The sequence below is a fragment of the Quercus lobata genome, chromosome 10 (genome assembly GCF_001633185.2).
Source record: "Quercus lobata isolate SW786 chromosome 10, ValleyOak3.0 Primary Assembly, whole genome shotgun sequence".
Lineage (NCBI taxonomy): Eukaryota > Viridiplantae > Streptophyta > Magnoliopsida > Fagales > Fagaceae > Quercus > Quercus lobata.
The window spans coordinates 28,889,957-28,962,045 of record NC_044913.1 but is presented as its reverse complement, the minus strand read 5'-3'; the positions used below and the strand labels follow the sequence as shown (position 1 = coordinate 28,962,045).

Sequence of the window (72,089 nt, the reverse complement as noted above, 5' to 3'; positions counted from 1 at the left end):
TTTGTGGCAGTACAACCCTTGGATGGTAATGAATGAGGTCTTCTCTTGATCGTCTTCGTCCATAAGAATCTGGTTGTATCCAGAAAATGTGTCCATGAAACTCAAGAGCTTATGTCCAGCAGTTGAGTCTACCAGCTGATCAATCCTTGGGTTGTTCCGGTCTATAAAGTCAACACACATTCTCCATTTTCCATTGCTCTTATTTACCATTACCATGTTTCCTAGCCAATCTGGATAAAATATTTCCCTGATGAAATCAGCTTTTAGTAGCTTTTCTACTTCTTCAGTTATAGCTTTGTTACGCTTTGGAGCAAATATTCTCTGCTTCTACTGTACAAGTTTGCATTCCGAATTGACGTTGAGACGATGTTGTATGATCTTCCTATCAATCCCAAGCATATCCTCGCGTTTCCAAGCGAAAACATCTTGGTTTGCCCTTAAGAAGGAAATCATCTTCTCTTTCTCTGAAGTTGGGATTGTTGTTCCAATCTTCAATACCTTTGTCGAATCTCCTAGGTCGATCTCAACTTCTTGTGGTATTTCTGATGGTCTGGGGATGGGCTCTGGTTCATTGATTACCCATATGCGGTTCTCCCTAGATGCTAAGGCAGCTTGGTAGCACTCTCTTGCCAAAACTTGGTCTCTTCTGATTTCTCCTACCCCATGGGCTATTGGAAACTTCACCTTCAAGTAATATGTTAACATTGCTACTCTTAGTCTGTTAAGTGCAGGTCTTCCCAAGATGATGTTGTATGTTGAAGAGCAATCAACTATGAGGAAATCAATTTCTTTGGTGATTTATGCTGGATAAGTTCCTACAATTACGGTTAGAGTGACGATGCCCCTTGGGACGATTCTATCCCCTGTGAAGCTTGCCAGAGGCAAAGTGAAAGGCCTGATCTTTTTCTTATCCAGTTTCATCTGCTGAAATGCGAGCAAGTAGATGATATCAACTGAGCTTCCATTGTTGATGAGCACACGGTGGATGTTGAATTCTTCTACTCTAAGCATGATTACCAATTGATTTTCATGAGGTTGCCTGATGCTGCGATTGTCTTTTTCTGAGAAGACAATATCAGGTTAGTCCTCTTGAGATCATCTTTATCTCTCCTGCAAGAGGTTTGCCATCTCCTGCTCCTTGAGTTCTGTCCTAATCGTCCTTCCGTTGGTATCTGTAGGGCTCCGTCTTCCTAACATAGTTTTGTAACTTCCCTTGTCGGGTTAAAATTTCCACCTGGTTTTTCAAATGCCTACACTCATCAGTACGATGCTCGTGATCTTGGTGGAACCTACAGTACTTGCTCTTGTCTCTTCTCTCTACTAGAGTGTTGATTGGCTTCAGCCATTGCAGGGAGGGATCGTCCCTTATCTACAAAAGGACCTGCTCAATTGGCATTATCAAAGGTGTGAAGTTGGTGAACTTTGGCTTCTTGTCTAGAAGTTCCTTCTTTTTCCCTATGGTCTGCCCAACACTTCGTATCTCCTTCTTCTTGTTGCGATTGCTGCTTGTTCCTTTGTCTCTCTTCCTTTTTCCTTTCATTTCCTTTGCGAGCATCGCATCTTCTGCATTCATGTACTTTTGAGCTTTACAGAGCAACTCCAAACCTATTTTTGGTGGACTTTTAGTGAATGAGAAGAAGAAATCTCCTAGTAGCAACCTAGATTGGAAGGTTGTTAAGATAACTTGGTCTTTAGCTTCATCTACCTACAGCAGCTCCTTATTGAATCAAGTGATGTACTGTCTTAGTGATTCTTCTTCTACTTGCTGAATGTTGAGAAGATGGCCAATTGGTTTTTTATGTCTTTGCCCCTCAATGAAATGATGAACAAAACCCTTGCTGAGTTGTTTGAAGTTTGCAATAGTTCCTGGGGGTATCTTGCTAAACCATACTCTGGTCGCTCCCTTTAATGTTGTTGGGAATGCCCTACACATTACCTTGTCTGAGGTCATCTGCAACAGCATTAGCGTCTTGAATGATTCGATGTGATCTAAGGGATCCTTGGAACCGTCATACAACTCCAACTATGGGAGACAGAGTTTTGGTGGGAGAGGAAAGTTCAACACTTCATTGGTGAATGGTGAGTTCGTCCTTCAAATCATCCCATCCAGATTCTCTCCGCCTTTGTCCTTCATAGCACTTTTTAATTCATCCATCTCCTTCCTCATGTTGCGGAGCTCATTCTCCACCCTGATGGAATCTTCTCCTAAAGTTTTGTCTAGCCTGTTGGCTTGAGAGTTTAATTCTTCTTCATTTTGGTTTTCGCCTATTTTCCGACACACTCTGCGTTTTAGGATTCCATTGTCTTTCGCAGTTCTTCATTCTGACGAGTCAGCTCTTCCACATTGGCCATTAGGGCTTAGATTTGGTGTTGTTGCACAGCATCTGGTTGAGGTGCAATCTCTGCTTCCATCTCATACTTCGAAGACTCTTTTGTCACTGGGAAAGATGGCTTGAATGATTGGCGATTCCCACAAACGGCACCAAACTGATGATGCAAAAAATCAACTGCTGAGCTCTTCGTCATAGCGAATGGACAAAGCTATGATTGGGGTTGTCTCTATTGTAGTAAGACCTACAAGAATGAACTGGTGGAAGAGTAATACGCTGGTGTGGCATCAGCCAAACCACCTTTGATGCTTAAGTCAGTAAGGGAGAAAGATTCTTGAAAGAAAATGAGTAGAGGGTGATTTCGTAGAGTATTTGTGTGTACCTTTAACTTCTGTTACCTTTTTTTCTTTTAGTTGTGTGTCTCATTAATGGGCAATGAATCACATTATTTATGCCCAACGGCTAGTGTGTTACAGAATCTTTGTCTGAAGTTTACAGCTCATTATGTGACCATTGCTCCATCCATTACATTTCGTCATCAATGATCGTAATAAATGTGTAACATCTTCTTTGGGTAAATTAATGAAGTTATTAAATGGGACATCAAAGGAATGTATGAAGGTGCTTAGTCCTTTAGTGGCTCAAAGTGAAGGGCGACCAATGTCAAAACGAAAGGAATCTAAAACAAACCAAGTGATTAGGAAATTGAAAACAAGAAAGAGACATGAAGGGAACAAAACTATCAAAAAAAAAAAAAAAAAAAGAAAGGAAAAGGAAAACAGGTACTTGCTTATTTAATTTTAGCTAATAATCTATTTTATTAGTTTCTTTGTTGTATTATATATATATATATATATATATATATATTTTGTTTTTTTTTTTTTTATCTGAGTAACTTGTCTAATTCATCTATTTTCTTTCTAATGAAAGAATTCTCAAGTGGCACAAGAAATTGAAGTTGATGCAGGTGAAATTGGTTTGCCTACTTTAAGTACTCCACAAGAAGATCATGAAATGGGAACACAAGAGAGAAGGAATGTTTAGGTACTAAGAATAAGGAAAAACTATGAGACTAATTGTTTGAGATTTTAACCTACTTTGTAAATAATTTATACAATTGCATTTTATTAATCTAATGTTCAGGTAAATAATGGTAGCATCATAGGAGATGGTTTTGTTAGGCTACAGTCAACAAATTCTGGTTTAAACCAATTCCAGGTAAAGTTTCTATGTATGTGTTTTTTTTCATGAATGCTCTTATCTACTTTCTCTTGTGATTAATATATAATTTATAAGATTTATTTTCAATTGCATGGCATCATCTGAGTCAAGTTTCAAGTGGTGGATATATGACGCCATATTTTGGCACTCCTTTCTTTCCTGGAAACCAAATGCAGCTATAGTTTATCATTTATAATTCATTCTATACTATTCATTTGTGTTTTTTTGTTAATATATGTAATTTGATTACAGGGTCTTCCTAATCAAAGAGCAGTAACTAGTATTAACCCAACATATTTTGGCCCTCTAGGAAGCAATATACACCATCAGTAATTCCTTAACTTTTATTCAATGTTATACTTGTTAACAATTTTTAGTTTAACCTTTTTTTAATGAAATTTGTATTTGTAGGGTCATCTGAATCAATTTTGGGGAAGTGGATGTCAAGTGCCAAATACTGACCAGCATAGTGTTTATGGAACACAACAACATCATATAATCAACTTTAATCATTTGGATCTGCTACAAGTATTGTTAATACATTGTATATTTAACTATGTCAATTATAAGCACGTTGATTTCTAAATAATTTAATACATTTTCTTTTGCTCTTTATGTAGGCTCAACATTATGGGCATCGGTTTAAGGATCAAGAGGCTAGCAAGTTCAGTAAAAATTAATTTCGACTTGATCAAAATGACTAACCTTTTTTTTTTTTTTTTTTCCTTTTTGTGTTGAACACAACATGTTTCTTCATTTGTAATGGATATTATGGTATTATTTGCGTGGGGAAAAGCTTATATGTTTTTAAGCACAGATGGTGACTTACAACAAGAGCTTTTATTTATTTATTTATTATTATTCAAAATTATTTGAGCTTTACAATTATGGATATATTTGCTCTTTATTTATTTGAGTCTTTTGGTTTTGTGATGTATGTAGAATGAAAAGGATGGAAATGTGAATATAATATTATTAGCTTGATTATTATCGGTTTGGTTGCTAAGAAAGTTGAGGGAAAGAGAAGGAAAGTCAAAGAATTGAATTGAAGTGAATCTTACTGTTTGAGTTGTTTGGTTTTGTATGTATGTGAACTGAAAAGGAGAATAAGTTTATATATTGGTTAGCTAAGTGGTTAGAATAGGCTCACTAATCACTATATTGAATTTTCATTTGGATTGCAGTGGGGTTGCTTATATTTATAACTATTTTAGTTTATTTAAAATTCATGCCCATTGGTCTTAAAATATGATTGATCCCCAAGTATGAAACTTGGATTGAAAATCCTTTAGCATATCAATTTTGTAGCTAAAAAATATGGAGGAATATATTTAATATACAAATTTGAATCTTAGAATTTTATTTTAGCTGTTTTTGTTTAGTAAAGACTGAAAAATAAAATACATAAATTAGGTGCTTAATGTGGAAGCACCAAAAGCTCATGTTATGTAACATGGCAAAAATTCACTACTGTGACTCTCTTATGCACCCCATCGGCAGTGACTCTCATATGCACAACAAACATAACCACCAGCATGACTCTCTTATGCACAACATACATAACCACTAGCGTTCTCCAACTTCCATGCACTTGTGGTCTTCAATCTGCACAACAATTTGCCAAGGAACATTAAAAGAGGTCCTTCGCTCTAGATTTTGTTGAAATAAGTCTGCAAAAATCAAGCTTTATAGCCTTAGTTAATGCCTTTTGCACAGTCAAGCAAATAGCTGCATGCCATTTGGTTGCATATGGAAGAACTACAACAACCTGCCATCGCATGATATGGTTTTATAGCCAAAACCAACCCATCGACACCATCTCTGCCAGTGTCCCTCAATTGTCAGCAACATTCACAACCCTCCACAACTTGACAAACTTGCCTTGGTACTTTTCTGCAATTACTCTGATCTGCTTGTTGTGCAATATAGACTTGTGCATAGCTGCAAAACAAAGCATTATCACTTCTTAAGCAGACTCTTTTTTCACCCCTAAACATCAACCTATAAAAATTCAGATCCTCCATCCATTGAGCCAACCACTGCTTCAAAGAGCAAGGAGAAATTAACTCGGTTCCAAGGCTCAAATGTAATCCAAAGATTCCAAACAAAATAGCCTGAGCACTATATTAACAAAGACTTGTTTATATAATCCATTGGACTGCCTAAACACAAAAAAAAAAAAGACATGTTTTCATAAAAATTCTTTAGACTGCCTAAACACAGAAATTCTCCCCATTCCATCCACATGTTTATATAATCCAATGGATTGCCTCAAGGCCATAAATATTGCAATACTCTACATCAAATTTGCATAGGAATCAATTAAATACAGTAAAAAAAAAAAAAAAAAATTCAAATTTCGTTACTGGGAGGGAGGCAGATGACTTGAAGAATCCATGCTCATGGCGGCACCAGCAGCGATGTGAGGATATCCTTCCATTTAGGCTTTTATCAATGTTATGTTAAAATCCCTCTGACTATACTTCTTTATGATGAAACACAATACGGTTTGGCTTCTTCCCCTGTATCCAGAAATACCATAGAGCTTCGATCATTCTTGAAATGGTCTATGTTACAGGCCATTCTCTGGTTTTAAGTCAAGGCTCATGCACAAAATTAATGTCTTTTATTCCTTTTCCACTTATTAGGATATAGATTAGCTCTAGACTTTTTTCAGGCCCATGCATGTTAGTTTTTGAATTTTTAGCATAGACATTAACATTACTTGCGTAGATACATATTCTGATACCAAACTTATAGTGGATTTGCTTTATATCAGGCCAAAATTTCACTATAATGATGATCACACAAATAATTATATTTATCTACTGTCTATTTGTACTTGCATATTTTGGTGGGTTCCAGTTTTTTAATTCTGTCCTGTCATTTGAACTTGATTGACCACCAAAAATAACATATATCATCCTGTAAGGCATAATCTGTATCACACATTTTGCCTTTATTCAGATAAAACGTAAAATTGAAGGAAATTACATTTGAATCCCCTTTCAATGCTTTCATTACTTCTTTGGTTGAATCAGGAAAAAACAACAATTTCTTATTAATCTAGAGCTTGAATCACATTACGAAAAACAAAAAACTTATTCGTTGAATGTGAATGAATAATCACTAATACCACTTGCAATGATTTCACTACTGAATCTCTTTGAATGTCAGAATTATATGCTTACCAACCAAATTGATTTGTGGAGATGTAGATTTCTTTAGCTTGAATGTAAGACCGAAGAGGCAGAGGAGATGCAGCGCCGGAACGTTTGTGTTTTTTGCCAAAACGTTTTGAGTTTAGGATATTGTTGGCACCGACGAGGTAAGGATGGAGGGAAAAGTTGTACGTTTGAGGCAGAGAGGGAGGCGCAGAGAGAGGGAATCGTTGCAGAAGCTGATTTGGGTTTCGACTACATTAGTCAGAGTGTGAGGCCTGGTTTTAGGAAGAGAGGGAGGCGCAGAAATGCCACATCAGAAATGCCACCTCAGCCTTTTTAAAACCAAAATACCAAATCAGATATTAACAAAGAAAATTAATAAAAGAAAAAAGAAACCCAAATTTGTTTTGCTTCTAAACCCTCTCTCTGTGCCTCCCTCTCTTCCTAAACCTAGGCCTCACACTCCGACTAACGCCTCCAAAGCACAAAAATTTAAAAATAAAATTGTCCCATAAAATTCTTTCAAATGGGATTGCAACACTTTAAAAATAAAATTGTCACATTACGGAAAACAACAAACTTATTCGTTGAATATGAATGAATAACCACTAATACCACTTGCAATAATTTCACTACTAAATCTCTTTGAGTGACGAAATTATATGCTTACCTACCAAATTGATTTGTAATCATATAATATATATAATTTCCTTGTTTCTATAGAATGAATACTTTTTGAATAGCATAATGTTGGCCTGTTTGACTGCGAATGGGTTTAGGAAGAGAGGGAGGCATTGTACGTTTGAGGCAGAGAGGGAGGTGCAAAGAGAGGGTTTAGAAGCCAAACAAATCTTGGTTTCTTTTTTCTTCTATTAATTTTCTTTGTTAATATCTGATGTGGTATTTTAGTTTTTAAAAAGTTGAGGTGGAGCATGCCATCAGCAGTTTGTAAAATGTTTGTAGAATAGTTTGTTCATGTAGCAGTACTCTTTTTCTTTTTTTAATTTACCTTGTTAATATCTAATGTGGTATTTTAGTTTCTAAAAAGCTAAGGTTGCGCATATAAGAAAATAGAAAGTTAGGAATGGAAAACCGGAAAGAGAGAAAGAGAGCTTGAGAGAAAAGAAAGATTGAAGAATTCTTTCATTCAATTGTTACATTGAATCTATTTAGAGAATTGGACTTTATGCACTAATTGATCAACCAGCTAATCTAACAAACTATCCAACTTATCAGGACACACGTGCTCAGTCAATTACTAGCAGTTACAATATGTGTGAAAGCTAAAACTGATATATACTACTCTAAATGACATACATCATAATACAATGTTAAGCATACGACATGTAGCTTGCTTCAGATTACTTCTTCATCTTTTGTTAACTTGAGCTGCTGCATCCTTTTTCTTTTGTTTTTGATCTTTACAATTGATAAGGATAATTTTGCAATATTGGCACTTACCCATGATAAGGCGAAAAGCGATGGTCTTAAATAACCCCATCAGCTTCGCTTGCTAGGAAACGACAACAGGAGGTCTACAGCTCTACCTCGAAGCTGGCGGCAGTATCATGGCTGACAAAATAGGAAGCTGACGTAAGAGAGCTAAAGATTACGCATGAGTCTGACGATGCTGGCATGGCCTTACTTGGCCCCTACGCATGCCCATATAAGGAAATATCTTGCATCCCACGTTCAATGCTAATCAAGAGGACTCCTACAAGGAAAGGATTCCGTAAAATACGTTCATAGGGACTCCTACAAGGAAAGGACTTCTAAATCAAGGAATAGATGTCAACCCTCTACCACTATAAAAACCCCAAAACCCTCACAAACCAAGGTATGCATAATTCGTCCCAGCTCTGGCACTCTAGAGTTATGAGAAGTTCTAACTTGACATTCGGAGGGTATTTGGCTGGCATTACACCGGTGCTCTCTGTTAGGTCTTCTCTTTTTGTTGTGCAGGTATTATTTCGAGCGTGCAAAGGTTGTGTGGCTCACTGGTGATTTTTTGGCATCATAAGTTGGCGCCGTCTATGGGAAAGCTGCGACTTATAAGCCATATCGCTTCTCGGACAAAGAGTTGCATGATACGTACTTCTTCGATAGCAACCACCACCAACAATCAAGGAGACGAACCGCGACCCACTGCCCTTGAGAGGCAAGTCCAAACCCTCACAACAGCAGTGGAATGCCTTACCAAGCAGAATCATGACCTAGAGGAACAGCTGCGCCAGAAGAACGCAGCAATGGATACCAAAAAGGAAGACCAAGAAGGCACTAGCGCTGAGAGAAGGAACCAAGAAGGACCGAAAGGTAGCAACACCCCGAGCAGGCCAAAATGACAGGACACTTGTCACCCATTCGTTACTGATACGGTTCCACCTCATATAGTAGCCGAGATGCAGATGATGAAGGAACAGATGAATTTTATGATGAATGCCCTTAGAGGATGAGTGTTCATTGACCTCGATGATTTGGTCCATCGAACTGATTCAACATTCACAATTTCCGTCACTTCATTCCCCCTCTCACCGAAGTTTCGCATGCCACAAGTGGAAAACTACGACGGATCCAAGGACCCCTTAGATCACTTAGAGTCTTTCAAGACCCTAATGCACCTTTAAGGGGTGCCAGACGAGATCATGTGCAGAGCCTTCCCCACAACACTGAAGGGATCCGCATGAATCTGGTTTAACAGGTTGACACCCAACTCCATTGGAACCTTCAAGGAGTTAAGTGCCCAATTCGCCTCACACTTCATCAGGGGGCACAGGTATAAAAAGTCTATTGCGTGCCTAATGAATATTAAACAACGGGAGGATGAGATGCTAAGGTCCTATATCACCCGCTTTAACAAAGAGGCTCTCTCAATCGATGAAGCAGACGACAAGATACTCATAGCTGCCTTAACGAATGAACTACAGAAGGGTAAGTTCCTGTTTTCCCTATACAAAAATGACCTGAAAACTATGTCGGATGTGCTGTATAGGGCAACCAAGTACATGAATGTGGAAGATGCATTGCTAGTTCGAGAAGAAAGGCCCAAGAAGAGGGAAAGGCAGGAAGACCCGCTGTAGGACAGGGGGTGAAAGATGCCTAGAACTGGAGATCGGTGAGAGGACAAACACTCCAAGCCCCCTACAGGGAAGTTCACAAGCTTCACCTCGTTGACTGCCCCTATTGACCAAGTTTTGATGCAAATAAAGGATGAAGGAGCCCTGACCTTTCCTGGTAAGTTGAAGGGAGATCCTAATAAGAGGTTTAGGGATAGGTACTGCCGCTTCCACCGTGATAATGGCCATGATACAGCTGATTGCAATGACTTGAAGTAGCAAATTGAGGCCCTCATCAGGCAAGAGAAGCTACAGAGGTTCGTCAGCAAGGAAAGAATGGACCCACCTCAAGAATAGGCTCCCCGATGGGAAAACAAGCATCCTAGGCCGCCTTTAGGTGACATAAGAATGATTGTGAGGGGCACCATGACTGTCGGGTCGTCTAAAAAGTCCTATAAGACATACCTGAGGATGGTCCACAACGTCTAGTTGACAGGTTCCGTGTCGAAGATACTGCGGATCGACAACCCCATCATCGAATTCTCGAAAGAAGATGCCCGACGTCTCCACCACCTGCACGACAATGCACTAGTCGTTAGCATACGAGTGGAGGATTACAACACGCACCGGGTTCTGGTGGACAATGGTATTTCAGCTGATATCCTTTACTACCTAGCATTTCAACAGATGATGATTGATAAAGAGTGACTAGTTTCGATGAACACGCCACTCGTTGGTTTCGGAGGAACAAGGATATACCCCCTTGGCGTAGTCATATTATTCGTGACGGTGGGCGACTACCCCCAGTAGATCTCTAAGGACGTAACATTCCTTGTGGTCGATTACTCATCCGCCTATAATGCTATCCTGGGACGGCCTACCCTCAATTCATGGAAGGCTATAACCTCAACCTACCACTTGATGATCAAATTCTCCACCGATTATGGAGTAGGGGAGCCGCGCGGAAATCAAGTAGTTGCCCGCGAATGCTACATAGGTATGATGGAGATGGATGACCACCTCTTGGCCATGAACATAGAGGAGCACGAAACAAGGACAGAGCCTGTCAAAGAGCTTGAAGAGATACTCCTCAACGACTCCAAACCTGATCAAACAACCAGAATTGGTACTCTAGCTAGCCCAACGATTCGCCAAACAACTTTTCTCAAAGATAATCGGGATGTATTTGCTTGGAGCCATGAAGACATGCCAAGAATCGACCCTTCGATCATGGTACACCGACTAAATGTATCACCCTCCTTTCCACCCGTCCATCAGAAAAAGCGAGTATTTGCCTCGGAACGGGACCAAGCTATAGCAAAAGAAGTTCATAAGCTAAAAAAGGCAAACTTCATCTGAGAAGTTTACTACCCCAATTGGTTGGCAAACGTGGTCAAAAAAGCCAGCGGGAAATGGAGGATATGCGTAGATTTCACCGACTTAAACAAGGCATGCCCTAAAGATAGTTACCCCCTCCCGCAGGTCGACGTCCTGGTTGACTCTACAGCCCAACACCAATTGCTAAGCTTCATGGACGTCTTTTTGGGTTAAAACCAGATCAGAATGGACGAAGCAAATCAGGAAAAGACTTCATTCGTTACTAGCCAGGGCCTCTTCTGCTACAAAGTAATGCCATTTGGCCTCAAGAATGCGGGCGCGACGTATCAAAGGCTCATGAACAAGATGTTCGCACACCAGATCGGGAGAAATGTACAGGTCTAGGTTAACAACATGTTGGTGAAAAGCCGAAGGGAGGAAGACCACTTAGGGGATCTTAGGGAAACGTTTGATACCCTTCGCTCCTACAACATGAAGCTCAATCCAAGAAAGTGTGCCTTCGGAGTGATGGCAGGAAAGTTCTTAGGGTTCGTGGTGTCTCAAAGAGGTATCGAAGCCAACCTCGACAAAATTAGGATCATAGTAGAGATGGCCCCCTTAAAGAATGTAAAAGAAGTACAAAGTTTAAATGGCAAGGTCGCCGCCTTGAACAGGTTCGTGTCAAGGGAAATGGATAAGTGTCTACCCTTCTTCCGCACGTTGAAAAAGTCTTTTGAGTGGAAGGCCTAGTGTCTACAGGCATTTGAGGACCTAAAGGTCTACCTCTCTTCCCCACCGCTGTTGAGTCCTTCACAACCGGGGGAAGTGCTATTCCTCTATTTAGCCATCTCCCTTGTAGCTGTCAGCGTAGCCTTAGTCAGGGAAGAAGACAAGGTTCAAAAGCTTGTATACTATGCCAGCCGAGCACTTCGTGGTGCAGAAGAAAGGTACCCGCCAATGGAGAAGCTCGCCTTTGCTTTAGTAACGGCAGCTTGTAAGCTCAAACCATACTTCCAAGCCCATACGATGATCGTCCTAATCGACAAACCATTAATACAGGCAATGAGCAGCCTTGAAGCTGCTGGGCGATTAACACTGTGGGTGATAGAGTTGAGTGAGTTTGACATTTAGTACTGCCCGCGTACCGCCATCAAGGGACAGGTCGTTGTTGATTTTATAGCAAAATTCACCAACGGAGAAGGCAAGGGGGCAGATGAGTGTCCTCAGTAGGGTATACATAAAGACAAATTGTTTAACAGATAAGCTAGTGGAGCAGGTATCGTGCTTCTTTCTCCAGAAGGAGACAAGATTGAATGTATGGTTCGCCTTGACTTCCCCACCACTAACAATGAAGTAGAGTACGAAGCTCTAGTGACAGGACTTGATCTCGCCAAAATGGCAGGGGCCACAAGTGTGGTCATTCATTGCGACTCCCAGGTCATCACCAACCAAGTAAACGAAGATTACGAATGTAAAGGCAAAAGGATGAAGAAATACCTAGAGCAAGTAAAGAGAAGGGTGGATGACCTACAAGCCAAGGTTGTTTAAATCCCCAGAGGAGGAAATAAGCAAGTCGACCGCCTTGCCAAAGCCGCTTCAGCAAAACATATGACTATCTATAGCAATGTACTCTCCTTTGTTCAATGTTCTCCACTAATAGATTCTATCGATGTACAAGAGATAGATTCTGAAAATAACTGGACCACACCATTAGTCTCCTACCTAAAAAGTGGCATGCTACCAGACGGGAAGGAAGCCACAAGAAAGCTGAAAGTTCAAGCAACGCGATTCCTTCTAATAAAGGATGTCTTGTATAAGAAAGGCTTCTCCTACCCATACCTAAGGTGTTTGGGCAATGAGGAAGTAGACTACATCATGAGAGAAGTCCATGAAGGGATTTACGGAAACCACTCGGGATCACGATCGTTAGTACAAAAATTGATTCGAGCCGGGTATTACTAGCCAACCATACAGAAGGATGCCCAAACTTATGTCAAAACCTATGACAAGTGTTAAAGGTTCAGCAAAGTCATCAGGCAGCCGTCCGAAGAGTTGACCCCAATGACAACCCCTTGGCCTTTTGTTCAGTGGGGATTAGACATCATGGGACCATTCCCGATAACAGCGCGACAGTTGAAGTTCCTCATAGTAGGCATAGACTGCTTCACAAAGTGGGTAGAAGCTGAAGCCTTGACAACCATTATAGAGAAGAACGTGCGGAGCTTCGTTTGGAGATACATCATTTGTAGGTATGGGATCCTTAGGGTCCTGGTCTTAGACAACGGAAAACAATTTGACAACGACTCCTTCCGGGATTTTTGCTCACAATTGGGGATCAAAAACCACTACTCCTCCCCCACTCACCCTCAAGCTAACAAACAACTTGAGGTCACAAACCGATCCTTGCTCAAAATTATCAAGACTCGGCTCGAGGGTGCAAATGGTATATGGCCTAAAGAGCTGTTGAGCATACTATAGGCGTATAGGACAACAGCAAGAACACCTACCAGAGAAATTCCATTTCGGCTAACATACGGGAACGCGGCGGTCATTCCAGCCGAGGTCGGGCTCACAAGCTACAGGGTGGACAACCACGATGAAAGCAAAAATGGTGAGCCTATGCGTCTGCAGCTTGATCTACTAGATGAAGTCAGGGAGACAGCCAAACAAAGACTTGCATGGTACCAGGACCTCATGGCCAAGCACTACAACTCCCGGGTTAAATACAGAGACTTTCAGGTTGGAGATCTTGTTTTGAGGAAGGTAATGGGCACCACTAAAGACCCTACCCAAGGGAAGCTTAGCCCCAACTGGGAAGGACCTTATAGGATTACGTCATGGCAGAGGAAAGGCACCTATCATCTAGAGACACTAGATGGATAGAAGCTACACCATTCGTGGAACACTGAGCACCTACGAAAGTACTACTAGTAGAGCTGTTAGCATGGAAAGCAACATTCTTCATTTTCCAATTCACTTTAGTTAATTTTAGCTACACGCCTCAGTTTTTTCAGTTTACCTTAGTTAAATTTCGCTACAATAATTTTTAAGCCCAAGGGGCAGGTCTTTTTCTTTAGAGAAGAATTTTTCTACGAATGCATGGTTTATCATAATACGAGGAGTTTATTTAGATATAACTAAAGTGTTTTTCTACAAAATATTAGCAAGTCCATAAAGTGATCGAATTCATTCTAGGAGGATGAATTGTTGATAAGTCCATAAAGTGGACGAGTTTATTGCCAAGTCCATAAAGTGGACGAGTTTATTATCAAGTCCATAAAGTGGACGAGTTTATTATTAGGCCCATAATGTGGATGAGTTTATTATCAAGTCTGTAAAGTGGACGAGTTTATTATCAATTTCATAAAGTGGACGAGTCTATTATCAAGTCCCTAAAGTGGACAAGTTTATCATCAAGTCGATAAAGTGAACGAGTTTATCATCAGGTCCATAAAGTGGATGAATTCATTAGTCCATTAAGTGGATAAGTATATTAGTAAGTCCATAAAACGGACGAGTTCATTCCAAAAGGATGAATTATTACTAGTCCGTAAAGTGGACGAATTCACTAGCAAGTCCATAGAATGGACAAACTTATCCCATAAAAATAAGTTATCATCATAAAGTCCGTATAAGAACTCATAAGTCCATAAGCAAAACGAGTTCACCCCACAAGTGGACAGGTTCATGAGTTGGTCCACAAGTGGGCAAATCTAAATTAATGTGGACGGACTTATTAAATCCACAAGTAAACGGACTCATAAACAGTACACAAGAATACGAGTCCATTAAAACTAAATACCATCAAGTCCATAAATTAATTGGACAGGGTCCATAATTAAAGCCCACAAGTAGATGAGCCAAGGCCGTGAAGGTCTTAAGGCCATGAAATCCTTGGGTGGAAAAGTTTATTCAAAATCCAATAAGTAGACGGGTTCGTCCTAGTTTACCAAGTACAAACGCGTTCTAGCATGCATATAGACGTACAAACAGAAAGCAACACATATATACTAAAGCAACAGATATAAAATAAATAAAGTGAAGTCTTTACAAACAAAGCCCAAAAAGAAATAGGGCATTTTACAGAGTCTTAAAGATAGAATTAATGTACAATAAATATATAAAACTACAAGGCTGAAGGGTTCGGAGGGTTCCCGTCGTTCTTCTCTTAAGTGTCCTGGGCAACAGGGTCTTCAACGTTCACAAGCTCAATGGATGGGACCAGGGAAGCGACAGGAGCATCAGTGGCTGGCTAGGCGAGGATGACGCTATCATCTTTTGGATTAGACTCCGTGGAGTCGTCAGTTTCTTCTTGGACAGTGTCACCAGCAGGAGTTGACGGCGAGGGCTCATCCATGGTGACCTTTGAAAAATCCAAGTGAAGGTATAGGGACTTGATCTGTTTAAGGCAGTCCTCGAACCCTTAACCGTAATAGCTAGCACAGAAATCTATGAATGGCTCTGACGCCTTGTATTTGTTTACGGCGTCAGCCTTGGCCGTCTCCACCTACTCAAAAAGGGTCGTCAACTCCTTCTCTACCATTTCCTTGGCTTCTTGCTCTTTCTTTCTTTGATGACCCTCCTCCTCCAGCTTAACCATCAGATCCTTTACCTCCTGGTTAAGGGTACAAACGACGCCCTTATATTGCTCCTCCTTGTCCGTTAGGATCTTTATGCCCTTATGCAGACGGGAAATCACCCCTTCTTTGGCGATGCCCCTATCTTGTAAAGCTTTCATACGAACCATTGCCTACAAGGCAGAACAACCATCAGCCATTGAACAATAAAAATAAGTGAATCGAAAAAGCGAAGACAAAAATGTACTCACAGAAGATCGAAGAGGCCTGAGGCCCCTAACTCCTCCGTCCCTTGCTCAGCACAAAGGTCTACATCCTTGTCCTTGATGATGGATTCCACCATCTCAATGGCGTAGTCCTTGTGTGTGAAGACACGGCGGTCCGGTCCCTGAGCGATGGGGCCTGTTGTCATCATCAGACCCTTACCTGCCCCATGGCTAGGCTTAAGGGGCGTTGGCTTTTTGAGGGATTTGTCCCCAGCAGTGACAATAGCCTTCTTAGGAGAACGATTGTCCTTCCTGTCGGCTTTTCTCTTGGAAGCGCCCTTCCCGATAACTTTTGGAGCTGACGACGACGCCCCCTCCACCTTCGTTTTCTTTTCTTCTTTCTTCTTAGCGGCAGCCGGCTGCACCTACACCCTCAACTTGGCGGCCTCCATTTTTGCAAAGGATAAATGATGGGCATTAAATCAACCGACAACTAAAAAAAGAAGAAAAAGGAAAAGATGACGGAGAGAATTACAAATACTTACGATGACAGGAGTAAATGTTTAGCTTACGAGCAGTCGGGGTTGGCTCCGAACCACCACAGTATGTGTGTAGTGTGTCAAGGGTGATCAAATCCCTACACTTATGCTGCTTAAATGGAATTTCAAGAACTCGTTGAATGAAGGCTTCCCGCTCATCAGTTATGGATGGGCAAATTCTAGCTGAAAAAGGAAAAACGACGACATTAGAACGCTTAATGAGTAGATTAAAAGGTTAAAGAAAAAGTTAACGGCATTAAACCTGAGTCCTTGACAATGCCCCAAGTATTGTCAAAATCGTGAGGCATTGTATCTCATTCCTTCGGACGGCATACCCAATCCGTCCCCTTGACAAAAAAGTATTTGCCCTTCCAATTCCTGTTGGAGTCAGGCATGTTTGACACAAGCCCTAGCACTTTTTTCCGTGCAGCAAAATGATAAATCCCTTGTGACGAGACGATGTGTTGGGGCCTGTAGCACCAGAAGAACTTGTCTAGTGAAAGCTGACGGTTCCCTCTACTCAAATAACCCCACAAGATCTCCGCCCCTTTGAAGATCCTCCAAGAATTAGGAGTGATCTAGCTGATGGATAGACTGAGGAAGTTAGCCAGTTGACGGTGTAACATCGTCAGTGGCAACCTCAGCCCCACTGCAAACGTGGCGTCGTACATACCAACATCCACATTCTTCCCTGAGTAGCACTTCTCATACTTCCCAGGGAGACGGATTGGTGTGTGGTCGGGGATTTGGTAACGATCCCTCAAGTTCTTAAAAATATTGGTCGTCATCTTCAGTAAAAAATCATTGACGGTCCACATTTAATGAAGGATAAACGGAGGAGCGTGCCCACTCTCGGGACTTCCTGAACTCCCAACCTTGGGGGTCCTCTCATCCGCGTCATTCTCGTCTTCGTCGCCTTCCATTCCCTAGTCACCTTCAACCTCTCCCTCACCATCAACTTCTCCCTCATCTATCTCTTCCTCATCTCCCTCTCCTATGTAACTTTCCTCGTCCTCATCAGCAGAATGAGCTAACATCTCTTTCTCTCTAATGACCAGGATTGGCCTTCCTTGGGCTCATGACCTGTTTGGAAGATCTCGTCATAGCCCGCTCCTTCACGGACTGATGATTGCTCACTAATCGCTTCTCTAGACATTTTTTACCTGCAAGTGACAGAGGTATTCTAAGTACCTAAGTTGACGGAATGACTAAAAAGTTATACGATCAACTAAAACAAGCAAACAAAAATGGAAGGTAGAAGGAAGAGGTGACTTACCAAGCAGACGGTCTCTGAAAAAATGACGGTCTCAGCAAAAGGTAGTAAGACGACGGGAGCATGGTTCTTGGAGTAACAAGTTCTCTCTCTGGATCGACGATGAAATAGGAAGAATGAGGGGAGAACTAAGATATATATAAAATGAAGAATGCACTGAAGAAGAAGCGACACCCTTGTCCAGAAGCGGAACCAATTAGAATGCACCACGTGTTCAAGCATTTAATAAAGGCTGCTCGAGGAATCGCCCATACATGCTTTTTCCTTATTCTTGAATAAATGAAATTAAATAAATAAAAATTACAAAAAACTAAACTCCATAACTCGTCGGCTTTAGCCGATGAAGCTATGAAGTAAGGGGCAGCTGATAAGGATAATTTTGCAATATTGGCACTTACCCATGATAAGGCGAAAAGCGATGGTCTTAAATAACCCCATCAACTTCACTTTCTTGGAAATGACAACAGGAGGTCTATGGTTCTACCTTGAAGCTGACGGTTGTATCGTGGCTGACAAAATAGGAAGCTGACATGAGAGAGCTAAAGACTATGCATAAGTCTGACGATGCTGGTATGGCCTTACTTAGCCCCTACGCATATGCATATAAGAAAATATCTTGTGCCCCATGTTCAATGCTAATCAAGAGGACTCCTACAAGGAAAGGATTCCGAAAAATATGTTCATAGGGACTCTTACAAGGAAAGGACTTCTAAACCAAGGAATAGATGTCAACCCTCTACCACTATAAAAACCCCAAAACCCTCACAAACCAAGGTATGCATAATTCACCCCAGTTCTGGTACTCTAGAGCTGTGAGAAGTTCTAACTTGACCTTCGGAGGGTATTTGGCCAACACCACACCGGTGTTCTCTGTTAGATCTTCTCTTTTTGTTATGCAGGTATTGTTTCGAGCGTGCAAAGGTTGTGTGGCTCACTGGTGATTTTTCGGCTTCATCAGTAGTCAATAGTATTTTGACATCCCCCCTCAAGATGAGAAGCTGAACTATGAATGTTCACAATGTTCATCTTACCCAATAAATGCTTTAACTATAGGCTGTTAAGTGCTTTTGTGAGCAAGTCTGCCAATTGTGAATGTGTACGAGTAAAGAACAATCTAACAACATTATCTTGAACTTTATCTCTTATTAGATGAAAGTCCACTTCTATGTGTTTGGTTCTTTCGCGGAACACTGGATTTTCTCCAATGTGTATAGCAACTTGATTGTCACAAAATAAGAGAGCAGGTTGAGGATGATGAATCTCCAAATCCTTCAACAAGGCTAATAACCAAGTCATTTCACAAACAGTTACTGCCATAGCCCTATATTCTGCTTTAGCAGAAGATCTAGAAACTATGGATTGTTTCTTTGACTTCCATGAAACTAGAGAATCGCCTAAAAATATGCAATATCCTGTAGTAGACCTTTTGGTATCAACACAAGATGCCCAATCAGCATCTTTGATGTAGCAGACAACGAAATGCCTTGACCAGGACAACCTTTTATGTATTGCAGCACCTTATTAGCAGCATCCAAGTGAGGTTTCCTAAGTTTTGTCATGAACTGGCTCAATTTGTGAACATGTTATGCAATATCAGGTCTGGTTATAGCTAGATATAATAACCTTCCCACCAACCTTTTGTATATTCCAGGATTAGGTAACAACTTACCTTAAAACTTGCTCAATTTCAAATTTTGCTCCATTGGTACCTTGCTAGGCTTGCAAGCTGACATTCCTACATCCTTCAAGACTTCTAAAGCATATTTTCGTTGACACAATGAGATTCCTTTGTGTGATCTAGCCATTTTAAGACCAAGAAAGTACTTTAAACCTCCAAGGTCCTTAAGTTTAAAATGCTGATCTAAAGAAACCTTAAGTTCTTCAACTGCTTGAACATTGTTACTTGCTATAAGAATATCATCAACATAAACCACCAAAGCTATGAAAGAATCATTGAACTTCTTAGTAAACAATGAATAGTTAGCTTTAGACTGCTTAAAACCATGCTTCAGAATAACAGAACAAAACTTAGAGTTCCACTGTCTTGATGCTTGCTTAAACCCATACAAAGACTTATTTAACTTGTAAACAACATTCCTTCCTATGCTATGAAAGCCTTGAGGGAGTTGCATATACAACTCCTCATGAAGATCCCCACGTAAGAAAGCATTATTGACATCCAATTGGACCAAATGCCATCCTTTCACAGCAGATATGGCAAATAGAGTTTTAACAGTTGTCAACTTGGCAACTGGAGAGAAAGTGTCTGTAAAATCCAACCCCTCTTGCTAAGTAAACCCCTTAGCAACTAATCTAGTTTTATATCTCTCTACAGAACCATTAGCCTTGTATTTCACCCTATATACCCATTTACACACAATGGCCTTTTTATTTAAAGGCAAAGGAGTAAGGGTCCAAGTATTGTTTAACACCAGGCTGCAATCTCAGCATCTATGGCCTCTTGCCACTTAGGATCCTTAACAGCTTCATGATAGAATCTTGGTTCAGGTGTAACACCCTAAAATCATAAATAATAAAACTCTATTCAATCTAAATAATCCACAAAAAAATATTAAATAAAAGCAACCAGCAACCTAAAATCTCATCACAAATGTTAGAGCTCTGATCCCCCAAAGATAAAACATCCTCAAAATAATTCTCTAGTACAATGTTTAATGTCATAAAAATAATAATAAAATCCTCAGTTCCACAAAATAATTCGTAACTTTTGTCTTCCAAGAATCTCTACTCCAATAATCCCTCTAATGTATCTGTAAGGGGGAATAAAGGGGGCCGAGATAACTCAATAAGTGGAATTTACTAACATTGGGGTGTGGGAACAAACCTTTCAAATAAATAATTCTTACAAAAAATTCATAACTTGTAACTCATCAATATTTTACCATCAAATATTTCACATAAAAGAATATCTTTATATTGTGAGCCATCATAATATATATATATATATATATATATATATATATATCTCCATACCATCATATAAAAAATTTTCTATGCTTTTCTCATGGTCAACGTTTACGCCCCGTTGACAAGGTTGTGCTGTCCCTTTTTTGGGACTGGAACCTCCTTTTTATCCCTTTTCTTAAGAGTGGCTCCTTTGAAACCTAAAGGTGGACTCCCTTGCTAAGGAGCTTCCTTTTTGGATCCTCAATAGTATACTCCCTTGCTAAGGAGCTACCAAATGTGCACTGTCCCCTTTTCTAGGACCGTCCCTTGCTAAGGAGCTGCAGTATGATTGTCCCTTGCTAAGGACTAAATACAATAGTAAGCTTTTAATCACGACTTGCCATAGGTTTTCAAAACATATTCAATATGCTCACAAAAATAATCCATTCATAATTCTCAAAAATATAAAGGTATATTCACACATACAAGTTTATAAATTTAGGTTGTCCCACAAGTTTTTCATAAAACAAATAGTCAATGTGGATATCAAGCATTTATAAAATATTAATTTATATATAGAATATCAACATATTTCTTTGATATAAAATAGTTTAATAATCAACACTGTTTGGGAAAACCCCCAAAATTAGTAAACACCACTTACCTCTTATTTACGAAAATAAAAGAAATCAACCACCCTAAGTTTAGAGCAAGAGAGAACCGTACCTATAATCTCCACTCATAGCCACAGTGAAGAAAAGCAAAGTTCAATAGTCGGCTAAAGCAAAAGGAAGCCCCCTCAGTAAATACACATGTAGCTTAAGAAGTGAAAGACTAGGGTTTTTTTTTTTTTTTTTAAAGCTTATCAAGGCCCATATATTAACTTATGCCATCTCCCTTGGGTTTCTTTTTCCATAGTATTTATCCTATTTTAATATCTTAGGCCCAAATCAATTAAATCCATTTAATTGTGGCCCTCCTATTTAATTTATGAATAAGAATTAAATTAGTATCAAAATTATGGGGTGTTACGTCAGGTATAGAGGTTATGAGAGAACAAAAGGTTGCATAGGAAGGGGACAAGCTTGAAGAATCAAAATAATCAGAGATAGGATATCTGATACCTAGGATGGCTGAGGAAGAACCTAACTTGTTGTTGGGATTAGACTGAGTAGATTCATTAGAAATTATAGTGCTACACTTGTAATCTTCCAAGTATGAAGGTGGTTTGGTAGCTCTAGTGGATCTTCTTAAAGAAGGAAGTGAATCTATTGGAGGTGAAACATCTTGAACAATAGTAGGCCCTTGTTCAAGTGACAAAGAACCTTGTTCTGCAGAAATTGCAGAATATGGAATTGTAGTTGGCAAAGGATTTGAGGATATAACAGGATCATGAATAGGAGACTCTAAAGCTTGCTCAGGAACAGTAATAGGATCAGAACCAGAACAAGCAGTTGGAATAGCATGTGGTATAGTAACAGGTTCTAGAAACGTGGAATTAGGTTGAGTGGCCACAGGAGGACAAAGATGAGGAAGTGAAATTGTGGAGTGTGGTGAATAGGCAGAAGAAATGAAGGGGAAAATAGTTTCATGAAAAGAAACATCTCTTGAAATAAAAATCTGTCTTGTAACTAAATTTAGCAATTTGTAACCCTTAACACCAAAAGGGTAACCAAGAAAAACACTTGGAATAGATTTAGGTGCAAACTTAGATCTATTGTGAGCTAATGTAGAGGCAAAGCAAAGACACCCAAAAACTTTTAAGTGATCATAAGAAGGAACCTTGCTATAAAGCTTCTCAAAAGGAGTTTTATGTCCTAAAACATTACTAGGCAGCCTGTTAATGATATAAACTACTGTCAAAACACAATCTCCCCAATAACAAAGTGGTATGTTAGACTGAAATTTCAATACCCTTGCAATGTTTGAAATATGCTGATGCTTTCTCTGCACAACTGAATTTTGTTGTGGAGTAGTAACACAGGAATGTTGATGAATAATCCCACGTTGAGCATAAAAATCTTTGATAAAAAACTCTTGAGCATTATCAATTCTATGCACTTTGATATTGGTTTGAAGTTGAGTGTATATCATATTGTAAAATGATATCAGTAAAGGCCTACTATCTATTTTATATTTCATGAGATAAACCCATATGGATCTGGTAGCATCATCCACAATTGTAAGAAAATATCTAAAACCATCATGGGTGGCTTTAGCAAATGGTCCCCATACATCACAATGTATTAAATCAAAAGCATTGACAGATAAGTGATTAGAAGTAGGAAATAGAAGTCTTTTATGCTTTGCAATAGGATAAACAATAAAATCTTTATTTGAATGAGAAGATGTTACATCAGGATTACAATGATGTAAAACATGGAGTTTGTCATTAGACGCATGTCCTAGCCTAAGATGCCATAGGTAAGGCTTAGTAGCAATAGGAACATTAGAAACAGAATGAACAAAAGAATGAAAAATTGACTCTAAGATAGCAGTAGCTTCTGATACGGACTTACAATTTGCAGAAGTTTGCAGTAGGTACAAATTATTATGAAGTTTACCCAATCCAATCATTTTCCAGCAAGTAAGGTTCTATATGAAACAATAGTTGGAAAGAAAAACCAAACAACATGACAAAAGATTTGGTTAATTTGCTTACTGAGATCAGATTGAAGGTAAAGGCTGGGACACAAATCACATTCTCAAGAATTAAAGTTGAAGTGATCTGAACTGTGCCTATGTGTGTGACAAGGACCTTTCACCATTGGGTAAATGAGCAAAAGAAGAGATGGAACTAGTAATTTTAGTAAACAATGAAATGGAATGAATAATATGATCAATAGCCCATGTATCAAGAACTCAAGTTTCTTCACTATAAGCTGTTTTGTTTGCAGGATTTTCAGCAAAAACTGAATTCTTCATAATAAGGCAGATAGAATCTTGGAAAGAAGCACAAGAAATACCTGAAAGAGCTGAATTGGCTAAGTGAATAGCATCACTGGTGCCAGAGGTTGATGTATGAGAGCTTAGCATTGAAAGTAATTGCTGACATTGCTCAGAGGTGAAAGGAAAAGAACCAGATTGTAATGTAGCCTTAGATTGACCAGATTCACCATCAAGAACCACTTGATTAGCCATAGACACTTTCCCCTTTTGCTTGTAACCCAGTGGAAAGCCAACTAGCTTATAACACTTCTCTATGAAGTGACCAACTTTACCACAGTGACTGCATACAGGTCTTCCCTTTCCTTTTGCATTCTTCCCAACTTGATTGAATCCTTGAGTCTTGACTGCAAGAGCAGTTGAATCAACTGAAGGACCTCCATTGAAACCTAAAGCCCTCTACCTTTCCTCTTGAATCACCAAAGAGAAGGCTTTATCAATCGAGGGAATTGGCTCCATCATTAGAATCTAAGTTATGACTTGAGAATAGGAGTCATTCAAGCCATTAAGGAATTGCATCAAAGAGTCTTGATGATGAAAAGTTGTGATCTTATCATTCACACAACAAACACATTTACCACAAGAACAACATGGTAAAGGCCTAAAATTAAGCAATTGATCCCAAAAAGCTTGGAGACTAGTGAAGAAAGTGGTCACTATTGCATCTCCTTGCATAACAGTTGAAATCTGCTTTTGAAGTTGTGAAATCCTAGGACCATTGGCTTGAGAGAAATGGTCCCTAAGTGCATTAATTCCAGACCTCCAATGCAGTGTCTCTATAAATCACACTTGCAGTGATGTGAGGAGAGACTGAATTCAAGATCCATGAAGAAATCATGGAATTGTTCTTTGACCAAGCAATCTTTTCCAGAGGGGTGATTGCCATAGAAGCTGTTATGGAACCATCCACAAAACCTAGCTTGCTCTTTGCATCTAATGCCATTCACATAGCCCTAGCCCAAGTAGGGTAATTGTCTTCTGTCAAGGGCTGAGTAAAAAGAATTGCACCTGGTGATTCTCCATGATGCAAGAAAAATGGGCTTGAATGACTCCTATTCTCAAGTTAGAATTCAGATTCTGATGATGGAGCCAATTCCCTCGATTGATAAAGCCTTCTCTTTGGTGATTCAAGAGAGAAAGAGAAATGGAAAACCAGAAAGAGAGAGAGAGCTCGTGAGAAAAGAAAGATTGAAGAATTCTTTCATTCAATTGTTATATTGAATATGTACAGAGAATTGGACTTTATACACTAATTGATCAACCAGCTAATCTAACAAACTATCCAACTTATAAGGACACACGTGCTCAGTCAGTTACTAGCAGTTACAATACGTGTGAAAGCTTAGACTGATAAATACTACTCTAAACGACACACAGCATAATTCAATGTTAAGGCATACGACATGTAGCTTGCTTCTGATTACTTCTTCATCTTTTGTTAACTTGAGCTGTTGCATCCTTTTTCTTCTGCTTTTGATCTTTGCAGTCAACAGTATTTTGATAGAGAATGCCACATAAGCAGTTTGTAATATATTTGTAGAATAGTTTGTGTCTGTAGCATTACTCTATTAAGATAGAAAGAAGGAAAATACAGCGATGTGGAAAGAAGGAAATTATTAATATTGTAACCTTAAAACTACAATAAGCCATAATACATTTAGAAAACCATGGCTTCCTTATTTATTGTAATATCCAAATATATAATAAAATACCCTCCTCCACCCTCAAAATCAAGGTGGAAGAGCAATGAAAATGTGGATTTGAACGAAAAGACTTAAATGTAAGGTTTTCAATGCCCACCAAAAGAATATTGACTCACTAAAGGTTGAAAAAGATCACCGTCAAATAGAAGAAGCTCTTGAACGCACATGAAAAATGTGGAAAAGTGCTTTGGCGTGAAAGTACAAGTAGGATGCATCTCTAACGTGTGTAATGTGTGGAACAAGGACCATTGGAAGTAAGATAATTGGTCCGGTGTGTGAGAGCTCTAGGAAGCGATCTTTGTAGCAAAAAGTGGTCCACGAAGCCACAAGGAAGCATGTGATTGAGATTGAGGCGGTCCACGAAGTAGAGAATTAATGTTGTTTAGCCTAATGGCTTATTACGTCCATAGCAGAAAGTCTCAAACGACTATATCTTTATTATATTATATTGCATTGTTTGTTATAAAGAACCAATTTACAATTTATATAAAAATACACTAAACCTAGTATGATAACCCTAATACTATAGTAGGTCATGATGCTCTAGAAAACCATGATTTACATTATTTATGGAAATATTCTCGTATATTATATCTTTATATGCTTATAAATGAAATTCGATGGTTGGCTCAAATTGCTTAACAAATTGGTATATATCTGTCGTTATTGGAATTTGCGAATATCAAAGAAAGAAATTTATGACCATATGTATATAGTTTGTTAAAGTAAATGTTTTTTATATATAGAAAATGGGTTCCTCTTCTAACCACGATTCCATATCAGCTACGCACTAGGCATGTAACTCCAAAGTTGAAGTACCGATCAAGCTCCTAAACGACAGTTCAACTTTTTATTGAAGTGCCAATTTGCCTATAACAGTCCTATGGTTCCATAATTTCAGAGGAATCTCATCTAACTATATATCATGCATATGGGAAAACCTTGAGTAGCCAATCATGAGCTCAATTGAATGTGTAACTCAATCAAACTTGGATTGTTTCTTAAAGTTAGTTCAGGAGTTATTTTCACTCACTTAATCATGGCCTTCTGTAGCATTTAGGTTAGTTCAAGAGTTAGTATTGTAACTTAAACTTGTTTCTCTTCAGTATTTCTCTCAGAGGAGGCAGAGACTCACTTGAAGTAGCCTATGTTCTTGGAGGTGATCACTGTCGAGAACTTGAAGTAATCAAAATCCCTACAAACCATCATATGTTCATGCAATCCATTACCATAATCAACACTCTAAACCAAGATTAACACCCACTTAATCATTTATTGTTAGGAACCTGGTGGTTCCTAATGGAGATTGATGGGAATTATAGGGGAATTGATGAGAATTGTAGGGAAATTGACTTGATTCGAGGTAGTCACCCTCCATAGAAAAAGTAAGAGATTAAGAGAGAGAGAGAGAGAGAGAGATGCACTAATGTACTAAGAAATTGATTTATCTTCCATTGATATCTAATGTTGAATTACAATTGATAGGCCAAGAATGTATTGACCCATTTGGTAACTTAATCAAATTAATTAGACAAGTGAAATTAATTAGATTCAATTATATGCAATAAGCATGGTAACACAAACAAATCACCAAAAACTAAATGCAGCGGAAATTAAATTTGACACGGGTGATTTGTTTACGAATGGGGAAAACCATCGAGGCAAAACCCCACCGGGTGAATTTAAGGTCACCACTCCCGAGAATCCACTATTATCAAAACAAGCGGTTACATGTAAAATGAATCCCAGTACCTAATACCAACCTACAGTTGAACCCTTGCCCTAATACCCAATTGAACTTGTAATGTAGTGACAATCTCTCCTTTCAATGCACGACTCCAAGTATGTGACTAACCAATCGATGCACAGATCCAAATACGTGACTAACACACCAACTTAAGAAAGATGTTGGCTGCAAAGTTTTTCAGTTCATCCAAACGATGAAGATCAAGAAGGTTCTTGGTTACAAAACCCTCAGCGCAAAGATGTAATAGCTTCTACAAAGAAGATAACGAACTAGGGCAAATTGTCTCTGGTCACAATATGCATGAGTAATCACTTTGCATCAAGTTGCACCACTTTGCATCATCTTTGATGGCCCTTAAAATAATCCTTATATATGTCTATGGTTGTGAGAAAAGAAACCCTACACAAATAACTTGGATATGCGTGAAAAACAAATCTAGAAATCTGAATTTCGTAATTCTCGATAGATACAGCTTTTGTCGAGAGGTGTCAAGAATTCTTATTAAACCTCGATAGATATTATCTATTAAGCTTTAATGAACAACACTTCTTCACTTGTTTCTTAGACAGACTTGCATGGCTTCAATACTAGACTTGAACTCTTGTTTCTTGAAGAACTAAACCATCCTAGATCTACCCAATTACAAGTAAAGTGCATTTTGTCAAAGGATTAGCCAATTTACAATAACATATGTTCTAACAAGTTCCACATATGTCCTAACAATCTCCCCCTTTGACAATCCGTGACAAACCACAATAAACAAATGAAGTATGAGAGAAGTCATAAATCACTAAACTCATAATCATTTGTTGAGTACAATAAAATCTAATCCTAACACAAACTCTTGAAAAACTTTGCACGAAGAGCGTTCATGGCATGATAGATTTTGACAATCTATCTTTCTGAAACACTTTAAACAAAACCCATCAAGGCATCTTAGTGTGAAACGGAAATAAAGGATTGCATACAATAAAAAAACATGTTGAAAGGCCAAAAATGTGTTGACCCCTTGTGATGAATTAATTAATTAATTATCCAAATTTATTAATTAATCAAATTAACATGCAATTGTACGTGGCAGCATAAACAAATCACCAATTAACTAAAATATGCAGTGGAAAATAAATTGACATAGTAATTTGTTTAGAATGGGGAAAACCTACACGGCAAAAACCCCCACCAGATGATTTTAAGATGACCACTCTCGAGAATCCACTATTATCAAAACAAGCAGTTACAAGTAAAGGAATCCCAGTACCTTATACCAACCTACAGTTGAACCTTTACCCCAATACCCAATTGGACTTGTTCTGTAGTAACAATCTCTCATTTTCAATGTACAGCTCCCAGTACGTGACTAACCAATTGCACGAATCCCAATATGCGACTTGATCACTAACTTGAGAAGGATGTTGGTTGTAAAGTTCTTCAGTTCATCAGTTCATCACACGATGAAGATCATGAAGTTGCTTGGTCACAAAACCCTATGGTGTACAAAACACAATAGCTTCTTCAAGAACTAGGGTAAACTAGGTTTCCAGTCACACTCTTCTTCACACTATGGAATTGTTCTCTTGTGCAACTTGTATCTTCTTTTACGGCCCTTAAAATATTCCTTATATATGTTTAGGGTTATGAGAAAAGAAAGCCCAAACATACATTCACGGATTGGATGAAAATCTGAATTTCATAAATCTTGACAGATACCCTATCTATCAAGCAGATTTTGAGCCTCGGGCTGAAACAACTCTCTTTAAACCTCGTAGATGCTAGCTATCGAGCTTTAAAATCCTGCACTTTCTGACTTGATTCTTGGACAGACTTGTATGGTTTTAACACTTGAACTTGAAACCTTGTTTCTTGAAGCATTAAACACATCCTAGATCTACCCAATCTACCCAATTACAAGTAAAGTGCATTTTATCAAAAGATTAGCCAATTACATAAAATAGTGATATATGTTCCTATCATTGAATCACATATGTCCTAACACATGTGTATAAAGAAAGAAAAGAAATAACACATGGAGAGATTGGTGAAATGATAACAACATCATCATATATATAAAAGATAAATAAGTACAATGTTTGTTATCACTAAATGGTCACAAAACCGAGGTACAAAAGGATAATGTAACCACAAAGAAAGAAAAGAAAAGTATATAAATCCTTACTACATCCCTCAAAAACAAAGACACTCCCTCTATCAAAAAAATGTCCTATGCTAACACTCCCCTTAAATACATGACTACTCTTAACCCAAAACTACTCCCCCTTTTTGTCACGAATGACAAAGGGTAAGTCACTAAGAAGCAGTCATCTCCTTATCATCGGAAGAGCTAGCATCCTCATCCTCCTCATCATCATCATCACCGGAACCATCATTAGCATCCTCGTCCTCAGAAGCCTCTAGAGAAGGAAAGGGAGATGGAGACGCGGCGAAGCCACCCATGCGAGCCTGTCGTCATGCAATACGACTAACATGGGTGTTCACCTGATACAACTCAGTAGTGAGTGTATCAAGGCGAGCATCTATGTGCTCAAGCTACGCCATGATGGCCTCAAATGTCACACCACCATTCAAAGAAGAAGGAGTAAAGGTGGATGGAATGGAAGAAGCTGGAGGAGTTGTCGCCTCGGTCCGTGGTTGCTTCGGTCGAAACTAGGCCTTGCTCTGTTGAACAGACGCCGCGCTAATGGCACCCATGACAGTGAAGTGAGAAGACTTGGGATAAGGAATAGAAGAATGGCGAATGATCCTTGTGATAGCCAAATGAAAAATGAGCTTATCACAGGTTGCCGTATCCCTATAGACATCTATGAGAAAGAGAATGAAGTGAGAAGGAAAGTCTATAGTAAGGTCCTCAATGAGGGAAAGCAAAAGGCGAGCACGAGGCTCGGTAATGGAGTTATAGTGAGACAAAGGATGGAGAACAAATGTCATCACCATATTAAGGAACCTCAAACCTTTTGTAAAGCCCGAGCATGAGATGTTTTGGCACTCACCCAATGAAGAAGGTGTCTCATAGAAAAGAGATAGAAGTTTGTCTTTGGACTCAATCCTCAGACGTGGACATGCAAGGTAATCAAGATATGAAACCTGCAGAACATGTTGTACCTCGGAAATGAGCTCCAGAGTGACAATGATACGTGTACCATGAACCTGCGTAACAAACCGAGGTATAGAGGTATTGAAACCATGCATATTGGAGTAGAACTCCTATATGATCATGGTGGAACAACTCACGAGTATCTCACATAGAGATTCCCATCTCCAACTGTGAATGACAGTGGGTAGAGTAGTATTGGTAAAGTTCGATAGAATCACACGGCATTCCGAATGAATGCCACATTTGGAGAAGTTCTCCAAGAAGTCCTGATGAGCCTTCTCACCATGGAACCGAACATGAAGAGGAGTAGGATTAGAGGAAGATGCCTTGAAACGAAGAGGGTTTTGAGATGGAGCGGCTTTGCGCTTGGGTGCCATGTGTAGACTATCCGAGAGAGAGAGAGAGAGAGAGAGAGAGAGAGAGAGAGAGAGAGAGAGAGGGAGACAAGTAGAAAAGCACCATCACAATAGAGTACCAAATGATAGAAAAGAAAGGGTGCATATGCATGAACATGTGATATGCAAAAAAATAGCATCATGGGTTCAACCTAATCTAAACCTATCAGCACACAAATTTTCAACATATAAACACACATCTAAATGCATGAAACATTGTGAAAATGCAAATGGAATGCAATGCATGATCATATAGCATCAAAAACATAACACACAACCCAAAAATTTCGTAAGAAACTCAAAAGTTTTCAAAAACCCCAAAAATTTCACAAAAACCCAAAACTTGGGTCTAAATGCATGAAATGTATGAAGAATGAAGGATTAGAGAAGCATACCAAGGGAGAAATGCTCAAACTAGGCCGAATCCAAGAGGGTAGGAGGTTTTAAGTAAGGGGAGGGTGTTTGGGAGGTGAAAAGACAATTTCTGTCGAAAGAGAATGAGAGAAATGAAAATGCACTAAAGCTATTTAAAGAAATCGCAGCTCGATGGATTGAGAATCTATCGAGATCTATTGAGCACTAAATCTCGATAGATAGAATCTGTCGAGAATCTATCGATGGCAAAAATACCTCGATGGATCAAACAACTATTGAGCATCTATCGACCAGACAAAAACTTTCTCGATGGATTAAGAATCTGTCAAGAAGCTATTGAGAAAAATTCCAGATAGCTCGGTGGATCGAAGATGCGATAAGATCTGTCGAGAAAAGAAGTCCAAGGGTCTCGATAGATAGCAATCTATCGAGGATCTATCGAGCAGCTGTCGAACTTGATAAAAACCAGTTTTTTAAAGAGAGGAAAAATACACAGAAATGAATGCAATTAAGCAAGCTACTCAACCAAAGATCCAAACAACATTTTAAGCTTTCAAAAACATCTCTCAACAAGAAAAAAAATACAAAGCATTCATAGATCCAAAACACACACACACACTAAACAAGTCTAACCAATTTTATATTTCAAAAAACAAGTCAAGATAGTTTAGTGAGCATACATTAACACATGTATCCCATATGATGGTCAAATCACATTGTACCTACACATGTATCAAAAGTAGTAAAGAATATGCATGTTGTGTGTGAAAACATTGCAAGAGTGCATATGTGTTTCAAGTTATGATGATTTGAGATATGAGAAAATCAATTTTAACTCACACACAATCATAACTGCTTAATGGAGACTATCACCTTAGAGGTACATCCTATAACTCCTACATCTCTTGAAAACATGCTTGCAACCATATTTAAAAGCATTTTGATTCTTTTTCCTTTTATTTTTCTTTGCATATTTTTCTTTTTGAGCATATCATGCATGGGCATATAAGAGAGAGAAAAAATACTCAATTATATTAAGCTTTAAACATCACAATTTTGCTATGCCGAAGCATATAGATGTTATTCATGATTGGCAGGCTTTAGTGGTGAGATGGTTATTTATGTGTTTCTCTTAGGATTTTTTAGTCCTTCCCGTCAAAAAGAATGACATAAGTGTTAAGTACAAAAGATTACTTAATCGTACTCATCACAAACACGAGCCAGAAAGCTCACTTACTTAGTTATGCATAGAGATGCTCATCTAAGCTACAAAAGATACAAAGTTTAAAAAATTTTGTTTCAATGGTCATCCAAGGTACACAGGTACCAACGTACACAAAACACATATTATTTTTGTATTTTTCTTATTTTTCAATTTTTTTTAATGAAAAACAAAATAAAGCAAAATTGAAAACAAACAAACAAAAACATGTTAAACAAAACATATCATAAAACTAGATTGACTCAAAAACAAGAAAGCAAAACACACAAGTAATACATAAACAGAGAGAGAGAGAGAGAGAGAGAGAGAGAGAATGACTAGATCACTTTGAGCCTTTTTCCTTCCACACTTTGGAAGAACCTTTTATTTTAGTGAACCTTTGATCCGACAGTGAGGGAGAAGAATTGAAACCGTTCAAGTTCGAAAGGAACATGAAAGCCTTAAAAAGATCTCCAAGAGGAGCAAAACAAGAGGGAAACTGATTTTGGTTTCCAGACGAGATCATACTATTGCTCTGTTGAGTGGCTAACCACTTGTAGCAATTTGGACGGGTATGCCCTGAAACTCCACAGTGATTACAGAGATGCTGCTTCTTCTGTTTAGACTTTTGGTTATTGCCCTTCTTAGTCCTAGGGTTTCTAGTCTCTTTCTTTTCAAGCTTAGGGGGTGCACCTAAAATCGATTTACCTTTGTCTACGTTCCCACTAGCTATATCAGTTTTACAATCATTGTTCTCAGAATTAACATTATTAGCAGGTGAGACAAACATATTAGTGCTAGAAGAAGCAATATTAAAAGAAGAGAAACCATACCCTAAACCGGTTCTATCAAAAGTAGATTTCAGAAAACTAAGCATTTCATCAAGCTTTGCACTGGAAGTCCTCTCCAGTTGAGTTCTGACTTGAAACAACTCCGCTTCAAGCTTCTTGGTTCTTTCAACCAAGAAATTGTTCTCAAATCGTTGTTCTCCAATGGTCTGATTAGCTTCGTCAAACTTTGTGGAGAGCTCCTCTCGATCTATCTCAACATCACTCGGCTTCTTGGTAGCCAGCTTATATAGTTTCTCATGCTTCTCAAAAATCTTGTACAATTTTTCATAGGCTGTATGGATATCATCTTGATCGTCCATTTTCTCAAACTTAGAGTCCACCAAGTCCTCTTCATCATCTACTGTTTCTGAAACCCTATCAGTAGGATCAACTTTAGCAATGAAGGATTCAAGATTCCTTCATCATCATTGTCATCTGAATCATCCTTAGGCTCGATGTCACTCAAGGTAGCAACAAGGGCCTTGCTCTTTCCAATGGTCTTGAGATATGTTGGATATTCTTGTTTCATATGTCCAAAACCTTGACATCCGAAACACTTTGGTTCGGAGGGAACAATGTGCTAATCGCCTTCCTTAGCATCCTTCTTCCCTCTATCTTGGCTCTTGAATTGTGAAGAACTGGATTGCTTATGATCCTTGTTGAATCCTTTTGCATTGGCATTCTTCATAAATTTCTTGAATTGCCTAGTGATGTAGGATTTCATCTTAGAATCTTCATCATCAGAGGACTCATCTGTATCACTGCTTTTGGCCTTCAGTGCCATGCTCTTGCTCTTGCTCTTACTTGATTTTCCGATCCTAGTCAAATCCAATTCATAGGTTTGCAAGTTGCCAACTAGCTCTATCAAAGGAATTTTGTCAATGTCCTTTGATTCCTCAATGGCAGTGATCTTGGCATGGAATCTTTCTGGTAGAGATCTGAGCACCTTTCTTACAACTTTAGGTTCGAGAATGTTTTCCCCAAGATTAAATGCGAAGATGACTATGTCCTTCAATTTGGCATAGAACTCATCAAAGGATGTCATAGAACTCATCAAACGACTCATCCTTCTCCATCTTAATTTCTTCAAAGCTTGTGGTAAGCCTTTGAAGCTTTGAATCCTTGACAATCTTAGTCCCTTCATAGGTTATCTGGAGGATAGTCTATGCTTCCTTAGCAATTTCTATAGAGGATATCTTCTTGAACTCCTCATTGGTGACCGCACTGAATAAAGCATTCAATGCTCTGCTGTTGAAGTTTGCCGCTTTGATCTTAGCATCATCACAATCAGCCAGCGCTTCCTTTGGTTTAGTCCAGCCAATCTCCACTGCTTGCCACACCTTCTCATCTAAGGACTGCAAGAAAGCTCTCATGCATACTTTCCAGTATACATAGTTAGTGCCATCAAATAAAGGAGGTATAATTAAATATTGTCCTCTATCCATGACAAATAGGGGTCAATGGATTACACAGCAAAGATTAACCCTAATTAGAGTGTTCCTGCTTTGATACCACTTGATAGGCCAAGAATGTATTAACCCCTTTGGTAACTTAATCAAATTAATTAGCCAAGTGAAATTAATTAAATTCAATTACATGCAATAAGCGTGGTTGCACAAATTAATCACTAAAAACTAAATGCAACGGAAATTAAATTTGACACTAGTGATTTGTTTACGAATGAGGAAAACCACCGAGACAAAACCCCATTGGGTGAATTTAAAGTCACTACTCCTGAGAATCCACTATTATCAAAACAAGCAGTTACAAGTAGAATGAATCACAGTACCTAATACCAACCTACAATTGAACCCTTGCCCCAATACCCAATTGGACTTATAATATGGTGACAGTTTCTCCTTTCAATGCACGGCTCCAAGTATCTGACTAACCTATCAATGCACGGATCCAAGTACGTGACTAACACACCAACTTGAGAAAGATATTGGCTACAAAGTTCTTCAGTTCATCCAAATAATGAAGATCAAGAAGTTTCTTGGTTACAAAACCCTCGGTGCAAAGACACAGTAGCTTCTACAAAGAAGATGATGAACTAGGGCAAATTGTCTTCAATCTTCAAGGTCTCATTGGTTCTTTGAACCTTAGAATGTTCTTGTATCCTCAAGACCTCATTTGATTCTAGAATCTTTAAAATTGTTGGTGCTTGCATCTTGGATTCTTGGATCACCGACACTTGGATTGCCAAATCTTGAATCATAGACTCTTGAATGGAAGTCTCCATTGGTGCATCAAGAATTGGTTCTTGGAAGATCATCTCACCTTCTTTATTGGTTCTTTGGACTAAACTTCAAGGGAAGTGTGTACATGTATATCATCATCCACTTTGACACAAAAATCAACATCGCGGCTTACAACAATAGCAGTAGATTCTTGGAAATTGATTTGTCTTTCAAGTTTCATTGAATTAAGAAATTGTAACTCCTCTTCCATCATGTTCTCGAAACTCTCTTGTAATCTTGAGAGCTCTTCATTTATGGCTTTGTTAGATTCAACCAAGGCCTTGACCTTCTCTAAAATGTCATTGTGAGATTTATACAAAGTCTTAACATCCTCTAAAACTTTGTTCGCGATTTTCCCTAATTCTTTCCAAAGTTCTCTTCAGTCACATTCGTTCGTATCAAGATCGACGGCTCTGATACCAATTGTTAGGAACCCGATGGTTCCTAATGGAGATTGGTGGGAATTATAGAGGAATCAATGAGAACTATAGGGAAATTAACTTAATTCGAGGTAATCACCCTCCATAGAAAAAGAAAGAGATTAAGAGAGAGAAATGCACTAATGCACTAAGAAATTAGTTTATCTTCTATTGATATCTAATGTTAAATTATAATCATGTATTATAGGAGACTAGTTATAATGTCATTAGCCCAAATGCCTCAAGATTATTGTCTAGTTAATTTAACATGTGCCCTATAAATTAAGTCATGTGTTAAATGAGCTACATGATAATTCAGTATATGCTCTATGAATTAACATATAATACATCACTTTACAATATCCTTTACATCAAAACTTCTATTTTTTTTAACACTTCATTTAAATATTCTTTCTTTATCATTTTTTATTCATTTTTATTCTTCCTCTCTCTCTGTCTCTCTCTCCTCTGTCTCTCTCTTTCTCAACCCAGCACTGCTGACCACCACATTAACCCACCCATACCATAACCACCACATCCACCCACCATCACCGCCTCCAACCAGATCCATCGCAACCACAAACAATAGTAGAGGAAAAAAAATCCTCTACATCCACAACTAACCATCAAATCAATCAACCCACACCCACCAGAGAGAGATTAGCAACCCACTACCTCAACACATGGCACAACCCACAGCATCAACCCACGGCACAACCCACAACAAACCACTACAACTAACCATAGAATCAATCAACCACACCCACAACCCAAAGCCACCAAATCAACCTAGACCCACAAATCAACTCAGCACCCACACCACAGAATCAACCCAGCACCCATAAATCAACCCACACCACCGAATCAACCCAACACCCACAAAACAACCTACAACATGGAATCAACCCAGACCCACAACCAGCAAACCTCAATTAACCCAGCAAAACCCAACCACACCTGGAGCGCCTTATGTCCAGCATGGCACTAGCAGTGGAAGCCACACTCAGGGAACATGTCCACGACACCTTTGACGAGGCCTTTGAAAAAATAGGGACAGTGGCACCATCCTCGTCGTCACGCCACTCACCATTGTTGAAGTGGAGATCAAGAGTTAAAGAGAAATAGAGAGGCATAGAGAAGGAGAGAGAGAAAGAGAGAGGAAAGCAGTGGAGAAGAAAGGCACGGCACAAGAGAGAGTGAGTGAGAGAAAAAGAAAAAAAAAATATATATATATATATATATATATATATATATTAAAAACTCTAGCATCTTGCTACAGTAGGGCGTCAAAGATGAGACTCCACTGTAGCTCAATGCTAATGCTTTTAAGATTCAGCATATTTGATGTAGATGTGTTTTTATCATTTAAGGTGCTAAAAATGCTAAAAAATAGCATTTAACATTTTTAACACCTTTGATAAGAATGCTCTTAGAATCCCAACAATTGCTATTTGCTACTATGGAATCAAAAAGTCTTCAGGGTTAGGTCCAATCCAATTTGGATAGAATTGTAGAACACACATCTCTCTCTTACGCAATTCAGTTATCAAATTGGTGATTTTGGATTTAAGATTTTGATTTGGTATTACCCATTACTTGGTTAATAGGTTTGCTTATGCTTAAAATAATTTTTGTAATTTTTTCATTAGAAAAATTGTTTGGTTATTATTCCGTCAGGCATGTAACAACAATTTTTTTTTAGAAGAAAGTCAAGTAACAACAATTGATTAACACAATTCATTTTTAAAACTTAAGGGATCAATTGTGCTCATAGGGTAAAGTTTAGAGACCAATTATTACCCAACTCATTTAAAGTAAAACTAGCATCTGAGAATGCACTCGCACGCATCTCAGAGGCTTTTCTAATTTTTTTTTTAATTATTTGTAAAATGTAATAGTTAAAAAAAAAATAAATAAAAAAAAAAAAAAAAAAAAATAATGTTCATTTCAATTTTCTAACCCAAAAAAAAAAAAAAAAAAAAAAAAAAAAAACTAGATTCTTTTTTTTTTTTTTTGGACATGTTCAACTCTAAAAAAATAAACCCAAGCTGATATAATCTCAAAAAAAAAAAAAAAAAAGTTGGAAAGTGTAAGGAGAGGTGGTGCCTAATTTTATGGGATATGGAGAAACTTGGAGAAAAAAAAAATTATTATTTTTAATATAAATTAACCTAAAATTTAGGAGTTTTAGTTAGGGTTCACGGCTTAAATGGCTTGGAAACCCCTTAAATAGTAATATAGATAATGAAATTTAAATAAACTATCCAAAAAAAAAAAACTTTAGTCTCATAAAAAAAAATGAAAAATTACATTTTAAATCCTATAGTTTAGGGATGTAACATAGTAAACCATATAATTTTAAAAGTAACTAGCCTCATCACACGTGCTCCGCACGTGCAATGAGACTCTTTTTTATTTAGAGTTTAATGTAATTTTTCAATTTGAATTTATCTATTGTTAGCGAGGTTACAAACGAAGGAATTTTTAATAAACTAAAATTTAGGATTTGAAATGAAATAAACTACTAGGTATAGTGTGCTATTTTTTAGTAAAATATGTATTAAACATGCGTATGATAGTATTTAAATAGAGAGTGCGTTAATTTTTAGGAAAAAAATTTCTTTGTTAGTTTTTTTTTTTTTTTTTTTCTCGAATTACAATTGTAACCTCATTTTTTTATTTTTTAAGAATAAGGATTATCTAATTATATTAGGGATTTAAGATTTTTTTTTTATTTACTTATATGGATTAAGTAAACATAATTTTGACATTTTTTGAAACCATAACTAACTTTCTGAATCCTTTTAATATATAAAGATAAATAAAATTCCAATAATTTCGAAAGTAACAAATTAAAATTTGATATTTCAAAAATAATCAAATTAGACCTCAATTCATTTAGGAACTAATTTATTTTTTTACTCCTTCAAAATTTCAGGTTTTTATTTTTTAATTTTGAAATTATATAGTTTAATTTTTTATTTTTTTAATCTCCTTTATAATTTATTTCTTTTTGAAACTACGAAATTTAATTTATCATATTCCTTAAGTTTTGCTATGTTTTAATATATTAAAAAAAAAATTATCTTTCACCAAAGAAAAAGAAAATATGGTTTTGGAGTGATTAAAAAAATAACAAAGTTTAGTTATAAAATTGGTAGCACCCTAAGGCTACAACTCTCACTTAAAAAATTAACAAGATAGTATATTTTAAAAATCTAACTATTGAATTGTATACTCTTTAAGTTCTTAACACATATGTAAATTTCATGTCAATCAAACTTTATTTACTATACCATTTATAAAATCATTTTTTATGCGTAATTTTATACTATAAAATTTTGAATTTTTAAACATTTAATTGATGACATAGCTATAATTTTTTATTTTTTGAAAATTTTGCAAATATAAAATATATAAGAAGAAAATAAAATCTAACGATAAATTTGTCAAAATTTATATCCAATAAAAAAAAAAAATTGAGTGGATTTGTTGTTTTAGGCTATAACCATGTTTGTTACCAAACTTTGTCCCTAAAAAAATAAAATAAAAATAAATAAACCTTACTAGGGAAAGGAATGAAATAACCCTCCTAGTAAACTTATAAATACTTTTAAACAAAGAAGAGGGAAGTATATTTTTGAAAAATTATTTTATTATGCTTATATTCATCATGTGTTTCCATGGCAAACGCATAAGGTGTGTGTTTTCAATAGGGAACGAAAACTTGAAGAAAAATTTAAAGACCACAACCAATTTTAAAGCCATTTTCACAATTAACTGATATGGCTGAATTGTGAGTGAGGAAAAAAGGTAATGAATTAATGTAAATGTGATAAGTAGACAATCATAACTTACCACATAAGATAATTGTAAAGATTGGTATGGAATTGGTTGCTGTCCTAGAATAAATATATTGTGGAAGGGAGTGCAGATTTTTTTTATGGCTAGCTAGAAAAGTGAAAACAATTCTTCTATTGGAGTGAAAACAATTTTAATGAAGAAATAGAAAACATTGTAGGTTCTAATTAACTCAATTAGTAAAATATTTAATAGTTGAACAAGATATTTGTGATTCAATTCATGCCTACATCAAAAATCAATTAATATCTTAGTTTGATGATAAATAGTACAATAATAAAAAACGGACGCTATAAGTTGAAACTCTATAAATAAATAATAAAAAATATATTAAAACATGTATACTACGATAGAAGAACATGACCCACGAGACCTAATGGATCAAGAAAAAAAAATACATACCTTATTAAAAAAATGACAAAATTTAGTTATAAAATTAGTTGTAACCTTAGGTTACAACCTTACTCAATATATATATTATTGGATGTGTATTTGATAAATTCATCATTGGATTACATTTTTTTCTTATATTCTCCATGCTTGCAAAATTTTTAGAAATTTAAAGATTAATAATTATGTCATCAATAAATTATTTAAATTGCAAATTTTTGTATTTTTTTTATTGAGATTTTTTTTTTAAGAATCTTTTGTAGTTTAAAATTATACATAAAATATAAACTTATAGATTATATAGTAAATAATATCCATTGACACAAAATTCGACGTATATTAAGAGCATATAGAATATACAATTTAATGATTAGGTTTTCAAAATATATAATAATATTTATTTAATTAAATAAAATTACAACTTTAAAATATATCAAATTTTATAACTAAACTTTATAAATAAAAAATAAAATAAATAGAAAAGGACGCAGAAGACAAGAGAGTAGACAGCCGCAGCCACGTTATTGTTCTTACAGACAAAGCATTAATTGCGGCTAAGATGGTTGCAGTCAACGTCAAAGAACCAACCACAAACGACTCTCCTCCAAATATTCCGCGACTGACAACCGAATACCCTGGTCACCTCACCTCACCTTCTCCCACCAAAACCCCTCCAATTTCCACACCCACAATCACCCTCTCTCTCGGTTTCCCTTCCTCCCAACGCCAACCCCAACCAAAAACTCAATCACAATTTACTCAGACAGAACAGAGATAACAACAACAACAACAAAAACAAAAACAACAACAACGTCAACGTCAGACAAGGAGTTTTGTCAGTTTCTGGTGGGCTCCACAATCTCTCTCTCTTTAATTTAATTGGGTTATTAATAATATTTTAATTGTTTGCAGATTATTATTATTATTATTATTTTTTATTTTTTATTTTTTATTTTTTTGTGGTGGTAGAGAGGAGAGAATTGAATTGAATTGATTTTTTTGGTAATATAAAAAGAAAAAAGAGGGAGGGAGGGAAAAAATGGCAACAGAGGCATCACCAAGAAGAAGAAGAAGTTCACCGGATAAGAGTGGAAGATCATCATCCACGTCTCTAATGGAAAATCTGCTTGGACTCCTCAGAATTCGCGTCAAGCGCGGTGTTAATCTCGCCGTTCGTGACGTTCGTAGCAGCGACCCTTATGTTGTCATCAAGATGAACAGACAGGTCTCCTTCTTCATAATCATTTCTCTTCTTCTTCTTACTATATTTGGCTTTTATAGACTTTTTTTTTGTGCACTGATATAATTCCAGAAAAATGAAAATTATCTAGGAATCATATTTAGTATGTTATTCTTTTTAAGGATCCGTACGTACTATGCAGCTCAAGGCGTGAAACATGAGCTTATGTTATCATATGATGTACCCCTTGTTCTCTTTGAATTGGTCTTGTTCGAAACAAATACAGTTATGTAGGGTGCAATTAGCTGAACTGGTAAATTATTTGGCAGGAATAACTAATAAGGGACCTGTCATCGAATATTGCGTGATGGTAAAAGACAATCATTGTGGAGTGGATCCATTTATATTTACCTGATAATAAAGAAGAATCATTACAGAACCAATATCATTCATGCTTCCTGTATTCTGCATCACATGAGGAAGATGATCTTGGTGGAAATTAATAATTGTGATTATTTTTAATTATTTCCTATAATTACAAAATTTTGACATTTTAGCTTTTTTTTCCCCCATTTTTTTTATATACTAGGACAATCATAATTCTTTGGCAGATATGTAAATTTGTGAACATATGATATCTCACAATCTTCATTTCATTTTTGCAACTAAGGGAAGATTATATTTCTTAATTTTGTGGCATCTGATCTTAAGATCCTACTTTCTGTATTTGTATTTGAGAGAGAGAGACAGTTATGCTTAAATCAGTTCCTTCACTAAACTTATTGGGTAAGTCAAAAGTGAACAACTGAAAATTAAGTAGTCTGGTCTGAAATTCACAAAACATTCATATCTGGCATTTGAGGAGGTCAATTTTAAGTGTTGGTAATGATCTTTTGTATTTAATACTTACTCAATATGCTTGCAAGTTGGGTTGGAGTGTATGCTGTTTACATGACAAAAAGAGATGCCCATTACAAGTTTACAACCATTGGTTTCCCCTTAATTTGATTACAACATAATTGCTTTTTGATATAAAGTAGAATATTCATAACGATTCTAAGTGAATTGAATGTTCTAGGCTATGCTCTGCTGATTGGAAATTCTATATTCCTTTTTTCTGGTTTATTTTGTTTCTTGTTCCTTCCATTTATGAGTTAACTCAATAAATTATATTAGGCTAGCAATATGTTTCTTTTGTTTACATTAGTTTCACTGATTTCTATGAAATCATTTTCAATTACTTGTGGTTCATTTCTTCTAATCAGATCTAAGCGTGAACATGTGTTGCAGAAACTGAAGACACGTGTTATTAAAAAGGATGTTAATCCCGAATGGAATGAAGATCTAACTCTTTCTGTTACAGACCCTAATCATCCGATCCAGCTGGTAAAGTTTTTTTTGTCCACTGCCCCATGCATAAATATGAAATCCAAATGAAAACACAGGCACTATCTTATGATGATGTGAAAACAGCTACTTCCTTGTTTGTGTAGTTTTCCATGTGCTAATACAAAGTTCAATTCCAAGTCAAAAACATGAGTTACGAACTTGTGATGATTTTAAATAAGTTCCTATTGTTTTCTAGATATAATCAACAATGAAAATTATATTAGGATAATCTTTTAAGTCGAAAATAACTTATATGTTGTGTAATTGTGCTTGCATATGCAATGAAGAATGGATTAAGTTGACTTGACTTGTTAATGCTACTCTATCTTATGGTAATATTATAATTTTGTTTAAAAGAGGAGTGAAACACTGGAGCATGATTTTCCCCTTACATGCATATATCTGTGGGCTAACTGGGTTGTCTGTTATTTCCTTGAAGAATGTTGGACTCTGACTCAGTTACTAGAAATTTCCCAAGAAAAAAAGTAATTATTAATTTGCACATTCATATATCTTAAGTTGTTATATTCTCCTATTAGACTGCTTTCTCATCCCTCAGAAATAGAAGGCAATGAAAAATTAACAGCTTCACTAGCCTATGACTTGATGGTATAAAATCTCCGTTTTGGGGGGAAAGACTTGTGAAGAGTAACATAGATGCAGAGCCAATTCTTATACATTTTTGCCCTGCCCCTACATGAAGTCAAATATGGCAAAGCCACTTAATGAAATCTTAATTTTCTTAGGCTTCTCTCTCTCTCCTCTTCCTTTTCTGTATTGTTTCTTTTGCTTTCTGCTAATTGTAATATTGAAAATCATTGTTGTTTCTTGTGATTGCAGACCGTTTATGACCATGACACATTTAGCAAAGATGACAAAATGGGAGATGCTGAGTTTGAAATCAAATCATATATAGATGCCTTGAGGATGAATTTGTCAGGCCTCCCAAGTGGCACCATAGTGTCGAGAATACAACCAAGCAGGCAAAACTGCCTTTCTGAAGAGAGCTGTATCACGTGGACTGAAGGCAAAATGATTCAAGATCTCTGCCTCAGATTGAGAAATGTGGAATGTGGGGAAGTTGAAATCCAATTGCAGTGGATTGACCTTCCTGGTTCTAAGGGTTTATAAAGTTTATGAATGATACTCCTTTATTTGCTTTCCTTCATGCATACTGTATCAGCTCTTCTACAACCCTGCGTAATGTGATGAGCTTCATGGGGGGGTTAGTTTGTTCATATATGTGTAATGATGTGACTTTGGATGTTTTTGTATTGTCCACTGTATCTGGTTTGTAGCTCATTAATAGGGTTGAACAATTTTTGGACGTTGTTACCAAGACTGCTATGTTGTATGTGCTCTATTATGGTTTGCTCTAAATCTTAGTTTCATGCACACTTTATCATGTAGTTCAATGTGTATTTGCAAATTATTATAAGAAAATGATGTAAAGCACATGAAAAATGTCTACTGAACTTTCATTGACAAGCACAACTTGTTAGTAGAGGTGACCAACGTTTCTGGAAATTTTAAACCATTTCACAACATCCTATGTTTTATTGGTTTGATAATTCAATGTTACAACAATTGGGAGAGAGGATATTTGAATTTTGGTTCTCCTTACGAAGGAGACTAGGCAATACCATTAAAATACAAAGCTCTTGACACCCCAACCTATGTTTTAAAACTTCAATTTTATACATTTGGCTATAAAATGTAGTGAATTAACATTTTATGGTAACTCAAAGTAAATATCTTTGTAACTTAATTAGTTGACACCATGGTTTTGAAACTTGAACCGGACCATACGGTCCGACCGGGTTAACCGAAAATCGTTCATTAATGCGATTGTTTTAACCTTAATAATCGGCTATTACAAGAAATTTCGTGAACCATGAGAACCACCATTGAACCTCCCGGGTTTGAAAACCTTAAGTGGTTCTCACAGTCCAGACCGTTTAAGTTTTCTTTTTTTTGTTACTTATAGTCATTGTTAAAGCTTCAAGTCGGCCTTCAACTTCAACCACCCACCGTGGGACCATCAGACTTGAGATCACTCGCCATATTCGTTCTTCTTCTCTCTCTCTCTCTCTCTCTCTCTCTCTCTCTCTCTCTCTCTCTCTCTCTCTCTCTCTCTCTCTCTCTCTCTCTCTCTCTCTCTCTCTCTCTGCATTTTTGCAGATGCTGTGTATCTCCATTTTTGCCTCTGGAGTCTTCTTCTTCTTCTTCTTCTTCAGTTCTTTGTAGATGATGTATTGCCTTGCTTTACTCTCAACCACTAAAGGCTTGCTTTACTGTTACCCATTTATGCTTGCTGCAAAGCACTTCTTAGGGCCCATTTGGTAACATTATTCTAATAACATTATTTGTATATTTTGGAAATACTTTTAGGTAAAAAAATGTGTAAAAAAATATGTAATATTATTTAAAAACTGAAAAATATTACTTAAAATACTATACCAAATGGTTCCATAAATTTTAGAGAACTTGATCTTTATTTAACCCATTTTTTAATTGGCGGACAAGCCAATGTCTGCCCACCTACTTTTGTATTTTTTTTTTTTTTTTTTTTTTAATAATTCACAAAGGGTTGACTATTCAAACTGGCATAAAAGAGAAAATATTAGATTGGCAATTGCGCTTAGTATTTAATATTTTTTATCTGCATAATTATGGTTGCTTAAAATTTAATATTTTTATTTACAAAATACATAAAAGAATTTATTTGAAATATAGTTCTTTATATTTATTTGGATTATTTTAGTTAATTTTTCAATTTTTACTAATTTAATATATTTATTTATTTTTTAAATAATTACTAAATTAATTATGATGTCATTACGGTTCGACCTCAGTTGAACCTTGGTATGACTTTAAAACCTTGAATCTCTCTCTTCTTCAGTTCTTTGAACAATCCGAGTTTGAAAACCATGGTTGACACCTTTTGGTATTTTCAATAAAAACATTCTTGGTTTAAATCCTTCTTTCTAACTATCGAATTATTATATTATTTTAAAATAAATAAATAAATAAATAAACAACAACAACAACAAAAGAAGAAGAAGAAGATGTAGTGAAGGCTTTGTTTCCCAGTCAATGCATTGATTTCTGGCTCTTTTTCTTCATCTTTGTTATAAATAAATTAACAACGCCAATTTATGTTGTCTGTAGACTCTATACGCCACTACGCCTCAATAGTCAATACAACCCACTTAACACAATTCTTACGCTACAGCCTCACTTCCCTCCGAAAAAAAGCCCTTTTCTTTTTATTAATTTAGACTGAATTAATTTGAGTCAACCTGAAATTGGAAAGAGTAGCGTTGTGTGGTAATATACACACCATTGTGATATTTATCAATGAGACCCCAAAACGCAGTTTCAATGTTATGTTTGGAAGAATGAATTTAAATTGAAATTTAAGTTAAATTGTAATTAGAAGAAAAATTACAACAATTATATATATGTATATATATATATATATTTATTTATTTATTTATTTTGAGTTAACAACAAATGTAAATTAAACCTATTCCACCATATATATGTCCTAGTTAATGTTTGGGCCAGTGGGGATCATTGGGACACAGATTGAGTTTATGTTCATGAAAAGCTTCAATTCCCCACCCCATAGCATTATTCTCAGGGTTTTTATAATTATTATTCTTGGACTTTAGTGTTAAGTGTAAATTTAGTCATAATTTCAATTTGAACAATCCAAATAATTTAGAGTGCTTTGTTTAAATAAATGATATTCTCATCTTTGTAATTGTAGGGTACAGAAGTGGAAGGAAAAACAAAAAATCAAAGAGAGGGAAAGGTGATTACTTTGACTTATTACCTTGGTGGACATAGTAGATAAGGCTTTTTGTTCATTTATTTAGTTGTGGAAGTTTGAGATATTATTGTTTAAAATCACCCTCTTCAGGGTTGGGCCAGCTCCTAATAGAAGATAATGCTTTTGGGCTTGTTAGCATTGAATTGTTTCCGCTTGTTTGGCAAAGAGCTCCATTAATAAATCACAAATATTTTTGGCCCATTGTACATGTCCTCTGGAATTGAACCATGCAACGTTATATTATATCGGATCTTACTCTCTCCTGGTTGATTCCAGATGTTGAACTTGAATATATTGCAGTTTCGGAATGCAAAAGAATATATATGAACCCTGGACCTTTTTTTAAAAAAGAAAAATTTATAATTTTTTTAATCAATAAGAGCATTCTCATTGAAAATGATAAATGCTATAAATGTTAAATTTTAACATCAAATTTGTAAAAATGATCAAAAAGCAAGCTACAACAAGCATGCCAAACTTAAAAAAAAAAAATAGCAACTGAGCTATAGTGAGCTTTCATATTTGAAAGCTCACTGTAGCTCCAATCTTAAAAAAATACATTATTATTTTAATGCTTGTGGTGAAAAAGGTGGTTTGTATAGTTTTTTATTATTTTAATGAATAGTTTATATTATTTTAAACGAAATGGTAAAAAAATAGAACCTTTAATATTGGATGTGTTGTAAAATAAGTTGTTAAAATTGGTAAAGTGGCTTTTTGATATGCTAAATATCTAAAAATTTTAAAAGATTTGACAGGAATGCTCTAATACATTAAGAAAACTAGCATGTAACTCTATGCAAACGCATGGATGCATTTAAAATTAAACAAAATTGTGGGGACTATGGCCCAAAATAACAGGTTGGCCCCTAGGCTCGTCCGAGGACACCAGCCCATCCAAGGAGTCAGCGTGACTCAAGCAATCCGAATTCAGACATCACTGGGGCAAAGAAAACATGTCCGAGGAGGAATTTCTCCTCGGATACTGAAAATCCGGAGCAAAGGTGCATTCAAGCCACTAAAGCCCATCTTCTAAATACGTGAAAAGGAAGGAAACCCGAAATATCTCAGCAAAGGCTACCACCACCACATTAAATGCATTACAACTACTCTCTTAGCCACATTAATGTGGAGAAGACCCCTGAACAGTGCTACTTTGGCTACCGCAACTCACAAAGAACTGGGAGAGGTGTCTGATGGGACAGGTGCTCAAGTGGGGGTTTGGATGATCAACAAGTGTAAAACCCAGATGACAGGAAAGGGCCTATATAATGTGTAGAAGTCCCCCAAGAAGAAGGGACACAAGGAGAGAGAGAAAAAAAAAAAAAAGGGAAAGAAGGGAGAGAATACTGTGGCATGCAAAGGAATCCTATTACACTAACTTGTATCTATAAATCAAGTTTTTAGCCCTATCATTCTGGGTGATCTTTCGATACAATGGCATTTGTTCTTGTTCGTGTGTTCCCTTAACCCATGCAACATTCCGTTTAAACTTACTTAAACCGAGTTCTTTAGCTCATACTCTACAAGAATTCATTGTGTTGGGCTTTTTGGACCAAGACTTATAACAGTAAGAGTTTGGTTACTAAATTGTGCCCCTACAAAAATTTTTATTACAAAAATATAAATAATTAGTCAGATTAAATTTTTTTTAAAGCATGTAACACATGCATTCATGTATACATATAGATACATTTAAAATTAAACACAATTTCTATCATAAAATATAGATAATTAGTCAAATTATTTTTTTTTAAAGTAAACGTAATTAGTCACATATTAAAATTCTTACCTAAATTTATTACTACTTATGATCATTTTTTTTCTTCTAATTTTTAATAAGATAGAACGTGTAGTGATTTTTGTTATGTAGTGATTTTTATTTTATTTATTTATTGAGAAACATGTGATGATTGTTATTGAGTATATGTGATTGTATTTTTTTTAAAAAAAATTATAGTTCATTAATATTAGATTCTTAGTATTTTGCACTCATTAACTCACTTGACATAAAGATTAAAAAACTTAAATAGACACATGGCACAAGCATAAGTGGATAATTATGGTGTAATTCTCACATAAATTTAGACACATGGTGCAAAATTGGATTATAATTTTAAATTCTAATTCAATTTTCTCTAAACTTTACCTATTAATATATATATATATATATATAGATGACTTATAAATTTGAATTTTTTTAGTTATATGGTTATATTTTTTATGGTTTATTATATTGGACTTCTCGTTTTCTACACTAAATTCACTTGGTACAAAATTCTAAAATTTAGATTAGATGAGACACATGGCGCAAAATTATACTCTAATTAAACTCCAATTTGAAATTTAATTGGATTTTTTCTTTGCTTGACCTATTATTATATATGTAGATTTGGGTCCTCTCAAAAGCCATGGTTTCCTTCCCCCTAAAATCCGCCACTAGATTGAAAAAGTATTTTTCAGTAGTTTAGATAATGGGATTTCTTTTTCCCACTCCAATTTTTTTTTTTTTTTTTTTTTTGGTGCTTTTCCTGGCCTTGCCTTAACATCTGTTTTTATTTTATTTTATTTTTATTTTTTTGAAGGCCAAGCAATCTTATGGGGTCTTATTAACAATAGGTGGCAAGGGTTTGTTAATGAATTGTCCTTAACCTAATTTGCTAATCAGTTTGTTACATATATATATATATATATATATATATATATACTTTGTCAGACTTAATTTAAATCCTCATCTTTCGGTCCTAATATTACCCAGAATATTTGTAAACTAAATGAAATGTGTAGTCATAAAATTTTTCTCCAAGTTTCCTTCAACACAGATACAATAGCAATCGTTGGGTAAATCGTTTCAATTTAGAACCCAGCCCTAATTATATGTAGTTTCATTCTGTAAATAGACTTTTTTTTTTTTTTTTTTTTGAGAGAGTTTCAACATTTGGTGTTCGTTCCTAATAATAACTCTTTATATGTAACTAGATATAATGAGCTTGCATTTGCCTTACTCTATTAAGCTACATATTTAGTCTTAGTTATTAGACCAAAAAATATGGTGTAATGGACATATCACATATGTAACACCCCTTTCACGTAAAGGTTGTTAGAGACCTTATTGACACCCAAAGGTAAAACCAACAAGGAAGCTCTTTTCATATAAATATTATAAAAATAAAAATAAAAAAGAAGAAGAGAAGAGAGGAAGCCTTTATTTGTCAAATGCGGTGTCCATTTTTCATTGGTAAGAATTCATGAAAAAGAAATGAAAGATTGGTATTTGACTAAACTTGCTGAAACCCAAAACCATGATCAGGTCCAGGTTTGCATGTCTCATGAGATGGTAGCAAATAGAATCTAAAAAAGAAAAGAAAGCTTGAGTTGAAAACATTGGCATTCAAGTATAACTTATGCTCCCTTAGACATTAAAGTTGTTTGGAAAATGAGTAATTTTTCAAAAATTTTTTTTTTTAATTTTTTCATTTTCTTATAGGAGTATTAGGTAGCAATTTTGAAAATGAGCTGAAAAACATTTTTAGGTGAGATAAAGTTATTTTTCGAAAATTTTTACTAGAAAATAACCCATTAAAAATAAGTCATATTTTTAAGAAGGTTTTCTATTAACTAAATATAATTTCCTTTAAATTATTTTTTTCCCCTAATGCTACTAAACACAAGAAAATATGAAAAACTATCTCTTATAAGGTTTACTAACGACACAAATGGAGCATACATTAAAATGAACTTATGGTGTGTTTGGATGACATGATTTGGGTATTTGGATTTGGATTTGAGTGATTAAAATCCAAATAACTTGTTTCTAGGTAATAACCCTCTATGGACAAAGACTGTGCACAAGCCACAAAGGCAACAATTTGCTTACTAATTCAGATATCATCCCAAATGAAGGTTACATACAACAATTAATTAATGCTTCCATTTATTCAACTATGGCCATTCATTGGGCATTGGCCAACTGAAACCGTTTTAGGAATTTTTACTCTAAAATGGAACAGTTCCAAGACTTGTCTTTTATTTATTTATTATTTCTTTAAATTAATTTTTTTTTTAAATTATTTTTTAATGTGTCACTAGACATTCGCCTGTGTGGCTTATGGCCGATATTAGTGCTAGATCATTATTATTATTTTAATAATGAAAGTGGTTGATCACTATTAGGCCAATGCCAAAGTATGGTTTTAAGCGTTTTAATGCAAATTTGTGGATCTTTTAAATTGGTCAATTAGAATACCCTTCCCTGATTTATGGCCATTAATGCTATTACACACACTACTCAAAAAAACACATGCGTGTGCTATTGAATATTATTACTTCTATACAATTAATCGACCAATAAAATTATCTAAGATTATCCTCTACTAGTTCCTAAGCAAAGTCAATGTTAGATGTTTTGGAATTCAATGTGTTTCCACACAAAATGTCCCAATCTCCAACAAAGCAAATGCCACTTTATACGCAGTAGACTAGGAACAATACCAATGCAAAATAACATCCTTTGCTAACATTTAAGAACCTTTTTGTACCTTTATATCTTTAATTAATTGCTTTTCATTCCCATGAAATTGGTTTTCCTTATCCACATGGGGTGCTCATTCACCCATAGCATGTGTGCAAAGAATTATATGAATTCTTTTTCGTGCTTCTTTGTCTAATAAATTAGCTCAATAAAAAAATAAAAATTAAAAATCTTTTTCTTTTTTTAATGTTTTCAATTCTATACGCAAGAAACGTAGTATAGAATCAGCCAAACAATAAAGCAAATATACCAGCAGTGCATATATTCTCTATTCTAAATAAAGTGTCCCAACAAGAAAGGGAAAAAATTGTCGTTATATAACTTATATTATGATGGGTCCAAATGAGATGAGATGAATTATAAGTATGTGTTAAATTTTAGGTGCCGGCAAAAATGCTCATTTAAAAAATATTTTATGTATGAGATTTAATTCTCAAACAATCACCAAAAGATGTGATATTCTCTCTTAGGAAACAATAATAATCAATTTCTAATTTAGAAAGTGTTTCCAACTTATAAAGAAAACCGCATTAATTTCCTGGCTGGATTAGAAAAAATGTTCTATGTAAAGTATGTATGCCCATTTAACTCCCGAGAAAATTTTTTCTTGGTTACATTTTGCAAGTAATCAATCACCATCACTGGTTTTTATTTTTATTTTTTTTAATATTTAAGCTGATCTACACATTAGACGCCAAAATGTTGCTTATCTCGTGAAATTTCAACCATCATTCTCAATAGAATATTTGGTCAATTACGCAACAATCTTTCTACTATCTTTCTTCTTTCATGCATGTATATATAAATGTTTTGTGACCTTCCATCTTCTCGTTGAAAGAAATGGTGGAGATAGTGCCACCGATTCTTCATTGAGGAACACGCACGTGTGACCAAGAGGGAAAGGAAGAAGAAAAAAAATCTTTCTCAGAAACCCAAGTGATATACATATACTATACGACACAGTTAAAAGCAATAAAGAAATTAAAAAGAGTATTAAGTTAAACAAAGATTGAAGTGCATGCATTCCTTTTATGCTCTTAGGAAACAAAAAACCCTATTGCAGTGCGTGCAATTAAGCATGGTGTTTGGGGTTTTGAATTTTCTTAGTGAGTTGTGGGACTGACACGCCAATCAGTGTCCCCATTTTGCTTTCAAACTTTGCCAACCCCCCCACCTCCCCCATCATTAACTTCAACGCATGCTTCTGTATTTTTTAGCACTTCTAGGATCGATTATTTTTCTTCTCTCCATTCAACAATTCCCTTATTAATTTATTTTCTTTCAAGCCAATCATATCTTAGCCTGTTAATACCTACAAATAAGTTTGTCCCTCTAGGAAGCATAGAGAGATGAGTATCATCTTTTGTGTTTAATTCCATAACTTAGTTCTTAATGTTATTGTAATATCTTGTAAGCTTTTGTTCACGTGCTCTGCATGTGGCACATACCTTACCTTTGTTATCCTTTACTCTCTCTCTCCAAATCCTAAAATCACTTTTGTAGGTTCTTTCACTTCTAATATAAATAAATTATTAAGCATTTTTTTAAGGACACCCACATATTGGGTAAATAAATCATAATTTATCTATCTGAAATAAAAATGGTATCTATACGTCAAAAGATGGAGTGGTGCTTGGAGAAGTCTAATCCTTTTTTACATTAATAACAAAGGTGATGATGTCATCAATACTTCAATTGTATATAGATTTTTGTTGACAGGTGTTCGAATGCACCTATTAAAGATAAATTTAACGAATTTTATTGCACCCATTATGTGATATTCTAATTGGTCACAATTAATTATATAATAAAAAAACTCAACCTTAATCAATGTGCTAAGACATTTGTTAATCAAACCTTTTTGTATATTATTATTTTTATCGTTGTTGTCATTGTCTTCACTCTTATTATTATCATTCTACGCACTAATACTGAGTCTCCACTCATGAAATTATAATAGTGTAAATTAGAGTACAAGTAATTGTCATTATAAATAATCTTTAATTTATTGTTTTTGTATATGCTGTTGCATAATTTATGTTGATTGGAGAAATTTAAAAGTACCTTCTAGATTTTTGTTTTCAATATGAATCTCTCTTTTTCTCATTTGCTTGTTCAAAATTTTAAGGTCACTTTTGTGGTCCTTCCATCTCAAAATAATAGATTTTTTCCTAATTAAATGGCATGTTAAGTTATAAACCCATAAGTCATTCTTTTTAAAACCTACAAAGCAATGGATAATTTCATAAGCATTTACGGATTAATGGAGGTGAGTGATGCGTGGTGAAGTCCACACTTTTCCCATTATAGTGGAAAATTTGTATGGACTTATGATATATATATATATATATATATATATAATGATCACTTATTTTATTATCATCATATATTGTTATTGTGCATTTTTATTACGTACAAGTCACCACTAGACTAAAATAACATAAAATTAGCTAAGAAACAAGTATCACTTATTTTATTATCATCATATATTGTTATTGTGCATTTTATTACGTACAAGTCACCACTAAACTAAAATAATTACATAACATAAAATTAGCAAAGAAACTAATATTTTATCTCTAATTTTTCTTTTACTTTGCAAAGATTTACGTTCGTAATTAACGACGTTAAATTGGAAAAGATTTACTGCTCACAAGATGTGGCACAAGGATTAGTATACTTTTTTTCTCACAAGATCTCGCCTTTACCTTAATTTTTGCTCACTGTTTTGAAATTCCTTTGTGTTAGGCAAAGCTAATCTCGACTTACTACTAATTTGAGCACGAAAAGTCAGCTTATACTGCACAGAAGTGAAAGTAGCATCCACTTTTTTATTTTTATATGTCATTTTTTCTTTTGCAGATGTTATTAGTGTAAAAATGAACGGGCTAGATTCAGTATCTTGGCTTTTATGATCCTAGCTCGAAAGAATTAGTGGATTTATTATGTGTTCCTATTTGCAAAAGTAATGGCATTAGGGATCACTTTTAATTTTTTGCCTCAAGGTCAAATTTTCAGACCATTTAGAATCTTTTTTCTTGTTTGGTACAACACCACTGAGATCCTTTTCACAAAGTAATAGGATAGGCAAGTACAAATTAGGCTCTAGTCACTAGTATGATCAATTGATCATTGAGGCCAATTGTCGGGAATTAGCTATTTCAAATTAGAAATTATTCATGTAATTTGCACTTGGTTTCCACTTTCCATAACACTATGCCTCTCTTTTTCTCCTTTTCGATCCCCCTTTTTTTCCACTCCATTTTTTTTAACAGGCTCTTCTATTCTAGGGCCAAAATGGGCAAATGCCCTTTTTGCACAAAAAAATCAGTGTTCTGCCTTCTTTCCCAAACTAATTAGGGAAATACCCCTCTTTTGTAACTCGGATTTTGGACAATTGAGTTATAGCAAACTGAAAATTAAAAAAAAAAAAAAAATTACTAGAACTCGAGCTCCATGAATTCGAGTTTCATACAATTTTTTAAAGCCCTATAGTGACGTTTTAACAGCAAGTTTTTTCTTAAATCTGATCGCTTTATAAGGAGCCCTATAGTAGCGTTTTAAAGTCTTATAGTGGCGATTTAAAGCCTTATAGTGGCATTTTAACATGCAAGTTTTTTTCTTAAATCTGATCGCTCCATAGGGAGCCCTATAGTGGCGTTTTAAATACCTATAGTGGCATTTTTTATGGAACTCGAGTTCCATGCAATTTTTTTTTTTTTTTTTTGAATTTTACCTATAGCCGCGTTTCATGGAGGCCTATAGTGGCGTTTTTTTATGGAACTTGAGTTCCATGCAATTTTTTTTTTTTTTTTTTTGAATTTTACCTATAGCCGCGTTTCATGGAGGCTTATAGTGGCATTTTTTATGGAACTCGAGTTCCATGCTTTTTTTTTTTTTTTTTCTTTTTTTTTTTTTTAAGTTTGATCGCCCCATACCTGATTTTCTATAAATCGAGTTTTACATTGAAACTCGATTTTGAGAAAATCAAGTTACAAAAAATGGGTATTTCCCCAATTAATTTGGAAAAGGGGACAAAACGCTGAAATTTTTGCACTAAAAGAGCATTTGCCCAGATTCCCCTCTATTCTAGTAGTAAATGTAAAGCTCATATGCTAAAATCACTTTCTGTGTGATTTGTTTTGTTGTTATGCACTACAAAAAACTGGGGGGAGCTTTTATTTTTTATATTCTTCCCCCAACTCTGAAGCCCAACATCTACCAACAAGCAAAATTTTCAAATGTCAATTACTTTATCTACTGATTCTACTTCATTGGTGTATCAGACTAATGAACAGATCTAACAAAATTTGCTGTAATATGAGCATATTATACGTGAAGAGAGACCATTTTTTTGGCCAATGTAAATTAATTAATTAAAGATTTTTTTTTAAAGATAAATTAATTTAAGCATTTTAAAATATTGAGTTCTTTGGTACCAAAAGCAGCCGGTGTCTGTGATGGTTCACTTTGCCCAACGAAATTAGGTTCCATTTTAGAGCTCATAAAGAATGAAATGTAATAGAATAAGTAAATTATAAATGAATAGAAATGAACAAAATGAAATACAATGAATAATGGGCATAAAAAACAGAAAGAAATAAAAATAAAGTAGAATAGAATGAAATTAAGCTATATTATATGGATTTCTTTGAAAATATTAATGGACAATAATAGAAAAAAAGTAAATGTTTTTAGGAGTATCATAAGAATGAACACTTTTTTTTTCTTCTCCTTTAAAAAACGAAACTAAGTTGATTCATCATATATAAAGCCTAATCAAAAGAAGAAGTTGGATTTACTTCAAATAAAATTATGGAAAATGTTAACAAATGTCCTAAGGGTATTGGCTTAGGAACTATTTTTAAAAACATTTTATGAGAAAATGATAAAACAATTGATTATGTTAACAGCTTTTTATATTTCTCATAAAAATGATGTTAAAATTTCCTAATATTGTTTATTAACAATTGCCCTAAGAGAACCTATTAACATGACCAAAAAATTAATAATAAAACTTTTGTTTTTAATTGTATACAAAGCATGGTATGTTAAAAAAATAAAATATACTTGTTTACTTTAAATGTAATATGTAAGAATAAGTTTATAGATAAAATAGAAAATTATTGGTTTTAGTGACTAGTTGGGGAGAGAGAGAGATGCATGTTAATGGGTGCTCTTCTGCATTAATTAAGAAGGAACTGAATGTCTCCCAATATATTGAAAAGTAGCAAAAACAAATAAATAAATATCATTTTAATTGAATGTTGTGCTAACTCCTTTAAAAAAGCTGATCCATTATAATAAAAAACTCAATCTTGACTAATGTACTTTATCACTCATTAACCAAACCCATACATAAAAGGTTTGTGAGTTTCTTTTTCTTCTGGTTAGATATAGATCACTTCTTTTTCTTTTTCTTTTTTTCTTTTTTTATGGTTTATTATGAGTGGTGAGTCTATATAAAAATGATAAGCATGTACTTACAATCCGCCACGTCAATCTTGTGGCACAAAAATTGTGGTCCTAGAAGAACTCAAGTTTTGGAAGTGCATTTGTATAGTAGGGTTTGGGTATAAGGATTGGATTTGAATGATTAAAATTTATATACCTTGTTTAGATAGTTTTAAAAAATCAAAGATTTGGATTTGTCCAAATCCACCTTTAAAATTCTTGGATTTAAAATTTTTTCTTTTATATAATAATAATAAGAGATCTAGATAAGAATGAGAGCCACAAAGATTCGACCTGATTTTAGCTTTGAAGGTGATCCCGAGTTTGTGATGTGGGCCGGGCGTTACGCTGCAGTAGCCCAAATAAACCGTAGTCTTTGTATTTTAGCGCCTGCTTCCCACCTAACGCATTAATAAGTTGAAGCCTTCGCAATTGCCAAGTATTATTAAATCACGTTTAGCATTTTATTGGACAATTCAGGGTCCACGTGAAAGGTATCACCCAGCCATCAATTCTCCTTCTACCTAGATTGATAATTTCACTAATGAACTAGAAATTGCAATAAATACTTATGAGATGACATCCCTTGCGTTATTACTACTAGCATTTAGCAACAAGTTTTTAGCCAGCCAGCCAAAAAAAAAAAACTAGCATTAATTTAGTAACAAGTAACTCTCCCTTCACTTGCCCATGCCTCTCACCTATTTAGGGTGTACATTTGGTATACTAAATGTAGATTATATTAGAAATAGTAATCTTTATTATTAAGAAAAGAAGACATTATAATGAAATAACTATTAGGAGTGTTCGCGGTGTGGTGTGGTGCAGTTTTGAGCTACTTTTAACACCACACTTTACGATGTGGTTTAGCTAAAACCATAACTGTACCGCACCTTATTTTTGCAGTTACATGTGTGGTGTGGTGCAATTTAGAATTTAGTCAAAATCATAACCACACGGCATCTCATTTTTGCGGTTACTATACCGTGCGGTGTATAAGATGCGGTTTGAAGTCAGTATATTTTTCAAATTATGGGCTTTTCCTACTCTGTCCAAAACTAATTTTCTCCTTCGTTTTGGTCCAAATTTTAAACTATTGAACTAGTTTTTCTTTATTTTGGGCTAGCTTTCCTAGTCAACACTTTCTATGGTTACCAAACCTTTTATTTTTTTTGAAAACTAGGGTTATTAAAATTTTATATTTAATATTAAAAATAAATAATATACTAATATATAAAGAGGCTGTGATGCGGCGCGGTTTGTGCGGTTTTCTTATTATAAAAACGCAAATCGCACTGAACCATGCTGTGCGGTGCAGTGCACTATTACTTGTGGTGCGGTGCATGCCATTTTGCAAGTGGTTTTGGTGCAATTTTTGCGGTTTGTGTGGTTTGTGCAATTTGGTGAACACTCCTAAATATTACTATCCATAAGTTTGGTTGTTATATATGAAAAACTAGTAAAAGATGATGTATAAGGAAAATTTATATTTTTGAAAATATATTATTTTTAAACCTATTATATGCACTACATAATAAATCTTACATAAATTTTAAAGAAAAATAACTATTCTTCAATTTAAAGAATAGTTATTCCTATGTAATAACTAATACATGTAATGAAGATGCAATCAAATGACCGAATTGCTATTACATATGAATAACTATTCCATTACAGGAGTTATTATAGCGTACTAGACATACCCTTAGTTGTTAAAATAGTAGGTGTTTCTATGATCACATTCATATAAGATTCTCAACATGTAAAAATTTGTGGAGTGACATAAATAAGAAAAAATGGAATTCACGAGTCATAGGTTGTTTACATGATTTAGCCTTATAACTACATCTACGGAATAAGTACATTAAAAAAATTCATTTTCATTTGAAATTGTATGGTTCATATTAGATATTACAAGTATAATGTTATTCAACCTTTTTATCATACATTACAATGAAATTCACATTTGGTATGGGAATTAGATACAAAAGTCGGTGCCAAATTAAACGGCATATTAATTGGTTCAATCTTATTGGTATTTTATAACAATCAATCCATTGATTTTCTCAAAAAATTAATATCTTAATTTCGTTTTATCACATCCCTTGCGTTAATAACTTAATACTACTAGCATTTAGTAACAAGTTTTTAGCGCCCGCCCCCCCCCCCCCCCAAAAAAAAACTAGCATTTAGTAACAAGTAACTCTCCCTTCACTTGTTTATGCTTCTCACTTATTTAGGACACGTTTGGTACATTGAATGTAGATTACATTAGGCATACTAATTTTTATTACTAGGAAAAGAAGACATTGTAATTTTTTTTTTTTTAGAGAGTTTCAACCTATGACATTCGCTCCTAATAATGGCTCTTTATCATCAGACCAAGATACCAATTAGTTTTTGGTGTAGGTATGGATTGAACCCCAAATCTCTTATACAACAATCAGAAACTTTACCAGTTGAGTTAACTGGAACCTACAAGACATTATAATTGAATAACTATTATTATCCATAAATTTGGTTGTTACATATAGAAAGCTAGTAAAATATGATGTATAAGGAAAATTTATATTTTGGAAATATATTAATTTTAAAACCTATTATATGCACTAGGGAATAATTATTACATCAATAGCTCTTTATCATCAGACCAAATAACTATTATTATCCATAAATTTGGTTGTTACATATAGAAAGCTAGTAAAATATGATGTATAAGGAAAATTTATATTTTGGAAATATATTAATTTTAAAACTATTATATGTACTAGGGAATAACTATTACTTTAATAGCTCTTTATCATCAAACCAAGACAATAATTAGTTTTTGGTGTAGGCGTGTATTGAACTCCAGATCTTTTATACAACAATCAGAAACTTTACCAGTTGAGCTAATTAGAACCCACAAGACATTGTAATTGAATAACTATTATTATCCATAAGTTTGGTTGTTACATATAGAAAACTAGTAAAATATGATGTATAAGGAAAATTTATATTTTGAAAATATATTAATTTTAAAACTTATTATGTGCACTAGAGTATAACTATTACATCAATTTTAAAGATGAATAACTATTCTTCAATTTAAAAAATAATTATTCCTATATAATAACCAATCCATGTGATAAAGTTGCAACCAAATTACCAAATTACTATTACATGTGGATAACTATTCCATTACTTGAATTATTATAGCATACCAAACATACCCTTAATTGTTAAATAATAGGTGTTTCTATGATCATATTCATATAGAATTCTCGACATGTAAAAATTTGTGGAGTGACAGAAAAAAGAAAAGATGGAATTCATGAGTCATAGGTTGTTTACATGATTTATCCTTATGGCTACATCTACGGAATAAGAACATAAAAATAATAATAATAAAAAATAAATAAATAAATAAATAAAAAATAAAAAATTATTTTCATTTGAAATTGTATCATTGTATGGTTCAGATTAGATATTACAAATCTAATGTTATTCGAACTTTTTATCCTACACTACAATGAAATTCACATTTGGTATGGGAATTAGATACAAAAGTCAGTGCCAAATTAAATTGCATATTCATTGGTTCAATCTTATTGGTATTCTATAACAATCAATCCATTGATTTTCTCAGACAATTAATATCTTAATTTCGTTTTCAATGACAATGAAAGTGAATTATATTTTCAGCACACCAATTAGTCTCCATTTAGTTTTTTTTTTTTAAAAGAAAAAGAAAAAGAAAAAGAAAAAACTCAAAAAGCAATGAATATCTTCTCACTAACCCAAAAGAAGAAAGAAAGAATAGAACATACACATGCAGCCATAAGTCCATAACCCATATACAACAACCCATGAGCAAAAAAGCGAATCCAAGAAGAAAGAGGATACAGCTCTTTACAAATTACAACCCCTGAAAAAGGCTCCAAACAAGTACAGTCTGAGACACACCCACCTCCAACCAAAATGCCCCTTCTACACTTTATGTAACCAGTAGTCCCATAGAGTCATAGAGAATAGAGCCATACACCACCTTACAAAGTCCTATATCAAATACCACAACTCACTCCCCTCCTCTCCCCAGTACCCAAATCCAAACGCAACTCGAAACAAAAAGGGAAAAAATAAAGCAAAATAAAAAGCAAAAACTCTGTTGTGTGCGCTTTGGGGAGTGTAAGTGCAAGCTTGTTCGCAACTCTCAAAGCTGAAAAAACTATTGCTGTATTCTGCTTATTACCCACTACCCCAAAAACCAAAACACATGCTCTCCCATTTCCCCAACTCTTTTTATCATCACCACCACCACCACTTCCATCTTCTTGTTCTTCCTAAACTCTCATCCAATCTTTTTCAACTTGGTCTTCTTCCTCACAGCTCAGAAAGCTTTTCTTGAATTGGGTAATACAACAAGTTAGCAAAGATGATTAGTTTATTAGATTTCTACCATGTTATGACTGCAATGGTACCACTATACGTGGCCATGATCTTAGCCTATGGTTCAGTGAAATGGTGGAAGATCTTCACCCCTGACCAGTGTTCTGGTATCAACCGGTTTGTGGCTCTCTTCGCAGTCCCTCTCCTTTCATTCCACTTCATCTCCTCCAATGATCCATACACCATGAACTTCAGGTTCATTGCTGCTGATACCCTCCAAAAGGTCATAGTTTTAGCTGTTCTTGCCGTTTGGACTAAGGTGAGCAAGAGGGGTTGTTTGGACTGGACAATAACTCTATTCTCACTCTCAACTCTCCCAAACACCTTGGTCATGGGCATTCCTTTGCTTAAGGGAATGTATGGCGACTTTTCTGGGAGTTTGATGGTCCAAATTGTGGTCCTTCAGTGCATTATTTGGTACACCTTAATGCTCTTCTTGTTTGAATACAGAGGTGCCAGAATGCTTATTTCTGAGCAATTTCCAGACACTGCGGGCTCCATTGTCTCAATCCATGTTGACTCTGACATCATGTCATTAGATGGGAGGCAGCCACTAGAAACTGAAGCTGAAATTAAAGAAGATGGCAAGCTTCATGTGACTGTGAGAAAATCCAATGCTTCAAGATCAGATATTTTCTCTAGGAGGTCGCAAGGATTGTCATCAACAACTCCTAGACCCTCCAACTTAACCAATGCAGAGATATACTCCTTGCAATCTTCAAGGAACCCAACTCCAAGAGGGTCTAGTTTCAATCACACGGACTTTTATTCAATGATGGCTGGTGCTGGAGCTGGTGGGAGGAACTCAAACTTTGGTGCCTCTGATGTTTATGGTCTCTCAGCTTCAAGAGGGCCAACACCAAGGCCTTCCAATTATGAAGAAGATGGTGGAGTCAGTGGCAAGCCCAGGTATCATTACCATGGTGCAGGGCCTGGAGGGGCTGGCCATTACCCAGCACCAAATCCAGGAATGTTTTCACCAACAGGATCCAAAAATGTTGCTGCTAATGCTAATGCTAATGTCAATGCCAATGTAAATGTAAAAAAGCCTAATGGCCAGCCTCAGCAGAAGCCAGCTGAGGATGGTGGTAGGGACCTTCATATGTTTGTTTGGAGTTCAAGTGCTTCTCCTGTTTCAGATGTCTTTGGAGGACATGAATATGCAAACAACGATCAGAAAGAAGTCAGATTGGCCGTTTCTCCAGGAAAAGGTCAATAAGATTATTGTTATTACTTAATTTTTGTTTCATTTTTAGTGTGTGTTGCTTTATTTTTGTTTCCTATAGTCTTCTAATTGCGATTTTATTGGTTTGTGGATTATTAGTGGAAGGTCAAAGAGAGAATCAAGAGTACTTAGAAAGGGATGATTTCAGCTTTGGGAACAGAGGGTTAGATGGAGAGATGAACAACCATGAAGCTGAGAAAGTGGGAGATGGCAAACCAAAAACCATGCCTCCAACAAGTGTCATGACTAGGCTTATACTCATCATGGTTTGGAGAAAGCTAATTCGAAACCCCAACACCTACTCAAGTTTAATAGGCCTCACTTGGTCCCTAGTCTCATTCAGGTAGTCTAAAATCATCCATATTTTAAAATTTCCCTGTGAATAGATGTAGTATTTTGGCTCAATTTTTATTTTTTAATATTGATTAAGTTTTCCTTGTGGGGTTTCTTTTCTTGTAGGTGGAACCTTGAAATGCCTGCCATCATAGCAAAGTCCATTGCCATACTGTCAGATGCGGGGCTTGGCATGGCCATGTTCAGTCTTGGTTAGTATAAACACCCTTCTTGTAATACAGATATACAGTGTCGTTCAGACAAAATTCTCTCCTTACACTTTCTTTACTATAAATGATTCTGTGTCTATCCCATTTTGATTATTAAAATTATTTATTAAGGGAAAGCAAGCAAGACTAGCAAAAAAGCAAAGAAAAGAAAACAGTGTATGGTTATGATAATGTCTCGGTTTCTTTATGATTCTGACTATATATTTGGTACACTTTTTGCCATGCTTGTGTTGGGGTTTGATATAATGGGTTTGTGGGTGATGGGGTAGTACTAGTAGCATTGGGTGGTGGTGATGATGATGAAAGGTCTTTCAAAAGAATGACTGACTGACACAGTAAGGGATGTGATGGTAGTGATGGATATGCATGCCTGATGCTTTGCTTTTGATGTGAATGACAGGTCTGTTCATGGCTTTGCAACCGAGGATCATAGCATGTGGAAATTCCATAGCAACTTTTGCTATGGCCGTGAGATTCCTTACAGGTCCAGCTGTCATGGCAGCCGCTTCCATTGCTGTTGGCCTTAAGGGCGTTCTCTTACACGTTGCCATTGTCCAGGTCACCCCTTTCTTTCTCTCTTTTGCTCTCAAAATTCTCTCTCTCTTTTCTTTTTTGCCTCCTCCTGACACAACCAATCCTACTTTTCTCTGCATAAAAGCTCCAAAAACTGCACATTAAAGAAACAATACGTTGCTATGAGCTATACCCAGATAAGATTTTTTATTATTTTTCCAATAAAAATTTTATTTTAATATGATATTAAAATAAGATCATTGCCAATTTTCCATCTAGGTTCTTCAGCAAATAGTGAACTACTTTTAGTCTTTTACTGTTAAATAAAAAAAAAAAAAATAAAAAAAAAAACTTTTCTGGAGGTAGTAAAAGTTGAGCTGGAAAGAGCAATGCCATAAAGCAATTGTGTTCTATAAGAAACTATAATTAGTCTTACACCATGAGTAAGGACTTGTTTGGTGGTGTTATTAATGAACAACAAACATGCATCTGTACCATTATTAACATGTTTTTTTGCCCCTCACGTGCCTTGGATTGGCAAACAAAATAACAGGCAGCTCTCCCACAAGGAATTGTCCCCTTTGTCTTTGCCAAGGAGTACAATGTACATCCTGATATTCTCAGCACAGCGTGAGTACATCATTTCCTAACTCAATTACGATCTTTTACTCTGCAAATTTTTCTTTTCCTTTTGTGTGTACTGATAAATTTCTTAATTTGCAGTGTTATATTTGGGATGCTAGTTGCATTGCCCATAACGCTTGTGTACTACATTTTGTTGGGGATATGAATTTGTGGAAATCATCAAAGAATGTGGCATTTCAAGCAAAGCTCAAGCCAGGCCAATAGTGCTTTGAAAAGTCGGACGTTGAAATCAAAAGGCATATGATGAGAAATAGGATCGGAGAATGAATCTTTTCTTTTGAATGGTCTTTGCTAGTAAAATTGTAAAATCATGTTTGTAGTCAATTTATATATAAGAAAAAAAAAAATGTTTCCCTAGTTTTATTATAAACCAGAATTTCCTTGAATTCTATTCCTAGAATTTATGCTCTAACAAAAGCAATAGAAACAAAGGAAGAAAAGGTAAAGGAAAAGGAAAGGGTAAAAAAGAAGTGGCTGATGTGATGATGCCCGTGCATTATACTCTTTAAGTTCTATTTGAATGCTAGAGGTTTCAATCAAGTTTTCTTTTCTTTTTTGGATTCTATTTGTTACCATCTCATGAGACATGAAAACCTGGACCTGATCATGGTTTTGGGTTCGACTGTTAAAGTAAGTTTAGTCAAATATTCTTCTCAAAAAAAAAAAAAAAAAAAGTTTATCATTTCTTTTTTACGACTTCTTACAAATGAAAAAATGGACACTTGATTGAGCGGCATTTCACAATTGAAGGCTTTTATTTTTTGGTGGGTGAATAAATCAAGGCTTCCCTATTGATTTTACCTTTGGTGTCAAATAATAAGAATAAATTCAAGACCTCACCTTTGGTAATATCTATTGCAAGAAATACCTTCGATTTAGAAATTTTAATTAATTTTACTTTGGTTAAAAATAATTTTTCATTTACTTAACTTAGTAATTTTGAGAAATAAAAGTTGAGAGAAATATTGATTTTTGTGTTACCAAATTATATAAATGACATAGTTACTAAGTTAGCAATGTATGGGACTAAATATGTATGGTATAAATACATGTGTGTTTCATTAGGTTCAAGATTGGGAAAAAAATGACATAGAAAATAGAAATAAAAATACCATAAATAAACATACATATGGGTATATTATGCATTTGAAGAAAAGGTTCGGAACATATGATAAAGTATTTAATTTATTATATTTCAATTTAATAGCATACTTATATTATCCTATTATATTTTATAAGATGTTATAAATATTCAACTAATTAAGGATTTAATAAATTGAGAATATAATTTTTTCTTTTCAAATTTTAGATGTATTTTTAAGGAAAATATATAACAAGTGAATGAAGGAAATGATGTTTAATATATTCTTTCATGCACTTGGCAAAAAAGAAAAGAAAAAAAAAGAGTATTTACTGTCCCATGTAATTATAATTTCAAATGATTTTATTTTAAATCAAGTATATGGATTATACATTCTCAAAAAAAAAAATATATATATATATATATATGGATTATATATGGCAATAAGATTTAAAATTTCAATTAAATTATAATATGAGAAATTTTTAATACATGGATAATAGGTTTAATTATAGAAAATATGCACAAGAGTTTTATTTAAAAATACATACAAACGTGTAACATATGGTATTATATATAATAAATGGTGCGTTTGTTATTTAAGTTTTTGTTTTTGTTTTTCTTGTTTTCTTGTTTTTGTTTAAGAGCTATTTTGTGAATGCTTTGGTTTTAGAAGGTATGAAGATAGTGCAATTAGGGACCCTCCATTACAAGATGGGGTTTGATTTGATGTAGACCTCTTTGGAATATTGGGGGACAATAATCACAATCCAAAGTTTCTTCTCCTTTTTCTCACTCCTTTCTTCGTCCCCTTATTCTTTTAGTTACACATTTTACCTTTTCTTGACACCTTTCCTTTTCACTCTTGGTCTATGTTTGGTGCTTTGTATAACATCTTTTTGAACTCTTATGAACTAAAATAAAAGGCTATTAGAGGGTCTATTCATGTTGGCCATTCAATACAGATATCTTCCTAAACTTTACATTTATAATATTTAATTTTTCTTTCTTTATTTTTCAGAGAGCATAAAATTCTCCAATAGTTTGGTTATAGGAAAAGTTTCCAATGAGTGTGCCACTGCCCTCTTTAGAAATGGTAAAGGGGCGAATTGGGCATGAGTCCACATTATTCGTCATTTCATTATTGTAACGAATTAGGGTAAAGCTTGTTGGAGCAACATCAACAATTTTTATAATACTATTTTTTATATGATTATTGCGCTACAATCATATGTACATCCTAACAGAGTTGTTCGAGGACAATTTTTGTTTAAAAACTTTTGTAACAACTTTAACATGACAAATTATAAATGATTGTCTATTACTTTTGCATAAACTTGCTACTTTTTATTCACTACTCACAATCAATGGTATCAAAATTGTGGTATAAAAGTTGTGTCACGAAAGTTGCATACACATATTTTCTCATACATCCTGATGAATCAGAAAATGTTTTGTCCAAATGACAATAAATGGACATTAATGCTGATTTATGTACATTAGTAACTGACAAAACTTCAGCAGGTTCTGTAACTGTTGATCATTAAAGATGGTCAACTTAATTGCTTGATACGTTTCAAAGGCAATAAAGCCTGATTTATGGCATAATAAAGGTGGGTTACATGGTCCAACTCCTATAAAAGGAATTAGAAAAATGAAGGAAAGGTACACACAAATACACCCTTGAAATCATAAAGAAGCTTTGATTACTTAATTATCACTAGCTAAGGTCACAATACTGACTTCACCACCATCAGAGGGTTTTAATAAAACACCTCACTAGTGTTTTCTCCACCAAATCTCTCTTTTGTCTTGCAGGTATTCAAGGAAGACGTTGGCTTTGTTGGACGAATAACAAACTGACGATTTTTAGCATCATCAGTTTGGCGTCGTTTGTGTGAAGACATATCTGAAACCAATGCTCTAACCTGCTGCAAAAGTTTTTCGTCCCCAATGGATCCTAACTCTTCAAACCAGATGGAAGAGCAGATACAAACCCTTGTTGCGAGTGTAGAAGAGCTGACTAGGCAAAGTAAAGAGCTGAGGCAGAGAAGTGACAACGTCTAGCCCAAAACAAAAAATAGGGAACAACAAAGTAATAACGAAGAGAACAGCCAGAGAAAAGACCATTTGGATGGAACTGAACGTCCAAGCAGGATGGAAGAAGAACTCCGAAACATGAAGAAGCGGATGGATGAGTTGAACAATGCAGTAAAGGGAAAAGGTCAAAAAAATCTGGATGGAATGATCAAACAAACTGCATCACCATTTACCACAGCTATGTTGGACCTGCCGTTGCCACAAAAATTTAGACTCCCGCAACTTGATTCTTTTGATGGTTCGAAGGATCTACTCGACCACATCAACCTTTCAAAGTTTGATGAACCTGTAAAGGACCCCAGACGAGATCATGTGTAGAGCCTTTCCAACTACTCTCAAGGGAGTGGCCAAGATATGTTCTAGCAAAATCCCCCCTTTGACAATTGAAAGTTTCGAAGAACTAGGTGAGGCTTTCGCCCATCACTTCATTGGTGGTCAAAGGTATAGACGACCCACTTCGCATTTATTAAGTGTGAAACAGGAAACAGGTGAATCCTTAAGAACATATGTGACAAGATTCTATAAAGAGGTGCTTCAAGTGGACGTAGCAAAAGATCAGGTGTTGCTCACAGCCTTCCAGGCAGGACTGAGATCAGAGGACTTCCTATTTTCAATAACAAAGAACCCACCAGCAACCATGACAAACCTGTTGTTCAAAGCACAAAAATACATGAATGTAGAGGATTTCTTAGCATCTAAAGGGATCACAGAGAGACCTAGGAGAGAAAATGAGAGTGAAAACCATCTAGAACGTAGAAATGAGGAAAAATTCATACAAAGCCAGCAAAATGAGCAATAAAAGGCAATTCCCAAACTTCACCCCACTGGTAATGCCTCCTAGCCAAATCCTTGTGAAGGTGAAGATATAAAAATGAAGGTAGTACAATTCCTAAAAGATAATCAGGATGTGTTTGCCTGGAGTCACGAAGATATGGCCGAGATAGATAAAGGAGTGATTGTGCATCGCTTATCTACAGACCTCATGCAAAAGCCAGTCCAACAGAAACGAAAAGTCTTTCCTTTGGAGTGTAATCAAGAAGTTATGGAAGAGGTAGATAAACTTCTGTCTAATGAATTCATTCGAGAGGTTTATTATCCAAAATGGCTAGCAAATGTGGTCATGGTCAAAAAACCAAATGGGAAATGGAGGATGTGTGTAGATTTTACTGATCTGAATAAAGTTTGCCCAGAAGATAGTTTCCCTCTACCACAAATCGACCAGATGGTAGATTCGACCGCTGGGCATGAACTTCTCAGCTTCATGATGCATTCTTTGGTTACAACTAGATCATGATGGACAAAAAAGATCAAGAGAAAACAACGTTTATTACTAGTCAAGGCCTCTACGGCTACAAGGTAATGCCCTTCGGACTAAAAAATGCAGGTGCCACATATCAAAGATTGGTGAATTGCATGTTCCACAATCAGATTGGACGAAATGCGGAGGTGTACGTAGATGACAGGTTGGTCAAGAGCCGACAAACAGTAAACCACTTAGCAAATTTAGAAGAGACTTTCAACACTCTTTGAAAGTACAACATGAAGCTGAACCCATCCAAATGTATGTTTGTTGTGCCATATGGAAAATTTCTCGGCTTTATTATGTCACAAAGAAGGATAGAAGCAAACCCAGACAAAGTCAGAGCAATAATTGAAATGTCACCTCCAACAAATGTAAAGGATGTACAACGTCTGAGCGGAAGAATAGCCGCCCTCAACAAGTTCGTTTGATCTACAAATAAGTGCCTCCCATTTTTTAAACTTCTTAAGAAAAATTTGAGTGGAAAAATGAATGTACTAAGGCTTTTGAAAGTTTGAAACAATACCTGATGACCCCACCTCTTTTAAGCCCTTCCAAAGTAGTGGAAGATCTTTTCTTGTATTTGGTTGTATCACAAAGTGCAGTTAGTTTGGATTTGATACGAAAGTAAGATGGAGCACAAAAGCAAGTCCATTACACTAGTCAAGCCTTCAAAGAAGCAGAGGCACAGTACCCCAATATTGAGAAAATGGTCTTCGCTTCGATCACAACATCACGAAAGCTGCGACCATACTTCCAAGCGCACATGATCATTGTACTGACTGATCAACCAATGAAGAGAGCCATGAACAAGCCAAACACGGCTAGACAATTGGTTTTGTGGGCGGTAGAATTGGGGGAGTTTGATGTCAAATATTGAACCCGGACATCAATAAAAGCTCAAGCATTGGTCGATTTTATAGCAGAATTTACTCCAAGAATGGAAAGTAATGACGATGAAGATTGGTGGACGGCAAAGGTAGATGAATCATCCAACAAAGATGCAGGAGGAGTAGGAGTGATCCTTGAGACACCAGAAAAGGATATCATCCAATATGCAGTTCGACTCTAGTTCCTAACTGCAAATAATGAGGCCGAATATGAAGCCTACTTAACTGGGTTGAAGTTGGCAAAATCCATAAGGGCACAAAAACTGAACGTCTATAGTGATTCACAGTTGGTGACGAGATAGGTGAATGATGATTATGAAGCCATCCTAAAAAGAATGCAGCATTACTTACGGTTGATCCATCAATTGGCTGATCATTTTGAAAAAATAAATTTTCTGCAGATCCCAAGAGCACAGAACAGCCAAGCTAACCAGTTGGCAAAATTAGCATTATCAGGCAAAAGGAGTTTCTGTCGAAATACTGAAAGAACCAAGCACCAACATAATGGAAGTGTTCCCTGTCCAGATCCCAAATCATTGGATGACCCCCATCCTCAATTATCTTCACAGTGGAGAACTTCTGGTGGATCATAACGAAGCAAGGAAGTTGCGATTAAGGGCGTCATGATTTGTCCTAATCAATGAAGGTTTATACAAACGAGGATTTGCATTCCCATACTTGGGGTGCTTAATGGAAGATGAAGCCAATTATGCACTTCACGAGATCTACGAAGGGATTTGTGGCAACCACTCAGGGGCACGGCCATTCGCCTCAAAAGTACTAAGAACCGGATACTATTGGCTAACTGTACAGAAGGATGCCTTCGCATTCGTCCAAGCAAGTGACAAGTGTCAGTGATTTGCTAACATAATCAAGGTCCCAGCAGAAGAACTCACACCCATAACTTCCCCTTGGCCTCTCGCTCAATGGAGAATTGACATAGTTGGACCTCTGCCAACTAGGAAGAAACAAATGAAGTTTTTGTTGGTTACCATAAATTACTTCACCAAATTGTTGAAGCATAACCCTTAGAAAAAATTACAGAAAAGAACATACAGGCATTCGTTTGGAAAAATGTCATCTACAGGTTCGGAGTACCCAAGGACACCCCCAATCCAATGGGCAGGTAGAAGTGACAGCCTGCACTTTACTTAAAATCATCAAAGCCCAAGTTGAGAGGGTAAAGGGAGCTTAGGTAGACAAGCTGCCTAGTGTACTGTGAGCATATAGAACGACAACCAAGACTTCAACAGGCGAGACTCCTTTCAACTTAACATTCATATCTGGGGCCAAGACTCCATTAGGAGAAACTCCTTTCAACTTGACATTCGAATCTGAGGTTGTCATACCAATCAAGATCAGACTCTCCAACTTCAGAACCATTACATTTGATGAAGCAAAGAATGACGAAGAACTGAAAATCAATCTTGATCTACTTGATGAGTCAAGAAAAAAAGCTCGGACAAGAATGGCTAGATACCATAATCAAATTGCAAGATAATACAATAGCAAAGTGAAAGTAAGAAAATTTGAAGAAAGCAATTTAGTCCTAAGAAAGCTCTCCCAAGCTACCAAGGATCCAACACAGGGAAAGTTGGGCCCAAATTAGGAAGGACCCTACAAAATCAAAGGCTACACGCGAGAAGGAAGTTATCGCCTAACAAACATGGATAGGATGGACCTACCTCGTCCATGGAATGTTGAACATTTGAGAAAATACTACTAGTAAGTATTCTTCTGGTTTTCTTTTTTCCAGTTTATTATGATCTCTTCCTTGTATTTCATTTCAGAATAAAGGTCTTTCTTGAAGAATAGGACCCTGAATAAAGATCTCAAGGTTTCATTTTCAAAAATAAAGCGATCTTAAGATTCCTTCACAAATAGATGATTGCTTTGCTACGGGCAACAATTGCAAACACACCGATCATCCAACAAAATGTAACAATCGTAAAAAGAAAGATGATTAATTTGCTACAGGCAACAATCGCAAAAATAAGACGATTGCTCTATTGCGGGCACTAATCACAAAAAAAAAAAAAAAAAAAAAAAAAAAAAGACAATTGCTCTGCTACATACAACAATTGCAAAAAAAATAAGATGAATGCTCTACTACACGCAACAATCACAAAAATAAGATGATTGCTCTGCTACATGCAACAATCACAAAAAATAAAGATGAATGCTCTGCTACATGCAACAATCGCAAAAACAAATGCATCGATCGCAACAATTATGCCACCAAAAGACGATTGCTTTGCGATACGCAACAATCGCAAACGCATCGATCATCCAACGAAATGCAACGATCATTAAAAGATGATTATTTTGCCAAACGCATTGATCATCCAACAAAAAGAAACGATCATGCCATTAAAAGATGATTGTCTTGCAAGTGCACAGTGATTGCAGCAACCAACGCATTGATCGTCCAAAACGACCATAGCACAAAAAATATATATGTATTGCCTCTTGGCATGTAGTAATTACAGATGAAATAAATATGTTGATCATCATGCAGTTTAAAAAGATTGCCAGGCGACACATATTGTCACTACAAATTCACAGAATTCAAGTGAGAAATTGATCTCGCACACAATAGTTCAAAAGAAAACTGCTAATGACAACAAAGTCATAGAATAAAAGAGTTCAAAAGAAAGCAGAAATATTGTCTTATGCCCAAAACACACGGGCCCAAAAAAGAATTATTGTCTTTGCTCAAAATATGAGAGCCTGAAAAATAAAGGAACAAATGTTTCTATTCTACATTAATGTTGTCAGTGATAGAGGCAACATTCTCAGCATCACCTACAACATCCACCACGGCATCTTTAGCAGCTATGTTAACAAGATCTGCCTCCATGGTCAACATCTCCTTTTCAATTTCCTCCATATCCAACAAAGAGAAATTCAAGTTAGGATAATGTTTGACGAGATACTTCTGAAGAAGCTCGAAACCATCAGCATACTCAACCATGAGCTTGTAAGAATATTTTTCAAATGCCTTAAAATTCTTCATAGCCTCTTCCACTTCTTTTTTCATCTTCTCCAGATGATTGTCCTTCTGGCCCTCAGAGTCCCAATGCATGAACAACCAATCAGAACATGACATGTGACAAAAATTTGACCAAATAAGTCGCGCCTCATAAATG

The 72,089-nt window shown here is 35.7% G+C and overlaps 2 protein-coding genes and 1 long non-coding RNA gene across 3 annotated transcripts; 2 read left to right on the top strand and 1 right to left on the bottom strand.

Moving 5' to 3' along the window:
• Positions 1 to 5,029: 5,029 nt before the first annotated feature.
• LOC115962573 lies at positions 5,030 to 6,994 on the bottom strand. The gene is made up of 3 exons (XR_004085471.1): positions 6,743 to 6,994; positions 5,918 to 6,073; positions 5,030 to 5,492 (listed from the first exon to the last, which is right to left on the bottom strand). It is a non-coding gene; the product is annotated as an uncharacterized LOC115962573 (long non-coding RNA).
• Positions 6,995 to 40,494: 33,500 nt separating this feature from the next.
• Positions 40,495 to 43,781, top strand: LOC115962561 (protein C2-DOMAIN ABA-RELATED 4-like). Its single transcript, XM_031081417.1, has 4 exons — positions 40,495 to 40,649; positions 40,819 to 41,028; positions 42,274 to 42,369; positions 43,213 to 43,781. The coding sequence occupies exons 2-4, from the start codon at positions 40,843 to 40,845 to the stop codon at positions 43,501 to 43,503; spliced, it is 573 nt and encodes a 190-aa protein (XP_030937277.1). The 5' UTR covers positions 40,495 to 40,649; positions 40,819 to 40,842; the 3' UTR covers positions 43,504 to 43,781.
• A 16,241-nt stretch (positions 43,782 to 60,022) lies between these two features.
• Positions 60,023 to 63,790, top strand: LOC115964063 (probable auxin efflux carrier component 1c). The gene is made up of 6 exons (XM_031083361.1): positions 60,023 to 61,834; positions 61,948 to 62,191; positions 62,308 to 62,393; positions 62,812 to 62,969; positions 63,478 to 63,554; positions 63,648 to 63,790. The coding sequence occupies exons 1-6, from the start codon at positions 60,610 to 60,612 to the stop codon at positions 63,712 to 63,714; spliced, it is 1,857 nt and encodes a 618-aa protein (XP_030939221.1). The 5' UTR covers positions 60,023 to 60,609; the 3' UTR covers positions 63,715 to 63,790.
• The last annotated feature ends 8,299 nt before the right edge of the window (positions 63,791 to 72,089 follow it).

Coding starts and splice junctions, on each gene's coding strand:
- LOC115962561 (XM_031081417.1), top strand. CDS start 40,843: ATGGCAACAGAGGCATCACCAAGAAGAAGAAGAAGTTCACCGGATAAG. Junction 41,029..42,273: donor TCATCAAGATGAACAGACAG/GTCTCCTTCTTC, acceptor CATGTGTTGCAG/AAACTGAAGACACGTGTTAT. Junction 42,370..43,212: donor CTAATCATCCGATCCAGCTG/GTAAAGTTTTTT, acceptor TTGTGATTGCAG/ACCGTTTATGACCATGACAC.
- LOC115964063 (XM_031083361.1), top strand. CDS start 60,610: ATGATTAGTTTATTAGATTTCTACCATGTTATGACTGCAATGGTACCA. Junction 62,192..62,307: donor TGGTCCCTAGTCTCATTCAG/GTAGTCTAAAAT, acceptor CTTTTCTTGTAG/GTGGAACCTTGAAATGCCTG. Junction 62,970..63,477: donor TACACGTTGCCATTGTCCAG/GTCACCCCTTTC, acceptor ACAAAATAACAG/GCAGCTCTCCCACAAGGAAT.